Source organism: Populus trichocarpa, chromosome 1 (genome assembly GCF_000002775.5).
Source record: "Populus trichocarpa isolate Nisqually-1 chromosome 1, P.trichocarpa_v4.1, whole genome shotgun sequence".
In the NCBI taxonomy this organism is placed as follows: Eukaryota; Viridiplantae; Streptophyta; class Magnoliopsida; order Malpighiales; family Salicaceae; genus Populus; species Populus trichocarpa.
In genome coordinates this window covers 7,936,898-7,997,845 of record NC_037285.2, presented here as the reverse complement: position 1 = coordinate 7,997,845, position 60,948 = coordinate 7,936,898, and the positions used below count along the sequence as shown (strand labels likewise).

General features: G+C 31.9%; 6 protein-coding genes across 6 annotated transcripts in view; 3 read left to right on the top strand and 3 right to left on the bottom strand.

Annotated features, from left to right (window-relative positions):
- The first annotated feature begins 6,525 nt into the window (after positions 1-6,525).
- On the top strand, positions 6,526-9,641 carry LOC7472748 (probable polygalacturonase). Its single transcript, XM_002299475.4, has 6 exons — positions 6,526-6,838; positions 7,058-7,390; positions 8,106-8,226; positions 8,306-8,480; positions 8,598-8,668; positions 8,826-9,641. Exons 1-6 carry the CDS (start codon positions 6,806-6,808, stop codon positions 9,536-9,538), a joined length of 1,446 nt encoding a protein of 481 aa, XP_002299511.3. The 5' UTR covers positions 6,526-6,805; the 3' UTR covers positions 9,539-9,641.
- A 327-nt stretch (positions 9,642-9,968) lies between these two features.
- LOC7472747 (mitogen-activated protein kinase 4-like) lies at positions 9,969-14,156 on the bottom strand. The gene is made up of 6 exons (XM_052447324.1): positions 13,794-14,156; positions 12,860-12,989; positions 12,496-12,633; positions 11,362-11,694; positions 10,638-10,821; positions 9,969-10,520 (listed from the first exon to the last, which is right to left on the bottom strand). Exons 1-6 carry the CDS (start codon positions 14,006-14,008, stop codon positions 10,348-10,350), a joined length of 1,173 nt encoding a protein of 390 aa, XP_052303284.1. The 5' UTR covers positions 14,009-14,156; the 3' UTR covers positions 9,969-10,347.
- Positions 14,157-21,682: 7,526 nt separating this feature from the next.
- Positions 21,683-23,461, bottom strand: LOC127904533 (uncharacterized). The gene is made up of 3 exons (XM_052448714.1): positions 23,023-23,461; positions 22,811-22,890; positions 21,683-22,375 (listed from the first exon to the last, which is right to left on the bottom strand). Exons 1-3 carry the CDS (start codon positions 23,459-23,461, stop codon positions 21,683-21,685), a joined length of 1,212 nt encoding a protein of 403 aa, XP_052304674.1.
- Positions 23,462-27,362: 3,901 nt separating this feature from the next.
- LOC7479292 (transcription factor MYB10) lies at positions 27,363-29,674 on the bottom strand. The gene is made up of 3 exons (XM_002297978.4): positions 29,405-29,674; positions 29,115-29,244; positions 27,363-28,459 (listed from the first exon to the last, which is right to left on the bottom strand). The coding sequence occupies exons 1-3, from the start codon at positions 29,535-29,537 to the stop codon at positions 27,793-27,795; spliced, it is 930 nt and encodes a 309-aa protein (XP_002298014.1). The 5' UTR covers positions 29,538-29,674; the 3' UTR covers positions 27,363-27,792.
- An 18,577-nt stretch (positions 29,675-48,251) lies between these two features.
- LOC7479291 (protein ROH1) lies at positions 48,252-50,047 on the top strand. Its single transcript, XM_002299474.4, has one exon. The coding sequence runs from the start codon at positions 48,520-48,522 to the stop codon at positions 49,705-49,707; it is 1,188 nt and encodes a 395-aa protein (XP_002299510.1). The 5' UTR covers positions 48,252-48,519; the 3' UTR covers positions 49,708-50,047.
- Positions 50,048-56,388: 6,341 nt separating this feature from the next.
- Positions 56,389-60,948, top strand: part of LOC7479290 (monodehydroascorbate reductase, chloroplastic/mitochondrial) — a 6,621-nt gene continuing 2,061 nt past the window's right edge. Inside the window, exons 1-10 of the mRNA XM_002299473.4 lie at positions 56,389-56,659; positions 56,752-57,056; positions 57,167-57,244; positions 57,432-57,503; positions 57,755-57,873; positions 57,965-58,049; positions 58,702-58,791; positions 60,188-60,289; positions 60,403-60,492; positions 60,705-60,785. Of these exons, the coding sequence (XP_002299509.2) occupies positions 56,650-56,659; positions 56,752-57,056; positions 57,167-57,244; positions 57,432-57,503; positions 57,755-57,873; positions 57,965-58,049; positions 58,702-58,791; positions 60,188-60,289; positions 60,403-60,492; positions 60,705-60,785 (1,032 nt within the window). The 5' untranslated portion in view covers positions 56,389-56,649. The remainder of the gene's footprint in view (positions 56,660-56,751; positions 57,057-57,166; positions 57,245-57,431; positions 57,504-57,754; positions 57,874-57,964; positions 58,050-58,701; positions 58,792-60,187; positions 60,290-60,402; positions 60,493-60,704; positions 60,786-60,948) is intronic.

The following is a 60,948-nucleotide window of genomic DNA, read 5'->3' as shown; positions in this document are numbered from 1 at the left end:
TCTCTTCCCCTAAGACAACATCATCTAGGCTCAATATCTCTCCTAATTAACATGTCAAGTGTAGTACGACATATCTCAAAACAAGAAGATACACAATAATGAGCAAGTCCATCATCATCATCGAGATCACAAAGATCACCCGCAACACGTCGATCATCATGTAACAACTGTTCAACCTAATATGAAGCAAATAGAAGCTATTAGTCCATAAATAAAATGCAACAATTATGTCCAAGCTTATAAAAAATAACAAACACTTACAACAATTTGGATCCGACATGCATGTGGCTCATAGCCATCTACTCGCGCGGAGAAACCTGCGTTGGGTTTGGTGTAATGATTTAGTGTGTTATACTAAGGTATCAACCTATGTATTCCTCCTCGTAAATCACAGGATGCACATCGATATTTACTAGAGATAGTGGATCATCCAATTATAATCAGCGTGCCTGCTTAAACTACCAATAAAATGTAATTGATCACTCGTATCTATGTCAGACGAGATGTGTGGCTTAAAGCCAAATTATCACATTATACGGTTTGGGAAAAGTATCTAATTAACAAGCTAAAAAATATGAGGGGGAGAACTAATGTGCGTAAAGTTCATAGCCAATGTGCATATAACAGGAGCAGTTGACATATCATCTTCTGAATAAGAATTCCTTACAACATATTGAAACCTCAACAATGCAATTATTTTTCATCATTTACTAACATCAACCTATGCAATTATTTCTCAATATTTTTCAATGTTAAGGAATTTCAACATCAAAGCAAGCAATTATTTTTCAATATTACTTCTCAATATTTTCCAACATCAAAAAAATTATCTCATCATTTTTCAACATTAATTTTAACATCAACATTGCAATTTATTATAACATACCTGCTTTGATTGTTTTATATCTATCTCGCGACAATAAAATGATAGAATATAGGTTGGATTATTTTTAAAATATCTACTCTCACACCATCTGTTAATAAATAAGCAATGAAACTTATTAGATATGGTTTCTATAAAAAAAATATTATTAATCTAGATAACATAATTTGTATTATCAATAACATATTACATGTATCCTCATGGAAGTTGTAGCTCAACCTTCAAAACCTGAACAGACATAACAAGTTCAAACTCAATTCATGGTCGCCCCAAGTGTAGATATTTTTATAACCATAACTTTATGTACAAAAAACATACAATAATTAGTAACCAACTTAAACATAAAAAAATAATACAGAGATAAAAAAAAAACTTATTACATTTATTTTACGTATAAAAGCAATAAACATTCCTTAACTTGTTTTGTTTTTTCCAAACTAGCTTGATATTAATGCCTATACAAATATGGAAGGATGCATAAACCCCAACTATATAGTGGAATGGATTCGAAGTCCTCCAGCAGTGGTAGATAGAACAAGAACACATACATCCCACTGAGATATATGAAAAATATACTACCAAACATATGAAGTATGTACACTCTAGCATATCTACACAACAGAACATTGAATTCAAATCAAATATAGACAAATCAATATGTTAATTTTATTATTAATCTGCATTAACATACCTTCATAGGATCTCGTCATCATAATCATCATGTAATTTAAAAAAGTTTTCTCATATCCATCTCATGTATAAAGCATTCCCTTTGAACATTTCAGGAGGAGGTACTTGTCCGAATGCACTCTCATATAGAGTGACCTTATTCTAGATACCCACGACAGTAAGTGCTCGCTCATATATAGGCAAGCCAAGCATAATAACAATGTTCTATAATGTAGGCATTATCTCCTCTACATGAAGGTGGAATATGTGAGTCCCCCATTTCCATCTCTTAATAAGTGTCATGAGTAAGTCATAATTCATCTTTATGTGCTGAATACATGTAATGTAATAAAAACTTATTTGTATGACGTATGAGATCACGGGATTTGGAAGCGACATCAACTTAAAGAATCTATAGTACATCTTACTCAAATCCTGCATAATAAAAGAAAATTTTCAATGTATTAACATGAATTGTAGGATAATTAGCAAAATAATTAATCATGTTTGTTATATGAAAACAAACATACATTCTCATTCCATATGGTTTGTGATCTATATAACTTATATAACCGTAGAATAAAAGGATCAACCGGACAAGGATCCATGTACTGGTAAACTCTACGTGTAGATGAAAAAGATGCACCTCATGTACATGACACCCTAACTAAGTGTACCTATATAATACAAAATATAATTCATAATCACTACAACATTTAACAGTTTTACCGATGGAATTTTTCCGTCTGCGTAAGACACAAATTCCGTCGGTAATTAATTTACCAACAAAATCACCTACTGAAATGCTCTGTCGGTGAATCTTTCATCGGTAATTTTTTGTCCGTCGGTAAATCCGTTGGTAATTAAAAAAATATTATTACTGACGGAACATATGCTTAAAAAAATTACCTGCTTCATTCCATCAGTTTATCACTAAAAAAATACCATCGGTAATTATTTAAAAACATTTTTTAAAAAATTCATTTTAAAAAATTATAAAATAATTAAATTAACATAAATCAACACTCTATGATATATACTAAAAATGCTTGGAAAAAAGAAGAAAAAAATCAACTCAAACAAATTTGCAACAAATAAATAAAACAAAAAATAAATTCAACTAAAAAATTCATATGAAAAAATGAAGTTGCGATTGCTAAAAATTTTAAAATCCTATAAATAAATCAACTAAAAATTGATCTCATATGAAAAAAATTCTCATAACAACATTCATACAATTATTAAGAACAAAAAAAATAAAAAATAAAATAAAAAACAAATATAGTGAAAAAAATCATGAAAAAGGAAGAAAAAAAATATTACCTTAATGTAGTTGCAAGTGAAGCTAAGGAGAGCAAAAAACATTTCGTAAAGCATATTAATTAAAAAAAATTAAAAGGATAAAAGAAGAAAAAAGAAGAAGACATACCTAAGCATGAAGAAGAAGAGAAGGAGATGAAGAGAGAAGAGAAGAGAAGAGAAAGAAATAGATATTGATGTTACATATAGGGAAGAAGAAGAAGAAGAATAAGAAATGAGTCTGTCTCTTGTGAAATAAGGGGATTCAGGCTTTTTATTGGGACGCGTTAGCGACGGTTTTACCGATGGATAATTAAATATTAATATTTTTAATTATTTCATCGATAATTACGTCTGTAATATTTATTTTAAATTTTAAATTTCATAAAAAGTTTTCAGAAACCGCCAACAATCACCGATGATTTTTCAATCCGTCGGTGATTCCGTCTGTAATATTTAAATGAAAATTTTAAATTAATCGAATTTTTTCAGAAAACCGCCAAATAACACTTACGACTTTTCAATCCGTCGGTGATTTTATCCGTAAAGAACAACAATTAACAGTGCAATTGGAAAGTGAACAGTTCTGGAGCTCTCTGAAAAATACCGACGGAATTTTTCGTCGGTGATTCCCTTTGTAATTGACATGATTAACAATGTTCACAGTTTACCAATGATTTTACCGACGGAATTGACCGACGGTATTTATTCCGTCGGTAATTCCGTTTGTAAAAATGACATGTCATCATTTTTTTTCTTTATTTTATTTTTTCCCCGCTGTAATTCCCTCGGTATAAACCGAGAGAATATTTCCATTGGTAAAATCCCTCAAAAATTTATCGACAGAAATATTCTCTCGGTATTTCCATTTGTATTTATCGATTTTCTGGTAGTGAATTGGAAAATAAATATTAGAAATAATTACATTACAAACAAATAATAAATAACAATATAATTAAGTATCTTGTCATATGTGTTGTTTGTATTCACAAGTTTTTATTATTATGCCTTGTCAAACCATATATGTCACATCTATATAGGGAATGCCCCTCTCTTACGTCCATCTTATTATCAATCGAGATGACTTTTGTCAACCTCATCCGGTTTTCCATCTTGAAGGGTTTGGGCATCCCTGTGGACTAGTATATATTCACTTCACTCTAATTCATTAGGTAAAGGATGAAATGGAGTGACATGTAGGTTATTATACATCTGAACATTATAATATTAGTCAACATACAGGGTTATATCAAGATGCTTTTCTGCACAACATGTGAACAAGGTCGATGAGAACTCTATCATTTATCACATGTGTATATTTCATCTGTCAACTTAACTATTCATTTAACTTCTTTTTTGATACCTGGTTTATAAAGGATGTAAACCTGAAAAGTGTCATCATCAATATTGAAAGGGTATGTTAGCATCCAATTCCAACTGAACAATAGGAGGCCATAATTTTCTATGTCCGAGGTAGTCATATGAATCTCCTTTTCGTGTAACAAAATAAACATCAGTCCTAAAAAATGTTGATTAGATTAAAGCGAAAACATGCAAAGTACATGCACCTTTCAAACACGATTAAAATCTCTTTTCTCAAGGATGTTTTTTTTAAAAAATCACTACCATCAAAATCTCATCGTCGAATTATGGAACCCGTCGACACTAAGAACAACGATTTTCTTCACCTAAAAGTAACCCAAACAACTAGTTTCTCTCTCTTCACCATTTTTAAACAATTTTCAGTCTTCTCTCTCTGACTTAGGGAGTAAAAAATAGATAATAAAATTATGGACCAAAATGAAAATTGTCGCTATTGCATGGTTAGTCATATATTTTCTCTGTGTTTTACATGTTAATCCTCTATCTTTAATTTTTGTATTTTTACCGTACTGTAATTTCAAGCCTTTTATTTTCTAATTAGGCTATTTATAGAAGGGTATGATTGAAAAAAAAAGTCTAAAAAATAAAATTGATTCACTCATCATATAAACAGTGAGACCCACCTTGTATCTTTCAGTTGTTTTGCTAATTACTCTACGAGTTAAACTTGTGGTTTGATAGAAAGGTGAACCTGTAATGGTGGTAGGTAGGGCCAAAAATATAATCACTGCCGGATATACCTACACAATTTGTGGGCATGGTCTCCACCATAAAACGCGCCTTGATTTCTCCATAAAATATACTCCAATTAATATATCAATTTTCTTTGCGCATATGAAACATCGATGGACCAGAAAGTGGAAGCGGTTGCAAAAGAGAAGAAAATAGAAATGGGAGTCGTCAAAAGCACATGGAAATCGACCTAACTTCCACACTTCAAATACGAACCACAGTTTAATTGTCATTTTGTTTGTTGGTTGACTGAAAGTGCTCTTTTTAAATGCTTCTTTGGGTGTCTGTGTATGCTATTGTACACCTGATTTTTAAAATTATTTTTTAAAAAAATAATTATTTTTATTTTTTCACTTCAAATTAATTTTTTTTATGTATCCATGTCATTTTAATAGGCTAATATTAAAATTAATTTTTTTTAAATATTATTTTAATTTATTTTTAAATAAAAAATATTTTAAAAAACAATCGTTATCCCACACTCACAGACATTCTCTTAGTTGTTTCAAAGATGCCTATACATAACAGGTACATACTATTATGCATTGCCACCCCGGCAAGGGAATCATTTGCTTGTAGTATATGGTTATTGAAAAGGGCTTAATGGGAAGCAAGCTCGCGTAATTCAAGATGCGATTATATTTTACTATCAATAAAAAAATATTGATGGTATCAGGTGGGGTTTTCCTCCACTAGTGCTTAACATTTGCCCGTGAAACGCAATGACAAACACTGTCACGGGTTGGCTATGACACGCAAGTTCTGCCAAACGGTATGGATATGCGTGGGGCAACTCATGTCCAAGGAAAGGATGTCCTTTTCCAAGTTCGTGTGATCGCCTCTTTGTGTGGCTCTCATGTGTATCGAGACACCACTCGTTTAATAGTTCACATCGTTCGTTTCCGGTGGCCCTTGCTCTATGATAGATGTGCAAGCGAGCTACTTGGATGAGGCACCATAAAAAGCTATAGGGAAAAAAAGTTGGGGCGAGGAGCTTGAAAAAAATTCGAGTCATAGACTAAGGTTCGAGCCATGTGCACCCATATGCACAAAACGCAGTTAGGTAAATTCAGCCATTTTTAGGCTCAAATCAACTTGGAAATGGCCGAGATGGGGGACTAAAGAGAGAGTGGAGAATTCCACAAGTAGAAGGTATATAATGGTAGTGGATGTGCTTTCTATAGTGCACGCATGGTATCATATCTTTTAGCATCCTAATTCTTCTATGAATAACCAGTCCGATTTCTTAAAATGAGCCGCAAGGGACACGTTAATTCTTTTTAAAAAATGTTCTGCAAAAACATTTGATGGATGCACCCTATCAATCCCTTTTTTTAAGAAAAAAATTATGAAACTAAAACTTTTGAGTTATCAAATATTTTGCATGACACCAAAGTAAACGCACAGTGAGAAATAAATGTCTTAATGGTGGCTCATTGCCCACCTCCATCTTTTCCCTAATAAAGAAGAAATAGTCAATACTTACCACTAGCTAGGCTCCTGTTATTTAGATTAAGACCGGATTACGTTCATGTTTAAGGGAGGACTTGCGTTCCTTCCCGTGGTTACATGTCCTTTCAAGTTTAAGAAAATTGACAAATTTTCTTTCTTAGAAGTGTAGTTTTCTCTCATACGTACAGGAAGAAAAGGAAACTTTGAACTTTAAGCAATCTGACCAGGACTATAATTGTAATTTTTTATATTTGATCCACCTTCTGGCACACAGAAAAATAACTGTACAAGGACAAAGTTCACAAGTCACATTGAATATATATATATAGACGTAGCCCATCTGCTTCTGCAGTGATAAACCAAAGCACCTATTAGTTTTCAACACCAATGGAGTTGTGGACAAGTGCAAGAAGATCTAAGGTAAAACATTTTGAATGTCATGGAAATAATGAAATTAAGCATCATCACATTTTAAAGCATGTTCTCAACTCTCAAGGCCTCGCCTTTCTTATGATTATGTTCTAAGATGCCATTTATATATTCTTCGCTCTGCTTATAGTGAAAGAGGGAGGGGGGAAAAACCATTTTCATGCATGATTTTTCTGGCCAGGCTTTCATGTTCTTGAATGAAATGAACAGGTGATTGATGTCAGAGGACTACTTGGTGTTTTGGTGCTTTTTTATACAGTTGGTGTTGAGAGCAGAAAATCTGTGAAGTGGGATTATTTTGAGTATGCAGCTTTAAGTTGCAGGGCTCATAGTGCTTCAGTATCAGATTTTGGAGGTGTTGGAGATGGAACAACTGCAAACACAAAGGCTTTTCAAGCTGCAATTGATCATTTGAGCCAGTTCTCATCAGAAGGTGGATCCATACTCTATGTTCCTCCAGGAAGATGGTTGACTGGAAGTTTCAATCTTACTAGTTATTTCACTCTTTATCTTGACAAAGATGCTGTCCTTCTTGCTTCTCAGGTTAGAATCTATCAAGGTTTTCAATGACTTTTCTTTATGTAAATTGTACTTGCTGATTTCTTCTTTCCTTTCTTCCATTTACTTATTTTCCTCTTACTGATTAAATCAAAATAAGCCTATATAAGTTTGTTTAAAGAACACGAAGTTGCTGTCCTGTTTCCTTCCATGGCCCATAAGACTTCTTTTTTCTTTTCTCTTGTTTTGAAAATTGTTTTAATTACTAATTCGTTCTCCATCAGTATCACGATGTTATTTTCATAAGAAAAAAAAGTGGGTCTGCACAACATTCTATGTTCTTGAGTTTCAACACCACAACAATTTGGTTGAAATTAGTTCACCTTGATAAATGGGACCAACTTCCTGGCAACCACCAGTAGAAACTTATTGTGGGCCTAAATTGAAAAGTGCCTAATCGAAAATGATCCGCTTCACAAGCTTAACAGTTCAACTGCCAGTCCATATGATTTGGATCCACGACATGTGTTTAAGTGAGCAAATAATGAAACTTGATCGTTGGAGAGGTGGGACATAAATCAAACTCTGAGAGTGGAGACAAACTACTTTTATCCTATTTCCAGTTTTAAAGTGAGCTTGCAAAGCTCTTTTGATGTCAAAGCTAGTGCTTGCATGTTTATGCAATAATGATAAGTTGATTTTAATACAGTAATGATGAATTATGTTTTTCATATTTCCTGGATTTTGAACATTTTATCAGGATGAAAGTGAATATCCACTGATAGAGCCCCTACCATCCTATGGTAGAGGAAGAGATGCAGATGGTGCAAGGTATAGCAGTCTCATTTTTGGAAACAACCTCACAGATGTTATAATAACAGGTATAATATTAGTAATTTCTTTTTTTTTAAAAAAAAAAAACCCTTTACTTTTTTTACTATGAACACATTCGACTTTCAGGAGCCAACGGCACTATTGATGGTCAGGGTGAACTCTGGTGGACAAAATTTCGTGCCGGAGAGCTTAATTACACCAGGCCTTACCTGATAGAAATCATGTTCTCTACTAATATTCAGATATCCAATCTTACATTGATCAATTCCCCATCATGGAATGTTCATCCTGTTTATTGCAGGTATTCCTTCTTGTCCCTAATTGTTGCATCTATTGCTCTTTACTTCTTTAGTGTTGATGAATGTCCTTAAATATTCTGTTGGATGAACGTGCGTTGATAAATTAAAATGGAATGCAGCAATGTTGTAGTTCAAGGCTTGACAATTCTTGCACCAGTGAGGTCTCCAAATACTGATGGGATCAATCCAGGTAATCATGTAGAAATTGAATTTTCTTCTATAGGCCAAAAATAGTTTTTTCATTCTTGCACTGTTTTACAAAGCAGAAAAAATTGTCAGGAATGACATATTCTGAAAAGTTTTGAACATGTATCTGATGTTGAACTATTCGTTCTGTAACTCTTCAGATTCTTGCACAAATACCAGAATTGAGGACTGTTACATTGTCTCCGGAGATGATTGTGTGGCTGTTAAGAGTGGTTGGGATGAGTATGGTATTTCTTTCGGGATGCCTACAAAGCAGCTTGTGGTCAGAAGGCTGACATGCATTTCACCCACCAGTGCAGTGATTGCACTGGGGAGTGAGATGTCTGGGGGGATTGAGGATGTCAGGGCAGAAGACATCACAGCTATTGATTCAGAATCAGGTGTTAGGATCAAAACTGCAGTAGGAAGAGGAGGTTACGTAAAAGACATATATGTAAGAGGGATGACATTGAAAACAATGAAATGGGTATTTTGGATGACAGGAAATTATGGTTCTCATCCTGACAACAACTATGACCCCAATGCAATTCCTGTGATTCAGAATATTAATTACCGAGACGTGGTTGCTGAAAATGTGACAATGGCAGCTAAATTAGAGGGCATTGCTGGTGATCCCTTTACTGGAATCTGCATATCTAATGTGACCATTGGACTCGCACAAAATTCAAAGAAACTTCAGTGGAACTGCACCGATGTTGCAGGGATTACAAGTGAAGTGAATCCAAAACCTTGTGCTCTGTTACCAGACCAGGGACCAGGTAAGATTGGAGGATGCAATTTTCCAGAAGATAGCCTGCCAGTTGAGAATATGGAGGTTCAGACGTGCTACTTCTTTAGGAAGCATCATTGGTGACATGAAAAGTATCTGCACCTTGGAACATGTATTCTGTTTGTTCTAACGGTAATATAGCGTGACTTATATATCAATCAAAAATCTGGGTTTTGAGATGATTTAATGAAGGATCCATGGAAACTGTCAGGCTACACAACTAAATCTACCTTGTGGTAAAAGGAACAAAAACAGTACTGATAGGAGATTCCATGGAATAGGTATAATGATAGCATAAAAATAGCGGCCCTCTATGAATTTATTTTCCTTTAGCAGGTCTGTTGAAATCATTCACTAGAAAAGAACAGAGTACCAATCCTAAGAGAAGTTCAAATATCTAAAAAACTTCCAAGTATTTGACTCCAGCTTGCTCTGCAGCAAGTTTTCAACACCCAAGTTCACCAAGAAACCCGCAAACATCAGCATGGGCCAGGGTTTACAAAACACAGCAAAATTAGAATGCAAAACAAGCACTTTTTATTAGTTTCTCAATTTTATTTGAGACTTGTTGAGTAGAAAAAATAGATATTAGATCATCATGATCAATACAGCATATATGATATTTTCTTTGCTCTTAGATCAAATTCCCAAATTCTGGTACTCGCGAAAATCAACTCTACTTTTTACATTGCAATTCACTTCAGGCGTTAAAATTTTATACAAGCAACCACTTTTGTCAGAGGCTATGCTCTACTTCTTGATCATTAAATGACTTCAGCTTATAGGTTCTACGAATGTCGTGTTCATATTCTCCAGGAAATGACGATGGATGACATTCTGAAGAAGGAGCTATTCCATTTCCCAACATCTTTCTGCAGCATATTCCTTTTCTCCTAACATGATGGATTTGGATTGAACTTCATCGATTCCCTCCAGATGAGCTCTTTTATGTGCTCTTCGGTACATGATGGTTGCTCAAAATCAAAATGAAAAGGCCTGGGGCAGACAGGCTCATCATTGATATCATGGAGAGATGACAAATATTGGTGACAAAGGGCCTCATCAACTGCAAACCATGGACAAGCATAACTATCTTAGAGTGCAAGTAAAAAACAAAAAGTACTTGAGCTACAATCCACTGATAAAAAATGTTGAAAGTAAAATTTGAACTCTTTCTTCATACCAGTGATGCGATTACTGGGATCAAACACAAGCATTTTCTCCAGTAGATCAACAGCTCCAGGAGACATATTGGGAAACGTAGCTGAGAAAATTTTCTTTTTGTATTGCGGAAGCTGTCTAACATATCTTCGGGCATTATTACTTCGCAGAAAGCCAAGGCTAGCATCGTCAGGGGAACCTATTAACTTTAAACAAAAATATAAGGAACGAATTGATGGTGTTAGTAGTGACACTATTTAGTGTTAGTAGTGACACTAAATAAATAAACAAATTTTCTTCCTTAGTTTCATCACAATTCTGTTTTTCTGGAATAAGAATTTAGTACTACAGACTTTGGTGCTTGGCATGATGGCTCTAACAATATGTTAAAAAAACCAATCATCTGTTTTTCTTTCCAGACAATGAGATCAAAGCATCTTGGGGCTCACGACAGTTAGCAAGACACCATGCACAGAGAACGCTGATGTTCATTTTCATATCTAAATTGACACATCCATTATTAATAAATCTAACAAATGAGTGGAAACATTATGGAAAGCTATAATCAAAGTAGGATTCTTGGAAGAGAGAAATAGCAAGGGGGGAGGTGGCAGGGGCAGAGGGGAATTAAACCAGATTGGCCTTCACTCTAGTACAACTGAACCATGAAACCTATATGGGTGCATAAAATGGTGTAAAGGATGTCGCAGCTAAAAATAACTACATGCCAGGCCCAAAAGGCATACCTCTGTGATAAGCCTCAGCTGATGAACATAATCTTTCCCTGGAAATAAAGGTTCTCTGGTCATAATCTCACCAAGTATGCAACCAACAGACCAAATATCAATTGCGGCAGTGTACTCTGAACAATTAAGGAGCAACTCCGGTGCTCTGTACCAACGAGTAACCACATACTCAGTCATGAAATCTGTTTCAGCCGTTGTCCTTGCCAACCCAAAGTCTCCAATTTTAAGGTCACAATTCGAGTTGAGAAGCAAATTGCTGGGCTTAAGATCACGATGCAGAACATTGGCTGAGTGTACATATTTCAATCCTCGTAATAGCTGATACAAGAAGTACTGCAAAAGGTTTCATTGAGAATCTATCAATCCCACATGCAATGTCAAAGTCAATGTTATTTGAGCATGTCATAACATATTTACCCTAAAATTCAATAAGATAAAAAAATTCCAGTTTTTGACATAGGTACTGTTCCGGTACAAATTCAACATCTTGACAAATGACTCTTCAAATTTTAGTATTGTCACAGTAAAAGACTTTAGATGAAGACGGTGCTTTATTTTCTCTGAACTTCAGAAATCAAAAGTACTATATATTTGCCTATAACATCTACATAAGCTGGAATTCTTATTAATTACTCTAGACTAAAGAGTATGTAACAATGTTTTTCAGTTCATTAGCTATTTTATCCTTCCATACACTAAGCAACAGGCAGAATCAAAAGAAACTCATTAACATACATTAGCTTAGTCAACGCAAGCACTCATTTATCTTTGTACAAAGAAGCACCAGAAAGGGAAGTGGAAACCTAATTTATAAAGACTATAAGTTATGATGGCTGCTTTAAGATTCTAAATTTGTAATTGTTCTCATTGAATTTCTTTGCAACAAAGCCAAGCACTTCATACTGCAATAAGTTGAGGGATAGCATCCCCAAGTTTTAATAATTATTATGGTACCATTTATTCCCTTTCTTGCTGCTGTGATCTTTATCAAAAGAAAGACTAAAAATTTTATAATTTGAACTATGTGATCAGAAAATCTAATGAAACAACAAGCAAGAACTTAGATAAGCTATCAAGTTTCACACTAAAACAGTTGCAAGATATAAAGCCAAAACATTGTTCTTGGTGCCAAACCTGACAGTGATCATCATTCAGGGATTGTTCGGAACGAATAATCTGATGAAGATCAGTGTCCATTAATTCATAAACAATGTAGACATCATTGAAGGCCTCCATTTTGGGTGGCCGTATTATGTCCCTCATAGCAATAACCTGCAGAAAGGAAAGAAGTGAAAATCTAAACACATCTTGAGTAACAAAGGCATATGGAAGAGTGATGAATGTAGAACCACTAGTGAACACACTAATATAGGTAAAAGAGAAAGAAGTGATGAAGCATATGTGACCAACAAGTATCTGTGGATTTGACTGTGGGAGAAACGATCCTCGCAAAACAAGCAAGGAAACCACAAAACTTACAGGTAAATTACATGCTTACATTTTCATGATCCATGTGGCATAGGAGCTTAATCTCTCTCAGTGTTCTTTTGGCATCTATTATGTTGTCAAATGCATTACCAATCTTCTTTATAGCAACTTCCTCATGTGTTTCCGAATTCACAGCAGCACTGAAAAGAGCATGTACATTAAGAACCACTCTTCTCACCACTCAATAAACTAGTCTGATTTATGGACATGAAGAAAACTTTCCAACAAGCGGAGGAGGATCAAGAAGGTATATTTACCTTATGTTCCAACTAGGAAAAATATAGCACATACGGAAACAAAGCATTAAGGATATGAAAAATGCATATTGACCAACAAGTATAACTGGAACTGGCAACTCCTACATGGTATAAAACGCGAAACTTACCCACAATTCATCATGATCCCAGAAAAACAAACTGAAACTAACATCAGAAAATTGCAACAGATACTCTCTAGACCATTTTATAAAGCACAAAATTATACATTAGGTGCTATTCAGAAGTCCCTCTGTGGGTACTATTTTCCTCTCCTTCCTCCATGGAAAGTCTTGATCTTTTTGGAAAACAGAAATGCTAGCCTTAAAAATCAATAGTCTAGTAAACAAAGTGAGGTCGATAACACGCCTGCAACAGCTGTGTGCATGAGTTAGATGACTACACAAATATTCAGCAAATTTACCCCTAATTTATAATCAAATTAGGCAACAACAAGCACAGATTGAATAAAAGAAGTATTTTTTCATTAAAAAAAAGAAAGTTCAATTAATTAATAAAAGAAAGCTTCTTTAGCCATAGAAATCACAACCAAAAGAACCCATTAACAAAAGAAAACTCAAAACCCTCCAAAACCCATTTCCTATACAAGCTAAAAGAACCAATCAAAATATCAAATATACAATAAAAAAAGAATAAAAATCAAAAAACGGAGAAATAGAAAAAGCTTACCAAACAATGCCATAAGCACCACGACCAATAGGTCTAACAGGAGGGACATACTTGCTAGAAACCTCAAACAAGTTACCATAAACATTATACTGAACATAACGACCTCCATGAGTTAAAAGTCCTTTAATTTCACTTCCATTGCGATGAACAGCTCCTCCTCCCTCTGATGTTGAACCAGAGCTGTTAGACTCTTTAGTAGTACTAGTGGTAGCCATAAAACAAGCTTCTTTTTTTTTGTGTTTGGCTTCTTTTTTCCTGAGTGAATGGGGAAAAAATGGAAAGTTTGGTTGTCGCCCAATTTTTTTAAAAAAAAACAGAGAACTTTCTTTGTTTCTATGGAGGTTTGAATGTCCGTGAAATGAAGCTTCCTTTTTCTTTTTTAACCTTCAAACACTTTCTTTGTTTTTCAAAGAAAGAAAGGAAAACTTTTGATTTGGTAACACAGTAATTATATTGTGGTAAGTAATTAGTGATATTTTAATATTTTAAAAAAAATTATTTAAATATATATATATATATATATATAATTAGAAGAAAAAAAATTTAGATGATGATATTTTTATTTTTTTATGAATTATTTATTTTATATCTTTTTTATGCCTGTTTCTCAAAGTGAATTTCATAATATAACCAATAGGATACTATTAAAAAAAAAAAATTGATAGTTGTCTCAGAACCCACTTATTTATGTTCTTCATTTCAAAACTACCTTAATGTATTTTCATTATCATGGTTATGTTTATTTATGGTAGTGCGGTGGTATTGAACTGTTAGAGTATATTTGGTATTTGGTATTGTGGTAGTTTTTATTGTTGTTGTTTGAAAAAAAAATATTTTATAAAAAATATTTTTGATTGAGGTTGGTTTGGTATTTATATATGTTTAGTTAAAACTGTTATTAAAATTGAGGTTAAATAAAAGATAGTTTAATGTGTTTGGTTAAAAATACTTTTCAAATTGAGGTTATAAAATATATATTAGTGTGTGTGTGGGTGTAATGATGGTTTTAATTTAAATATTGCTATTACATCATGAAATAAATAATATTGTATATAAAATATTTTTTATTATTCCATTAAACTATCTACAATTTCATCACATACGAAATCCAACTGACAATGACTACAATTTCTATGGTTTCTTAAAAGTGCAACAACATCAGGTAAAATATCATCAGGAACAAAAATGGGATTGCGATCAAATTCTGCAAATATTATGTCATCATGCGATCTCCTTCTAATTTATGTAATGAGTGCAACAACATCAGGTAAAATATCATTAGGAACAAAAATGGGATTGCGATCAAATTTTGCAAATATTACATCATCATGCGATCTCCTTCTAATTTATATAGTGCCATTAAATAATGTTAAACATTAGTTTTTTGAATAACACACAATTAAAAATAAAAATAAAAATTGGATTTTTTTTACTGTGTTGGACCCGGTCCAATACATTTAGGTTTGGGCCGGACCCGATCCGACCATGAACAGTGGAATCGTTCTCCACTATTCACGTAAATAGTGAAGAGTGAATTAATTCACTCTCCACTGTCATGACCGCAGGAGAAGGGAAGAAGCATCTCTCAGCTGCTTTCAGCAAACCTGTGGTTTCAACATAATTTTTTATGGGTCCCACAAACAGTAAATTAAGTTTTAATATTAACCAAACACGTTATTTGTGCGGTTTGCTTTAAAAACAAAAGATGTCGTGTAAATAAACACCCTCTTAGTACTTATATCAAATTAATTATTCATAGGAATTGAAGATATATATATATATATATATATGATGATACAAGAAAAAAAAATCTAAAAAACAATTATAGTTGTTTGGGCTAGAAATTAGCCTAACGATCTAGTATTGATCTAGTCCGTCCAATTCTATTTATCACATTTTTTTTTGAATTTTTTTTTAGTTTTCACGAGCCGCGTATAAGCATTTTATCTACACAATTTTTCGATGCAGAACATCATCATTTTTTTTTTGCATCAATGACATTGTCTATCGCGAATGACCTGTATGGCACAACATTCATGACATAACACATCAACCAACGAGTAACCATGGCTAACCAATGATTTTTTCCTATACGAAAAGCATGAATAGCAATAACATAACATTTTTTTTCCCTCTAGATGACCATCTCCACGACCAGGGTCATAGTTAAGTTCTCCACCAATGATACGATCTCCTTCTTCATTAAGAAATTCCAAGTACTAGGTGTATAAATACATATAGGCAAGCAAACCATAACACAAGACAAGTCTAATATACAACCATACAAAGTCAGTCAATCATGTCGTTTTATATATACTACATTCCTTTTACAATTTTTAACTTAAGCATTAGACAGTCTCATATTTCAATAATGAACTTGTTTTACAAGAAAACTCAAGGACTCACAATCACGATAGTTACACCATTGTCCATTTACCCAGCCATGGAAAGCTCAATTTCTTTGTGAAGTTTTTTTTATGACTTCATTAGTAACGTCATTTTATGGAAAACTAAACAAAAAACTAATTCATTCTCTTTCACTCTTCTTCAAAAATATTTTTCATGGTTAACAAAACTCTAAAGTAAGATAGAGTAATTAATCTCTCTACCACTAGAACTTTAGTTCCTCGGGTTTCTGATAACTCTTCCAACAAGAGCAAGTGTTCAACAATGTTATTATATCATACAACTTGATTACATTCACAAGATGCATAAAAGTGTGTAGAATATCTCCATTTTTTAACTCTATTTATATTGATTTTTGAAACCAAAACTAATGAAGAATTAATTCTGGTAATTACCAAAGTTAATTTATGTCATTTTACCTTAATCAGTTGCCATAAAAAAGAATAAGAAACTGAAAATTTTAAGCCTTAAAAACTAGATGTTTTTCCTTTGAAAAAAATATTCATAAAGATGAGAAAGACTGAATATTCTTACTTTTTATTCATGAGTTGGATATGTTTAAATGGGTTGGAAAAAACTTTATAGGCTTAAGAATTATTTTATAATAAACCAAATCTAAGTCCAAAATAGGGTAGCAAAAACAACCTAAACCTGTGGCTTGTGATCTGAGGCCTAAACCTATGATTGTTCCGAGTTGAGCGCGCGTGTGTGAGTTAAACCTAAAATACTTTGCTAAGGCTCATTTTGTAACTCGTGAACTTCTCATTATATAAAATATAAGAAAAGTCTCGTATATTTTCTATGTTTAACAAAAAAATGCTAATCAAGGCTTTTTTAAAATAAATTTCTCATTTATCCATAATTTATTTTAATGTTCAATGTAATATAATTTTGTTATAGAATAATTTTCAATATAATTTTATCTATAAAAGTGAGTGGAGTTTACTTTAAATTTGGCCTCATATAGTTTTTGTTTTCAATATTTTATTAAATAAATTGCAACAAAAACATTTTATTATTTTATTTGAAAATGAATTAAAAATCATGTAAAAATCATCTATGACTAAATATGCAATTCTCATAGCCCATTGGTTTTTTTTGTTATACATATAAAAAAATATACTACAAAGAAAATAATATAAAATAGCTAAATGTCTCAGCTATTGTAGAGAAGCCATTCTTTATAGTCAACTTTATTATAGATTCTAAACAAGACCGAGAATCAGAAAGTCTAGGCTCAGCCCTTTAAAACAAATGAAAGGGTCCATTTTTCTTTGCTCTTCTTTCTTTGACCAGAATATATTTTTCAGGTTACTAAAACGATAAGAAATAAATTGAAACAGTGTTAAATACTATTCACAAACTCACAATACATCATGAACTGGAGCAATGTTTTTTTGTTATTTGTCATTATGATCCCTTAAAGTTTGTTTTCACCAATTAAATCCTTTCATTGCAAAGTTAATAGCCAAGTGATTTGTATTTGCTGGCTAGAGACAAAATTGAAAGAAGGAGGACCAATATAGAAAAGATGTTCAAAACAGATGTTGTGTTTAAAGTTGGAGTGAAAAGTATAATTTAGTCCTCCAAATTTAAAAACTAGAACTGTTCGGTACCTTATGTTTTTTTAAATTCAATTTTGGTATAAAAATTTATTTTTATTATTTTCAAGTCCCTAATTTGTGAATAAGAGAGAATGATATAGTCGGACTTGCAAAAACAGGTGATTCTAAGTAATTAGGTGTGAGTCTACCATAACTAGATAAGGATCTGCCCCAGAAATATTATATGGATGGCATAACAGAAGTATTTATGGACTAGTGGAACGAGTTTAGGTTCAAGAAAAGTTATGATCATGTCAGACCATAATGATGACTCAAAAAAACCATAACTTTTGATCTAACTGTTGGATTGTTCTTAAATTTTTACAGGATTTTCTGAAGGCTGTTTTCCTTATATTAGCAATGGAATTACTATTACAGCCTTCGAATCTTTAGATTTTAAAAATCTTGCCCCGATGCCCTGGTTTTGGCGATTTTTGTGATTTTCCATGTTATTTTTTATTTCCTATTTATTTTGGATTTTCTTTGTTTTTTGTTTTTTTATTTTCTAGTCGAGATAGAGTTTCTAGCATATTTAAAGCTTTGTAAACCTCCTAAGAAGACTGCCTTTATTATTGTTATTTTAGAGAGAATAAACCTATGAATTTAGGGTTCACATTTACAACTTATTTCACTCAAAACATTTGTGTTCTTTATGTGTTTTTGTCTTTAGCTTCTGCTGCATCAAAGAAAGTTTCGCTAGATTCCAGCATTGAGAGAGAAATTTGTTGTTTTCATATATTTCAGACACCAAATTAATTTATCTTGGTATCCATGTGTTTCATTTGAAGAAAATAGATTGATGGTGGTTGTTTAAAACCTCAATATTACCTAAAAATGGATCAAAATCAAGAAAGAAAAATCAAATTCGGTTTGATTTTGTGTTTTAGGACCATTTTTTTGGGTTTCTTACATTGATAAATTGGTTTATAGGTGTTTTGAAGGTGTTTTTGAGGTTTTGTTTAGTTGAAATTGTTACATAATGGGTTTTAGGGGAAAAATAAATATGCCTTGATTTTCCAGCCACCATTGTGATGGCTGGAATGTGGGCAAACAAACAACACATTGTTTGCTTCAACAAGTCACATGTCATTTAATTATTATTTTTTTAAAATAAAAACAAACGGCAAGTCATCCATAATTTAAAAAGAAAAAAAATATAAAGTCCAAGTGCACGGGCCTGAGCTTTTTTTTTAGTGTCCCAAATGTGCCGGGCTCTTTTTATGTTCTTTGTTTTAGTGCTTAATAAATTTGAGAAAAAAATATTATTAGACTCGGTTTGATCCTTAGCGCAGATCAAGTTTTTGACAGGTTACGACACAATATCCTGGGTTTTTTTTTAATGAATTTTCCACTTAGTTAAAAAAAATACAATTTAACCCTTTGTTTTCATTAATTTTTTTATTTAACTTAAAATAATAAAAAATGCAATTTCATCCTTTTGTATCATTTATCTTTAAAAATTTATATCTAATTAAGATCGTGTTCATAACCCGAGTTGCAAATTTTATTAGTTAATTCAAGTTGCTCTTGGCCCACTAGGTGAAAGAAATTACACCAACTTTATTTATTTATTCATATTTATTATAATTAATTAATCTTATTTAATATACTAATCAAGTTTTTAATTTTTATTTCAAATGTTTTATCACAACGAAGCAGGCAAAAAAACAATGTTCATATTTTTTATATAATTGTTAGCTTCTTAGCTAACCCGCTGTGAAATGATGGGGCAAAACTAGTACTTAATTATTTCTCAAGACCGAGTAGAATTTCATTGTCAAAAGAAGAAAACACCTAATCAGAATTTAACACATTGGAATTCATATTTGTGTTGGTCATTATGTGATCATCAACCTCCTCAGTAATTACTTTAAGAACAACGTAAATGTGTGTTCTCTATCTAGAAAGTGTAAGAGCATATCCACATATCGATCTAGCGGTGACAACCAGCTGCTTTAAGGATTTGATGGTTGTAGGGTCATGGGATTCATGTGCATTTGCCTCTCAACCCCTCACGCCCGCCCTGTTTTTTTTTCTTGGCAGGTATAGCATGATAGCAATCTTTATAGCTTTGCCTTTCCAGGAACATGCTTAGCTTATCAGTGTCCAGATACTCAGCATTTCTTCCGTATTTTGATGCCGAAATAGCAACTAATGGGTATGCTTAAAGCACAAAATATTGTCTGCTAAAGAGTAGGGGAGGGAGAGAGGGTGCAAGGAATCATTGCGTTTTTGGATTCATCAGAAAATGAAGACAGCGAAAGAGATTTTGAGCTATGAGATCAACTAATTTAGTTGTCAGTCCAATTGAAGACGGTAAAGACAAGTTGGACCAATTTCGGCAAGCGAATTGTGCTGATAAAAAGGTAGATAGGTTAATTGGTTTTCCAAATATAAATTTGAAGAAAATTATATAGGTTAAATTGAAAATAATATATATATTGAAAAGACAATAAGTTTTTGTTTGGTTTTCGAGAAAATTAAGTTAGATAGCCCACAGATTTTGGGAAAGAGAGCACCATCGGTTAAATTTGTGTGCGATAAGACGGCAGCGACAGACGAGCTTCCGCAGTCTCTAGCTAGAACCTAGACGATTATGGGTTTCAGATGCCTTTTCAGGGTTGTATTTCTTCTATATTCCTAGTTTGAGCTTCAATTGGACTATGCTACGGGTCTTTATGGGCCGGCTCACTATAATAAAATATATGGGCCACAGCATTGTAGTATACAGCTCAAATGGCAAAATATATTGAAATGGGCCTAAATCGCAATTTTCACCGTTGATTAATTTTCTGAAAAACATTCCAGGAAATATTATCGAGCTACATGGTCACGTGTGGAGTCCAATTATCAATACTCACTCTCTCTCACATTAAGTTTGCTTATCTAGAGCGATTCTGAGATCATTCTAAAAAGAAAAATTAATCTTGATTAATTTACGAGCTAATCTAAGAATACTCGTATCATCGAATAAAAATAGTTAATTCAGAATTTTAAAGCTATTATTTTTCATAGATTTTTTTAGATTTTTAAATAATATAAAATGGAGAAAAGTAACTAGTGATTTCCTGCCTTAGGTCAGGATGTTCTAGCAATTTCCTTGTTTTTTTTTTAAAAAAAATTATCTATACATTAATCCATTTTTTTTTATATAATTGTGACATCTTGTCCGTCCTGGAAACAAGCAAGCTAACCTAATTGAGGGAGAGAATAAAAAAAAATTAAAATCAATTGAAAATGAGTATATATACTGGCAATTATTAGATGCTTAAGCTGATATCTAATTAGAACAAGGTTTCAAACTTTGCTTACCTGGCTGACACAGCTGTACCATTTTTTCTGTAACCATCGCTCCAACAAATTCGAGGATCCTCAACCACTGATATTGAAAATTAAGGCTTGGATTGCTAGAAAATAGAGAAATAAATATTATTTTTTTTATAATCATCGAGAGTATATTAAAAAGGCCATAAAACCAATAGCCAGAGAGAAATATAAGGATATGAGAAAAGAAAAAAAATGATCTACAACAATAAACAACAAAAAGACTACCTAAAATTTTTTATTACACCACAATTTGATGCCATCAGAAGATCTTAAGAGGTCATTTCCTGTATAAGTGAAGTTTGAATCCTGAGTATGCAACCAAATAGCAACCCGATGAAGGATGGTGGAGAAACAATCAAACAAGTTTATAGTTCCCTCCTCAAAAACAATTTTGTTCCTCAGCAACCAAATACCCCAAATAGTACTACTTGAAATTAGTCTCCAAGCTGATCTTTGGAATTTGCCATGTACCATTTCGGGCCACTGCAGAAGCAGCGAGTCAAGTGTTCTCGGTAAACAACATTGGATACCCCACTAATCCAAAACTTTCATTCAAACACTCCTACAATGTATAAAAAGATGCTCTGAGGTTTCCAAATCTGAGCTGCAAAAGACACATGAAGCTTGTGTGGCAGACAAAACAGTCCGTTGATGGAGAAAAGCTCTTGTACTAACTTTGTCCTGTATTGCCAACCAGAGAAACACCTGAACTTTCGGAGGGGGCCCTTTAATCCAAACATTGGCTTCGAAAACTCTATCATTTGCAGAGGAGGTATTATCAATTAGGGTGCAACAGGATTTAACTGAGAAGCTTCCATCAGAATTACATGGCCATATAAGTTTGTCATCTTTTCCTTGCCGAATTATCGTTGGCTCCAGCATTGAGAGCAAATGATGATATTGTTGCACTTCATAAGATAAGAGGTTCCTAAGCCAAACCAAATTCCATCGCCATTGATCATTCACCCATTGACCCATCTCATTAACCAAACCATTCCGAAAAGTAGAATTTTGGTAAAGCCTAGGGAAAATGCTACGTAAAGCATTTGATCCTATCCACACGTCAGACCAAAAGAGAATGGAGGATCCATCTCTAATCATGAATTTAATGTTTTCACGCAATACTAAGCCGATAACACTGTTTGGATCCAAGATTGACAAAACATCTTTCCAAAATGGGGAAATATGACCATGCAATTTTGGGATTCCATTCTCGAAAGTTGGGGAGTAAAAATGGGTTGTTACCTGTTTCCATAAGGCATGGTCTGGTAAGTTTAGCCTCCATATCCATTTGAAAAACATGGATATATTTTTAGACATTAAAGAACCCAACCCGAGGCCTCCTTCTTTTCTAGCTTTCACAACAATACGCCACTGTACCTTGCAGATTTTCTTTTGCTTCGCCACTCCAGACCACAAGAATCTTCGTTAAATAGATGTTAGTATATTACAGACACCTTTCGGCATAAGAAAAGAAGACATATAATAGACTGGCAAAGAACTCAAGACACTTTTGATTAGGCAAATACGCCCTGCCATACTAAGCATACGACATCTCCACATGCTCAACTTTCTTCTGAAATTCTCAATAATAGGCTTCCATGTAGACAATCTTTTAGGATTGGATCCCAAAGGCATGCCCAGATAAGAGCAAGGTAAGGAATCAAATCTACAAAAGACTGAATATGTCATACTAGCACAAGTATCTTCCCCAACATTTATGCCAATTAAAGAGCTTTTATGGAAGTTAATGTGCAAACCTGAACAAATAGCGAACCACAACAGGATCCTTTTAACTGTTTTGACCATATGAAGATTAGCAGGCATGAAGATCAAAGTGTCGTCTGCATATTGTAGGTGACTGAGGCAAAAGCTGTCTCCAAAAGGGATACCTTTGAAAAGATCATTTGAAGCTGCTTTTTGAAATAAAACAGATAATCCCTCTGCTGCAATTAGAAAAAGAAATGGAGAAAGGGGGTCACCTTGACGAATCTCACGGCCCGTCAAGAATTTCTTAGAAGGAGATCCATTAATCAACACTGATAATTTTGCAATGAAGATGCAAGTGTTGATCCAATTAATCCATTTTTCACCAAAACCCATATGCCTCATAACTTGCTCTAAATAATCCCACTGCACACTATCGAAAGCTTTGTGAAAATCCACCTTAAAGATAAGGCTCGGCACGCTGTATCTTTTCAAGGAATGAATTGCTTCATTGGCAACCAAAAACTCATCAATTATTTGCCTCCCTGCCAAGAAAGCTGTTTGATTCTCACTAATAAGGTCATGCATAACCGCTTTCAGATGGCTAGAAAGAACCTTAGCCATTATCTTGTAAATGCAGTGAATCAAACTAATAGGCCTGAAATCTTTGAAGCCAACCGGGGAAGCTGTCTTCGGAATTAGATGAACATAAGCATGATTGACTCCTTTTGGAAGCCTACCTGTTTTGAAGAAATTCTTGGCCAGGTCTAACAGATCATCTGCAATGAAATTCCAAGCAAGCTTGTAGAATTTGAAATTGAGAAAAGTCTAACAAAAAATGTTAATATAATAGCCTGTAGAGAAATAAATATTAATATTTTAAAGTCTAACAAAAATCATAGCCAATGGTGTAGCCAGGTTAGTTTAGTATGACATATGCAATGTTAATCTCAGATATGAGAGGTATATATATTGCTACAAATTAACTTATTGAGATCTTTTTATATTCTCATAATTTAAGTTAAATCACTGATTTTAAATTCGGTAACATTAACACATTAAAATAAAATAAAAATAGTTAATCTAAAATAAATAAAAAAACTCAAAATTTCAAAAAACTCTGGTTGAATCAGTGTCTCAAATGGACAGTACTTGACATGGCACTGGAGTAACTTTTAGTTCTTTTAATAAAAAAATAAAAGGTTAATCAGTTTTAAAGGGTTCATGTTAGCTAAACCCCAACACAAGAAGTAAACCATGCAGGATCTCTCACAGAGCAATATTGCTAGTCCAGTACTGTGAATAAATTAAGATGCAATCATTAAAGTGTCTTGATAATTTAGCAAGAAGATTTGAAGAAACGTTGCTAGTTAGTTGCATAAACAAGTTTAAGCAATTAATTAATTACCACGTACAATTATTAAGTAGCCTAGGTATTATTATCAATGCTGTTGCTGCATTGTTGTTATATAATTATTATTACTGTTATTAGATGTTGCAGTTTCGACACACTGATTGAACAGACTGACTGAACATGGGAGAAATGATGATGAAAAGACATTGAAAGCAAACTTCTCTTAAGATTGAGAATTATATATGACCTGTAAATGAGCCATGCAACCGAAAACATGGCAGGGATTAATTGCAGGTTTAATATTATTGCAGGACTGCAACCATTGAAGCATCGATCGATGCATGATCATGTGCTTGTCCTTTAACACAAGGAATATTTCACGATAACCAGATATATATATATATATATATATATATATATATATATATATATATATATATATATGGTTATGGAAGTTGTCATCATCTTTGGAAGAAAACCAATACGACGGCGTCATCAATATTAATAGCTTTATATATCAACATCACTCACTATGTTCCTTTAAATTAAATGTCGAAAGATGTCTGATCGTACCTGTAATCGATTTAGTTAGTTAATAGTTTTCATGTAATTATTATGTATTAATATCACTGTCAGTAATTGCTAGGTGCAGGTATACATGAGTATATATTAATTATCTCATACTGAAAAGAAAAGGAAACATGAGAAGCTTAAATTATATGGATTGACTTTTCAGAGAGAGTTGGACTCCTTGAGGAAATGCAGGATAGATAACTCGCCATGGCTTCTAGGTTGGGAGTAAAGGGTATGCGAGGACTCCTAGCTAGCTAGATGACTAGCAGGCTTTTATAAGAGTGACGAAATCTTGATAACATTGCAGCACTCGAAACGATGATTATCACACTCGGAGACTTGTCTGGTGCACAGGTAAATGGAACTATTCCTCGTTGAAAACAAGTGAGGAAATTGAACTACTTGTCTATAAGATGGATTCATAACTCGAAAGTCGAAGTTTTTGGGTTAAAATGTGTAGGTTCTTGTGATTCTCTAGTGCAGATCTCCCTAGCAAAAAGCAAGACATGACTAATTATATTCTTTACATTGGCCCAACTTTAAACCCATAATCTTGCAAGTATTTTAAAAATTAATTGCTTAAGAGTTTAGCGTGAGTTTTATAAAAATTGGTTAAATGAATGTTAGTTTCCATTTTAAAAGGCATGGAAATGGTATTTTGAATGGAAAACTGCGTATTTCATTTAAAAGATAAAAATAACTTTAAATATTTTAAAATTATAAAATATCTATAGTGTAGTTTACCTTAATACACACCCAGTAATTAATTACTATTACGCTTGTTAGCTAAATTATTTAGTGTTTTTATTTATTTAAAAAAAAACTACGTCATATATTGATTCTTGTTTTTTTTTTTCTCAACTTATATATATATATATATATGATATATATTTTGTATTTTTCAAAGAAAAATTTATGTGTGAACCAATTTAATTTAATTTTTAAGAAAATATTTAATTTGAGTTATGTCTTCGATGAGAATTTTAATTCAAATGACACAACAATAAATTATCACTTAGTTAAGTCATTCTGTTCTGCTCACATCAAATGGCACAATAGTAAATTATGACGTTATTAAGTGATTTTGTTCCCATCGTATCACAACAGTTCTTTATCAAATATTTTAATATATTTAATCTCAGATATCACAATACAACAATTATAATTAATTAACATATACTAAAAGACACCTTGGTATTTAGTAATAATGAATAGTGAAATGAAAATATCTTTTTCATTTTGGTCCTCAAAATTTTGAGGATATTTTTTTATTTTAATTTCATACTTATTTTTTTTTTCAATTTCATCATTCAATATTAGGTTTACTAGAAATTGAATTTCATAATTTATTTCGATTTATTTTCTATGGAGTTATCATATTCTCATGACCCGAGTAGCAAATTTTACGGGTTAACCATGTTGACTCGGATCATTTTTTATTTTTATTTTAGTTAATATTTTTCTTAACTCCATCTTTTAACATTGAGTTGATCGGGAATTGAGCTTTGTATTTGTTTCTTGATTTGCTTTCTATGAATCACGGTCTCATAACTCGAGTCATGAGTTTTATGGGTTAGATAGCTTGACTCAGGGTGCTTTTTTGTTTCTTTTCATTGAATGTTTTTATTTTCAATTTTATCATTCAATATTGAGTTAATTGAGAATTAGACTTTATAATTTTGTTATTTGATTTTCATAGAATTATTCTGGTCTCCTGACTTAGGTTTGGTAAGTTAACTTGGGTTGACTTGGATATTTTATTTTTTTTATTTAATCCTTCAATATTCGGTTGATTGAGAATTAGTTTTTTTTTCTATAAGGTTAACATAATCTTAAGACTTGGGTTGCAGGTTAGGATAGTTGACTCAAGGTTTTTTTTTGTCCTATTTTAGTTGAATTATATTTCAATTTTATCATTCAATACTAGATTGATTAAGAATAAGGTTTCATAATTTGTTTTTGTTTAAATTTTATGAGGTTATTCTGGTCTCATAACTCAACTAACGAGTTTGTTTGATTGACTTGAGTTGACTCAGGTGGTTTTTTATATTTTTTATTTTATTGGTTTTTTAGATTTCATCCTTCAACACTAAGCGATTACGAATTAAGTTCCATAATTTGTTTTGATTTGATTTCTATGGAGTTATTCTAGTTTCAGGATCTAAGTTTGACATGTTAACCTGAGTTAACTTGGCTAATTTTTTAGTTGATTTTTATTTTTAATTTTATTATTCAACATTAAATATTTTTTTCAATTAATGCAATGCACTAAAAAGGCGTCAATACACATTGGATTGAACATTGATTTTTTTTATCTTTTTTAGATTCAGTGAGAGATATAATAAACTTTGTGCTACACTACACAATAGAAAGTGATTTTTTGTGTTATGTGATTATAATTATAATTATTCGACATTTGACTCAATATTAAGTAGGTTATTGGTTTATCTGTTCAATTTAAAATGATTTTATTTTATTTTTGAAAAATAAAATAATATTATTTTAGATTAAAAAATTAAAAAATCAAAATGATATTATAATGGAAAAAAATGAGGAAAAAATCTTTGAAATTAACTCTACGGAGTACTCTCACCAAGGTCGGTCAAATTCTCAATGTATTAGCTTGTCATGAGTAAGATGTACATAGAAATCCAATAGAAATGTCATTCAAGATTCTGGAAAAGTGAAAAAGAAAAGAGAAAAAAAAGAATCACTCATTGACATCACCATAATTATGATCAAACTCTGCTGGGGTTTGTTGCAGTTTCCTTTATTCTTTCCTCTGATCTGTTTCCAAACACGAAAACAAGATTGCATGAATACTTATGCAGTTATAATGTTTTCATCTCCTCACGTTTTCACAATCTCACCTCTGGAAGCTAAAAGGGGTAGAAATGAAAGAAAAGAAATATATAAAAAAGAAAAAAGAAAACTGTCTTCAAAAGCCTGGATCATTCTGAAAGCTCTATATATAGAAAGATCAAGAGAGAAGAGAGATGGGGGGGCAGTTTTCACCATCATAAATATCTTATAGAGATGAAGGGAAAGAAGAGAGTGTAGCAGCTCCCATGTTAGATGAATTTGGTGCAATTTCTTCTCCACCAAGTACTGATTCTTCAACATTATCCCAAAAAAGAAAGTTCGAGCATTGCTGTGATTCAACCCATTCAATATTCAACTCTTGCCTCTGTAAGCACTCCAATGATATCTCCCCTTCTTCATTCATGCTACAGGATTGCATTTCAATAGGCATCATGTTGTCAATCAATGGAGGCAAGTAATTTGTATCCATTCCAATACTAAAAGTTGCTTGCGGCGGCAGTGCTGCTTGAACTTGATGGTGCTGGTTTGAATTCCAAGTTTCCATGTTCAAGCTTGCCGAATCAGGGAAAACCTCTCCACGTACACTACTATCGGCAATTCCATCAAGCGAGGTACTCGTGTCAAACATAAATAAGGGAGCTGAAGATGAAAATAGGGTTTCTTGGATTTGTGTCCTTGTTGTCAAATCTTGATGCAATAAATCTAGCTGGTTTGAGGCATAATTTATATTTGAATGATCGGTACCGGTAGTTGCATTGGTTATGGTTGGAGAAGTTGAAGGCTTTCGTATCTTCTTTTTAATCCAAGAGTTCCAATAGTTCTTTATCTCGTTGTCTGTTCTTCCAGGCAAGTGGCTTGCTATGTGAGCCCATCTACAATCAATCAACTATGCATGCTATAAAATCTATCAAAAAACTATAGATTAAACATTAATTACAAAACAACAGACAAAGCGATTCATTTAGTTAAATTGTCTGAGTTTAGAGAAGCAAGGATTTGAAGTAACTTTAACATTATTTAATTAATTATCTTACAGAAAGAGAAAGGGAAAATTAATGTTGTCGAGATAGTGCTATGCATAGCGTAGGCAGGTATTAATTTCAACTGAAAACATACATTGCAACCTCTGATATTGCTTTCTCAACGTCTCCCATAATGCAGTTGATGGGTGCTTAAAGAACGATTTAAACGTTAATTAATTATGAGGTTGCTTATAGCTAGCTTATTTTTATAAAAAAAAATGTAGAAACGCATGTCAAAACTTAGTTTTCAAGTTTTCATTAAAAATTCAACAAAGAATAAATTCCCCCCATAAGCACCAAAAACAAGAGGAGGAATGAAGTCTCAAGATTATTTTAGAGCACTCATCATATTCTTTTTTGAAAAACTGTAAGAAATAAGAACTCGCTTCATTGCAAGACTTAAATATTGGTGAATTCTACGAGGTCCAATTTGAAGATTATTATTAATCTCTATGTATCAAACTTGTAATTGAAAATGTCGAATGTATATAGTTTATAGCAAAACCTGTTTCCAACAACACCATGAAGGCTAATTATCAACTTCTCCTCCTCTGGAGTAAACCTCCCTCTTCTTATATCAGGCCTCAAGTAATTAATCCATCTCAAACGACAGCTCTTGCCGCATCTTTGAAGCCCTAAAATGTTCAACAAAATCAAATTAAGAAGAGCAAGCATAATTAACCAATTATACTTGTATTAAACAAGAACAGAGCTTAATTACCGGGGGGAAATAAATAGATAAAACAAGAAACAAAGTTTCGAAAGAGAGATAGCTAGAGAGAGACAAGTACGTACCAGCTTTCTCAGGAACCTCACTCCAACATCCATAGCCGTGTGTAGTGATATATCTGATGAGCTTTTCATCTTCTTCAGGTGACCAAAGTCCTCTCTTAACCTTTTGTTGGTTGCAGCAAGAATGGTGACCCATATTATGAGATATCTGTTATTGATCTCTCCTTCCTCTAGTGTTTCTTTGAGTGTGGTTAATTTCTTTAGCTGTTTTTTTTTTTTTTTTTTTTGGTGGGGGGTGGGGAGATGCGAGGCAAGAACGATTGATCCTCTCTCTCCCCATTTAAAAGTAACACAAGTACAAAATGAGCCGACATGGATCGAAACAAGATGGGGTCCATGCAAAGGGACCCGGATATTCATCTAACCCTAAAACGACATTTCATCAGCTCTTATTTTCATTCTCTCACGGTTTGTGTCTGTGTTTTACTATTTTCTACGTAGAGTTTAGAATTGTATTACGTAACCAAAACTCACGTACCCTAAAGGCATTGCCGGTTGTTTCACAGACCTAGCCATTTCTTTCTTTCTTTCTCAAGGAAAGCTTCTGTAATATTCCCTTGCCACGGTCCCATGCATCATGTAAATCTCAATTATATATAGTGTGACGCACTAGGGGAATAAGGAGAGACATCAACCTTTGGAGAACCTGATTCCAGCGTTATGGGGGTACTGTGAATTTTTTTCTTTTTTAGGAATATGATGATGATAAATATATGTAACTAATATTCAGGAATTTCACTCTTTCTATCTTGTATAACTATTGTAACAAAGAAAAGGATACCATGTAGTATTATATTTTATAATTAAGAGGACTTAATTATGAAATATCGAAGCTTATCTCTTTTATAAAAATAAAAGGATTCTAGAATACATTTCACAGCTACGAGTTTTGTATCTATTCTATTTTTTCAATGATGATTTTGTAATAAATTTAGTTTTTTGAAGTTTTGGTAGTTTTTTAAATTTGAGGATTAAGAAGCCTTTTGTTTTTATATCTCCATAGGATTTCTTTTTTCAATGCACCAGGATCTGTATTTATAATACAAGGGTCCTGAAATACTTTGAGCTCAAATTTTTTTTTTATAAAACAAAACTTATCCTTTTAATTTAAAACTTGAAATCAAAACTTTAAAGGATTAGCTATATCTAAGAGCTGGCTTTATCAAGAAAAGAAACATGCACTATGGTCCCTAATCTTTCACATGTTGATAAATCAAGTTCTTAAGCAAACATCAATCCTTGTCTTTTTTATTTTTAATTTTAACCCGTCTAAAAATTAAACCAAGAACAAACAGGGTTAAAATCAAGTTTTGACAAAGCTAATTAAATATTATTTTATAGGATTCATAATAACTCTTTTGTTTTTTTTTTATTTCTTGACGTTTGAGATGAAGATTAAATAATTAAAAGAAAATAAATTAATTAAGAAAAATAACTAAATGAACCTAATTAATTAATTAATATTTTACATGTTTTTTTATTTTTTAATTACATATTTCAAAAATAAAATATTTTTTTCTATCAAAAGGTGTCGTGTAGGCATACAAATTAACTAACAAAATGACGAGCTAGTGAGAATCCTTTACAGAACAAAACAAATAGTAGAGGGAGAGGGACTTAACACACACACACACACACACAGATATATATATATATATATATATATATATATATATATATATATATATATATATATATATCCAAATTAAACCATTTTAATTTTGAAACAGTAGGAATGATGGTAACCACAAAGGAAGGCCCGTTCTTGATTAGTTAGGGGACATCTACAGACCTCATGAAAATGAGATCTCTTAATTAATCTTGATTTCCCTTAACACTTACTTATAATTTATTCATATTAACTATTCAAGAAAAGACCTCATCTCTAATATTCTTCAATCATTTTGATAAATATTGGTGACGGTTGCATCACGTAACTCATGAATTGATATCATAATATTCCTACGAAAATAATAGCATTAATATGAGTTCCAGCTCATGCTTACAATTTGTTTTTTTTTTTAAAAAAAAGAAAAGATAAAATAAAAAACATTGAGAAGGACTTGTGATTTTATCGTAATGCAGTAAGTCTAATTAATACACTTAAATCAGTTTGACTAAAGTTTGTCCTCTCCCTTAATTAACAAGAAATTATATGCTAATTGTGTGGGAACAACGTCTATACGTAATTAATATTGTTAACATCACTAACTCCAAGTGGTTGTTGATTTACAACTACTCCTTGACAGTACCTGCGCTCGTGAGCAGATTCTACATTTCTTAAAATCTAATCATAATTCTTTCTTCTTTTTTTTAATTTGAATCTTAGAAATTAATTAATAAAAAACCTAAAACAAAACCTGTAGCTTCTCCTGTTATTCATCCTCTCGTAATTCATCATTCTTAGCACTGTTCGTTGCTCATGAATTTTGTTTTTTGTTCTTGGACTTGATTTTTTTTAATTTAATCCTCAAAATTCTTTTTTTTTCTGAATTGTTTTCCTTCTTTTTGAATTGCATGCATCAATAAGGGAAAGAGGTGTCTATTAAAGATAACTCTTCTAATGATTTGCTAGTTCATATAACTTTTATTTTATTTCATTAAACACACAAAATGACTTTTCAATTCTCAATTAAATTCTTATATTATGCAAGAATATGCGTTTACAATACTACTGTATTCTTCTCTTATATTAAAAATTAACTGATAGTTTCTACTTAATTATAATCCATATATGAGTTTTGTGTAATTCTTTTCGTTAAGATATAGGGACGAAAGTTTGATTTGTGAAAAGGAAATGGAGAGAGGAAATTAATGTACGTACATGGTTTATGGCTATGTCAATGGTACCATCTAGTAATGGTTTAAATTCGGAACCTTTTGAAGGAAGAAGGGGTATTAATTAATATCAGTTGAGTTACAAAATCATTAGCTAACAAAGGAAATGAGTATGTTTGGAAACGCGGGTCAACCCGTATTTTTTAAAAAATTAATTTTTTATATGTTTTGGATCGTTTTGTTGATACGCTGATCTCAAAAATGATTTTTTTAAAAAAAAATATTTTGATGCATTTCAGAATAAAAAAAAACACTTTAAAAAATAACCGCAATCTCCTTTCCAAACATGCCCTTAAAATAATTTTTTAACACAAATCAATTAATTAAAACTGTTTTGATCCAAGCTCATTTAAAATTTTCTCACGAAAAAAATGTGCGCATAACTCATTATCTCACACACACGCTTCTGGCTTGACTTCATTTTATTTTATTTTTCTCTCTTTTTTTTTTTACTTTTGTAATTCACCAAACTCCATTTCAAATGAATATCACTAATTAATTTGTTATAACTTTATTAATATTAATATCCATTTCTAAGTTTTGAATTCAAAATAATATATATATATATATATATATATATATATATATATATATATAAAGTTTTGTAATTGATACGGTAAATCATTAAATTCACAATCGAGGAAATTAAGGGCCCAAAAACATACGAAGGCCGCATGATCCTCTTAAATCCACCCTTTTGTTGGGATAAACCATCGAAATTACATTATCATATATATGTGTGTGCGTGCGTGTGTGATCTTCTTCTCTGATTGCTACTGAATACGTACGGTATTGTCCGTACGTATGTGCGTACATGCCATAAAACAGTTGAAATTATACTCGATATTTTATTCCAATACACGCGTGTTAGATATACACAAGGTCTTTATCTAGTGACATCGAAGTTCACGGGTTAGTTAGAAACATAAACAAGAATTGGTATGTATCTTTGTATAGTTTGGTATGGTGTTTTAAACGTTGTTATACGTAGATGGATCAAAAATATATATATATATATATATATATATATATATATATATATATATATATATATATATATATAGAGAGAGAGAGAGAGAGAGAGATTTCGCAGGGAATGAAAGCGAGGGCATATTCTGTTGATTGATGCAAGTCATCCACCATATTTGATGTGAAAATAAGATTGTGACTTTTGCTTGGATGGATCGCAAGCTAAAACTTTCAAAGTAATATACAAATCATTTTTAAAAGAGACTCTTTAGAGCGATATTGAAAAGGGGGGAATGATTATACTTAGCTTTGAGGAGGAGCAATGGAGAGGCACAGGGCCTACCAATTTAGAATTTAAGTGCCCGTTAGCAAGAAAATCTTTGGGACTTTGCCTTCAAAAGCATGGTTGGTTAAGTTATTAATCATGGATGGAAAGACTCTACCTTGAGCTCTTTGCTTAGATGCGTTCCCATGGTTTCTCAGCCTTGTTTATCTTAATATAATAATGTATTTGAATGATGGTATTTCTTCGCTCATGCCCCACCATGAATCTTCATATGGACCCTTCTCTTTCTTTTCATGCGGTGCTCATCCTTTCCCTTCCATCCATCCTCACACGGGACTCCACCTTCCTTTCTCTCTCTCCTGCCCCCCACCATTGCTTGCTAGATATGGTAAAAATGGCGACACGAGTTAAATAACAAGTCTAAAGGTGGCGCCCATTTGAAATACTTTATGGCATATATATATCTTAGGTCTGATTTCCTTTCTCCGACATCAATATTTTATAACTTGCTTCCAAGTCTATCAAACTGATCGATTGCGAACAATACCGGAAACAATGTACACGCTCTAGGCTGAGTGCTATAGCACACATGAAGTGAAATCGTAACTCTTCAAGCCATTTAAACAATACTGGAAAGAGAACAGAATCATCTCATCCGACAGGATTCTGAGTCGTGTTCCGGGCTATGTGCATGGCTGTGGACATAAATTTGAAGGGTCATGTATGTTTTTCAATCCATGTTTTGGTGCTTCAGAAAGTGATTGGGAAAGGAACCTTGGCATCATCCATGTAGGACAATGTATATTGCAGTTTTCCTAGAACAAGGAATCAATCCGCCCTGGCTTATTAATTGGCTTTATATAGCTTCATGTAAATCATAATCGTTCTTTCCAACATGGAATTGATTGTCAATTTTGCAATAACAAGACAAAGATACCCACCATCATGGTTCCTATTTGAGTTGGGTTAGATAATGAAGCCCCTGGTTTTTTAAAGAGAGACTCTGCCTGAAGGCCCACAATCTAGCCCTTGATGAGATAAATGGCTGAAAAGGCAGCTATAGGGTGCCCACTCCCTGAAGCTGGGTCCGTCTAACATTTTTTACAGCCTAAAGCAGCCTCGTTTATTTTCCCGGATCGGTGCAATTGCACTCCCTGCAGCTGGCCCATCTAAAATTCTTAGATTAAAAGTATGTTATATTAGCTATCCAACCCCGCTTCCTTGCATGTTATAAATTTTTTTTCTAAAAAATTGCTGGGGAATACAGGACTTCGATGTATGTTTTACATGAAAAATTTAAAGTATAAATTGAAAAGTATATGTAACTATCTAATTAAATAAATTGATAAATATCTATGTAAATAAACCGGAAAAAAAGTCGTTAGCAATAATCAAATAAGAAATCAAAAACAATTGAGAGATGAATATATATCAAGGTATTCAATCACACAAAATGAGACATTCGCCTGATTGCGTTCACAAAACTTGTTTATTTAAATCAATAAAAGATAAATCCACATGGTAAACAACATGTAACCTAAAAGATAAACACAAATAAAACTAACCGAATAAACTCACACCTTAAAAAAATATCATACGAGGTTGAACACATAAGAAATATTATTTAAAAAAGAATTTAAAAAAAAATTTATTTATATAAAACAAAAAACAATTATAGATGAATTAGAATAATTTCATGAAAAATCAAACACAAACAAAACATTTAAAAAAAAAAACTTATATTCTAAAAAGGCAAGCAAAAGTCATGACCTAAGTCATGAGATTAAGATAAAACCATAGAAAAGAAATTGAAAAAATCACATATTCGATTGATAATGATGTTATATGAGTTATTGTGAACTGGTTAACTAAGTCTGCTTTGTTCCTACCAATGAAGATGATAGATTCAGTTGATAAATTAACAAGGTTATATGTAAATGAAGTGATAATGTTGCATGGGGTACCGATATTGATTATGTCTGATTGAGACCCAATGTTCATATCTTGATTATGATCAAGTATACAACGTGCTCTGGGAACCAGATTGAATTTAAATACTACTTTTTACCCTCAAATTGATGGCTAATCGGAAAAGACAACACAAGCCTTAGAGGATTATTAAGGTCATGTATACTTTAGTTTGGAGGTAGTTAGAAGGATCCGTCAACTACTAGTGGAGTTTACTTATAACAATAGTTATCACCTTATACTATGAATGACTCCCTATGAAGCTTTGTATGAAAAAAGATGACGTACTCATATGTGTTAGGAGGAAGTGGGTGATAGGAAATTTATTGGACTAGAATTTGTACAGGTCACCACTGATAAGGTGAATGTTATCAAGAAGAGAATGAAGGCAACTTAGGATATGAAGAAGAGCTATGAAGATAATCGAAGAAAGCCTCTTGAATTTGAAGTGGAAGACCAAATGTTTCTAAAGGTTATACTCTAGAAGAACATCATGGATTCAGAATGAAAGGGAAGTTGGCGCCAAGATACATAGGGCCCTTTAAGATTATTAAAAGGTTAGGACTAGTTGCTTATAAGATAGAGCTACCCCCGCACTTAGCAAAAATACATGATGTGTTCCATCTTTTTTTTATTGCGGAAGGCTGAAGTGGACCCCTCACGAATTCTACCACAAACCCTTTTAGAAATCAAATAGGACTTGACTTTAAAAGAGAGACCAGTGATGATTCTTGATCAAAGTGAGAAGAAACTCATAAATAAAAAGATTCCAATAATTAAGATATTGTGGAGGAACTCTTAAGTAGAGAAAGAGCCTTAAAAGAGAGAGTCGGAGATAAGAAAGAAATATCCAGAATTGTTTACGAACGTAGGTATGAAATTGATTTTATGGATGAAATTTTTTTAAGAAGAGAGAATGTAAACTCCCAAACAAAAAATTTACAATGTTATTGGATAAAAAAAATAAACTCGATAATGAAAAAAAAAGGTGGAATAAAATTCAGATATTTAAATATTTGAATTCGACATTAAAAAATAGGATAAGACAGAGTTCTCAGGTGGTAAATTTAAATGTGTTGAGTGAATTGTTGAAAGAAAAATAAGAAGGTCAATGGATTTTGGGTAAGAAAAACAAGAGATAGAAAGAGAGTTAGAGAGAGAAAGTTCAAATTTGTCAAGGAAAACGATACAAAGAAAAAATAAAAAAGTTACTTTAAAGTGTTGTGTTTGAAATACAAAGAAAAGATAAAAAAGTTACTTTAAAGTGTTGTGTTTGAAAGGTAATATAACATCTTTTCAAGTCTAGTTTGGTTTTAATTGGTTTTTAATCATTTGTTGATTATGGAAATATGTTCAAGCTTAGGGTTTGATGGAATAATGCATGATTGTTGATAAATTTATCATGTAATGTGTTAATTAGGGTGTTTAATGAATGGGTTTAGTTAGATTACAAGGAAATTTGAAAAGAGACCCATGGATTTCTTTATGGAAGTTTCGACCAATAGTGTTTGGAAGGGCTGGACTTATTAATTGGATTTGCTATGTGTTTTAATTTGTCTTAATATGTGTTTTAACTACCTTATGATGGGTTTTCCTGATGGGAATTGAAGGACAACCCATGGTTATCCACATAGGCCATCCGTCCAAAACATGTGGTAGGGTAAGGAATATAAAATTGCATAGGGATTCTTGTATAATGGTTGTTTATATGTAAAAGAGAATGGGTTTAAGATAGAATTTGAAAGAAAGAAGTTGAAAGGAACACATAATTCTATTGGTGTAGTTTCAGCCATATCAGGAGAATGATAGCAAGAATGAGTTTTTATGTGGATCGTTGTTTTGAATTATTTTTTAAACTTGAATTCAAAACATGTTAAAACAATTTTAGAATGAAGAAAAGGGAAATAAATGTCTTGGGATTTATATGTTAGTTTTAATTAAAAAAATACACGATAAAAAAAGGATAGGAATCGTTGTGCCGAGTGAGTGTATGCTAACGATCAATGTTATATGATGATACAACATGTGTTAAAAGTGTCGGGTTAAATGGTTTAAAGTGCTATATGAAAAGGGTATATTAAGTGATAAAATTGGCTAAATTAGATATATGGATACTAATTGATGTGTTTAAATGCATGGTTGTGCATTGTTGTGGGAATAAATGAATATACCTTGAGTAAATACTAGATTTAAGTTTTGATAAATGATGGGAACATTAAAAGGTATGGATGTGTGTTGAATACGGTGAACTTACTTTATTGTTAAATTGTAAATATGTGTTAAATAAGAGTCGAGATAGGATTCATATGTTGATTTGATATGTTTATGATGGTTTGAAAATCTTGTTGACACAAAGGAGAGTATTAGAGCTGGATAGCATGCTTGTGGAACAGGACATACACATGTTGCAGGTAAGTGCACGAAACTTTACACTAGTTTTAAGTTTAATGATTTTCATCCTAGTAGTTCTTGTTTCAAACAAATGGTTATGGGAATAAATAAAAGGGGGAAAATGATTCATAAAATAATTGACATCATTGTTTGATGGTCGAAAATATTTGACACCATTGTTTGATGACTAGGAATATTTGGCATCAAATAGAATATTTGGCATCAAATAGAATAATTAGCATTATTGTTTGATGGTTGATAATATTTTGATCATTGTTTAATGATTGAGAATATTTTTCATCAATTTTTGATAGCTATGAATATTTAGTATCATTGTTTTGATAACTAGGATAAATAGTTTAATTCTTCAAGACTTCACGAGGTAGGCTGTAACAATCTCAAATTGTAAACTCAAAATATATGATATATATTCGTAGCTACAAATTTTATATATATATACAATTTTCCTGAAATTTCGGCAGAGTTTCCTTTGTATTCTTTAGATACCAAGTTATCGACTCAATCATTTCTCAACCTGTAACATCAATCACAATATTCGTCCCATTATTTGGACTTAAAAAACTCAAGCATATTTCAATGTCTCAATTCTATTTTTCTATAGAACACTATAATAAAACTAATAAATTCTTAACATGCATCGTCTCTTTTTATTTTTTTTATTTGTGCTCAAAAATATACACAACCAACCATAATTCAACTTAATAATAATAATAACATTATAAATTACATCATACATAAGATAATAAGTTAAACATTACATTTTTAGATATGGAAGTATATTACAACAAAATATTAGTTCTTCCCATTACATTAATCACATAACAAAATTATTTATCCAAGCATCTACTTTCCAGATCGAGGGTGCGATGTACCTAAAAACATTATCGCATAAAACATGATTAAAACAATTGCACATTTCAATAAGTAATTGATTAAGGACTAATTATTCATATACATTAAAGTGACTTTTATATCATAGAATAAATTGTCTTATTTTCTTTTGAAGTTTCTAATTTCATAAATTCTCTTCTAGACATAGGGATACAACTACTAAAATAAAAATTTCAAGAGTGTCTCCCACAAACCAGCATATTTAACTTCAAAGTTTTACAATTAATCTATTTTACATCAAGTGACTATCCCATTAATTTGTAAATTAATTTTCTTAACATGGCCATGCAATCAGACATAAATTCCAGTAATCAGGAAATGATCTTCAAGGCTTGTCCATTCAACAGAACATTATTTCCAGTAATTGCCCATTCACCAAGGCATTATTTCCAATAACCAGGAAATAATTTTTCAAGGCTTGCCCATTCACCAAGGCATTGTTTACAGTAACCAGGAAATAATTTTCAAGGCTTGCCCATTCACCAGGGCATTATTTTCAGTAACCATGAAATAATTTTTCAAGGCTTGCCCATTCACCAGGGCATTATTCCCAATAACCAGCACTAGAATTTACAATCTATAAAAATTCATTCTACAATAATAAAAAAATATATATAAAAACTAATTAATTACTCCAAGGTGTCGAACATCTACCTGGTGTCTGTGCGCATGAAGATGTCCCTTGTTGCTGATTAGGTCCTGCGGCCTTCTCTGTACCAACAAAAATTACTTTGTCATTGTTCATTCATTCGAACCGGTAAAAATTCTAATACTCATTACATATTCTTTGATTAAATCCAACACCCTTAATTAAGTTTAATTGACTTTTAATTCAAGGAGGACAAAACCCTCCTTTATGAAACATTTACTTATTTTTTTTTTCACAAAAATCCCTATACAATTTAATCTATCAACATCAATTGTCTTCAATTTGGTAAGATTCCTCAATAATATTATTTAAACTCCATTCTCTAATTTTTCTTCTTCATTTCGTCAAAAACTCCTCAATAATATCATTTAAACTTCATTCTCTAATTTTTCTTCTCTATTTAGCCAAAAACAACCTAGGGAAGGAAGTGAAGATTTTTCTTTTCTCTTTGAAAAATTCTTACTTCATTCATATAACAACACTTATAAACCTTCATCTTCCCATATTTTTCAAACAATTGTATTTAACCTCAATTCCCCCAAATTGTTCCTTTTTTGGCCAAATATTCAATTAAAATGAGGAAAAATAATTTTTGTTTCTTTTACTTAAAATTAAACACTTACCCAATTATAATTCATGCTTTCTAACATGGTTCAAACATAATTTGCATCATTCCTATAAATTATAACATAAATCCACAATTTCACATAATCATAATTTTGTATAATCCTTCATCAAACATAAAATTAAAGGAATTAATCATTTGGAGCATGTTATTTACCTCACTTTGATAAGGATTTAAGGAAAGAATGCAAGAAAAATCAAGTTTTCTTCTTCTCCCTCTTCAAACCCTAGCTTAAAATCCTTCCTTCAATGCATTCACCACTTTAAAATCAACTCCCTCTTTATGTTTAATTAAGTTACTCACTCTAATTACTCACTTTAATTAGTGAAATCAATGAGCATTTAAGTAGAAAAATCACACAATTCTTCCCCCTCTCTTTGTTTGAAGCTCATGGCTAAAAGAGAAAAAAAATGGAGTATTTATAGTCTAACTTTTACTTATTTACACATTGGCCCTCATTTCTTCTCATTTCTATTTTTGCCACTCAACTCTTCTTTTTACTTAATTCTCACCTTAACATCTTATATTTTATTCTATTGTATCCAATTACAATACTTGGAATCCTTTTATTTAATCTATTCGGTACTTTATTTATTTTACTCAGATTATAATTTAGCGGGTTTTCACATAGGCACTATTGATATCAGTGGTACTTATAACCAGGCTTGATTTAGTTGTTTGACCTTAAATGATATTTTAAATTTCTTTAAGAAATAAAAGAGATTTTGATGAGTTGCTTATCTACTGTATCTTTAAGATAATGGCTATATATATATATACTGAAATATTACGAGTAATAAGTATTTGTTTTTCATTCTTAAAGGAAAAAAAAAATAAGCATGGGTTTTCATGTCAGTGTATGGGTTTCGAATTAAATGGGAGAATATAAAACAAAAATCTCTTGTAGTAAATTACATCAATCCAAACGCTGATGCAAGACTGAGCAAAATATTACCACTCAGACATGAAAACTGATTAAATTATACGTTATACTAAACATATGGTGTGTATAGATGATCTGAACAAGAGATGATTGGCGGGGCAGGGTCTTTCTTGATTGAGCAAGTGGCCTCCTCTTTAACGGTAATTAACGATAGAAACTGTATTTTCACCCCAAAAGAAAACGATAGAAACGACATTTAAGGATAACATCAATAAAGAAATCATGATATTTATTTTTTAAAGTATTTTTTATCTAAAAATATATTTAAATAATATTTTTTAAACAGAAAAACAAAAGCAATCTATAAATATTCTTAAAGTTCCTTTCAGATCCTAACATCAACCTATGGTCGGCTTGATTTGTCAATACATGCATCGTCTCCTATGTCTATTAAAAAAAGCAATGTCTCGATCACTTTATTTTCTATTCTTTTGTCTGATTTCTTGCCACAATTAACGCTCCTTATGGTGATGTAATGTTGGTGAGCGAGGGAGTGAGAGGGAGATTTACCACATTGCCACGGAGATCAGTAGATTGTGATTGCACTGTCCATCCATTTTTCTTTCTTTCTTTCTTTTATCGAAAGCTTTTTTGTGGTTCCATTATTGCATCTGTAACGATCGAAGCCTAGGCCGGCTAATCTCCTTAAATCTCGAAGTAGTTGCCAAGTCGGTATCAGGTTAGAATAACGTTCATAATTGTTTTTTTTTTTGGCCAAATATTTGGATTTTCAGTTTTCTTTTGAGAATTTTATTTAATTTCATTCAACGAAGAGGCAAGAAGTGATTACAGTCAACAATAATAAATGGTTGGCCCGTGTAAAAGCTTTTTTTTTTAATTTTTGTGTTTGGTATTGATGTTTTCAATTAAAATAATATTTTTTTATTTTTTTATTTTTAATATCAACACATCAAAATCATTTAAAATACCTTAAAATCATCAATTTTATATTTTTTTATAAAAAAACATTTTAAAAAAATGATTATAACAAAAAAATTAGTTAGTTCTCATTGCAACACAAACGGTGCTTTAAACTAACAGTTGACTAACGTTGTAAAAATATGCTGAAATTTACCACTGGGAAAGTGGACAAGTGTCTCGAATAGATGTCCGGTTGTGAGATTTGGTTTGATGTAATAATTATTTTTTAAAATGTTTTTTATTTAGAAATATATAAAAATAATTTTTTATTTTTTAAAATTTATTTTTAATTTTAGCACATTAAAACGATAAAAAAATATTAATTTCAAGTAAAAATAATTCAAAATTTTATAAAACACGATTTCTATTGTAAAAATTATTAAATAATATATTTATCTTATTTTATTTATTAAAAATAAAATAGTATTTTTAGTTTAATATATAGATAATCTCTTTATATTTAGATTAAAATAAATAATTGAGAATAAACAGATTAATAAAAACTTTAACAACCTTTTTTTTTATGCTCGTATTTTTATTATTTAATATGATATAGAATTGATACTTAATCTCAAATAAAATATTTATGGATCCGCTATATATTTTTTTTATTTTTTTATATTAATTTGAATTGTTTAAACAAAAACAAGCAAGTACTGAAACCAGTACAAACAAAAGCAACAAAATGTAGAATTTTCTTTAGCTATTCTCGAGTAGACAAACGATCAGTGCTATGGAGACATGTTGAGATTCAAATCACAATCAAAGTTAATATTTGTCAGCGTACTGTAACGAATTTTTAGTCGAATTCACCAAACAGTCAGCTCTCTGTTTTTTCCCCCTAAAAATCACTCGAAGAGAAACAGTTAAGAGACGAGAAATGTTCAATCAGTAAACTTCACAAGTCGAATTCTAACAAAACATTGGAAGTCGATGGGAATCTTAAGAACAAACATTGATGCCCCAAAACCATTCACTCCACAAAAAGATTAAATCCCACAAAATCAATCAATCCCTGCATGGAGTGATCCATGTCAGAGGCTAAACTTTGCATTTTTTTTTATTAGCTAATTCCACTAGTCCTGAAATTAATAACCATATAAATTTTCAATTATCATTATGTTAGTAATCACATAATTTAAATTTAAAATTATAAAAAAATTAAATTTTTTATCTTAAATTTTTACCACAATACCACTTATTAAATAATTAACCTTTACATTTCTGGTCCCGTTTCAACATGCCCCATGTAAGAGGCGATACAAATTTTGGTGCTTGTACTTTATCAGAGCCTTTAGTTAAATATACAAACATCGAGATTGCAAGACAAAAAAAAAAAAAGGACAAGTTATTGTCATCAAGAAACTCCTAAATCTTAAATCCATAAACAACAGTAAAAAGAAGAAAGTGAGTGACATCATGTTTTAGAAGGGGGTTTTTTCTGCTCTTTTTTTCCCAAGTTAATGCATTTTGGGATTTTTTTAATAACCCGCACGGAGAAGAAGGGATCAGAAGAAATAAATTTCTTCTAGAGCACGGTTTACATATTTATCTTTTTAATTTGTAACTGGTCTTTTTTGTTTTATTTTTTTTATTTTATTTCTTGATTTTATGAATGGCACACTCCAACAAAAAAGATATTAGTAACTTTTCTCTAATAATAGAGATAATTCATTGAAAAAAATATATAAAGTTACAAATCGTAGAGATACTTCATTGAAAAAAATATGAGAAGGTACAGATACTTAGAATATAAAAATAAAAGTAAAGACATTAAGTTGAAAAAAATTACAAGTAATAAGTAAAAAATAAAGTGGATACACGTACTATAAAGTTTGTATAAATACATACATTGAATTTTCTATTACTGTCACCTGGAACAGTAAAGAACTAAAACCTGTCGGGAAAGAACTGTAACTTCAAATTCATTGTTACTGTTCACTGAATGTTTCTGCTCCTCCGCTTAGAAAACTTAAAATAGGCTTTAAAGTGCATTGATGTATTTTTTTCATAATTTATTTGTCATTATATAAAAAAAACTCATCTTAATTATATAATAAAACAACCTAAATATCCTTACAAACCATAAAAAAGCTGATGTCAAAAGATGTTTTTATATTTTCACAATAATTTTTCTTGCTATTATAGTTGAATTTGATGGGAATTTTGGTATTTGCATAAATATAAAAAACAATAAACAATTAAAATGCACTATGAAACTATAAAATACCATTAAAATAAAAGGAAATTTAAGCTTGGGGACAAGAGGTGTTTTCTACTTTTCACAGTGTTTTCTTTTTTATTACAAAGTTAATTCAAAGGCAATTTTATATTTGTCTAAATAAAAAAACAACAAATAAAAAGTTGGGCGCACGAGAGGTTCATGTACCCTTTAGGCGGCGCTTGTGGTGCCTTTTGGCGTCTAAAAATATCATTTTATCGTGTCGTTCATTAAAAGCATCATCGTGTCTCCTTCTTGTTGGTGCAGCAGATGTCTACATTGGTGGTTTGGTTTGGCGCCGGTAGGCTTTTTTTTTCCTTCTTCTTCTCTCCCTCCTCCTCTGAAAAATACTACTTGGGCTTCTTGGTTGTTGGCATTTCAATTTTAATCCTTAATTTTTTTTAATTTTTTGTCTTGACCTTTATGTATAAGTTTTATTTGTTCTCAATTTCATCACTCAATCATAGTTTACCCAAATATTATATTATTCAATGTGATCCTCATTCGTTGGATTTATAATTTTTATCATTTGTCATTTTGTAAAAATTTTAGTGGTTTTTAATTTTATCATTCGATTCAAATTAAATGTATTATGTTTTTCAATTTAGTTCTTATTGTCTTGATTTTTATTTTTTTCCCTGACCTCCTTGTAAAAGTTATTGTTATTTTCAATTTTACTCTTTAATTACAAAATTGTTTTTACTTTTTATGTCAATTTTGATCTTTATTCTTTTTAATTTTTTTGTCATTTTACTATTTTTTTAATTTCACCTTTCAATAAAATATAAAATTTATTTTTTATTTTAATTTTGATCCTCGTTCTTTAATTTATATTTTTAAAATTTTTTTTTAAATTTTTTTTTCAATTTTATCTTTCAACATTTTATTGATTGAGAATTTAACTTCGTAGTTTTTTCAAATTTTGTGCTTCAAGTCTAACAAATTGGGCCACATTTTTTTTTACAAAAAAAAGTTTTATAATACTTTTTATTTTTTTATTGAATTATTAGATTCTCATAATTCGAACCATTAATTTGATATGATATCTCAAATTGATTTAACCCTAATTATTATGATTATAAGTTTATCATTACTAATTTTTTTATATTATTTCTTTTATCTCATTATAATATCTAAACATATTTTTTTTATCAAAAACAATTTATTTCTGCAAAAAAGCGCGACCAACATTGCTAGTTCAAACTAACAAAACTTTCGAAGTCAAGGGGAATTTGAAAAAACAAACACAAGCATCCACGAATCCCACAAAATTAATCCCTACCTGAATGACAGTAGCTAACCTTGTTTATTTAAAAGTATATTAAAATAAAATTTATTTTATTTTTTAAAATTTATTTTTAAAATCAATATATTAAAATAATAAAAAATATTAAAAAAGTAATTTTTTAAAAAAAATTAAATAGTAGCCCACAAGTTCCGTTTGGTTTGCAATCCGAAATGGGCGCTTATTTACATTTCTTTGTTGCATCTCACCTCGAGTCAACATGTATCACTTTAAGCAACACGGTGATGATGACGTGACTGACCCATTAAAAAAAATAATCAAATCAAAACCAGAACAACGGGACCCACTTGGATTCATCATCATCATTTATTATATATAAAGAAATATATATCATCATCATCATCATAAAAATAAATTATTAGATTAGTTGATGAGCTGACAGATGAGGTGGACGGCCGGAAATTACTAATAAGAAATAACGCTCGATGGCGGGAGGGCGAGCAAAGTTGATCGTGCGGTCGCGTAGCGGGGAATCAAGAGAAAAAAGCCTATGACCCGGTCAATAGACCTTTTCATTTATTTATTGGTGGTTGTAATTATTTTCGGATAAATCATTCTTAGTCCCCAAAGTCTAGATGTATTGAGACTCCAGTCTCTTAGGTTCAAAAAATCTACGCCACAATCTCTCATTGTTATTATGTGGTCAGTGTTATTTTGTTTTCTTCTTGTTTTTTTTTTAAAAAAATTATTTTCATATATGAATTATAGAATAAATTAAATGGTGTTTGAGTTTAGCAATTCGATGGTTTAATCAGTAGTTTTATAATTATTTTAATAATTTAAATCATTTAATAAATTAGTTTTTATTATAAAAAAGATGTTCAACCTTCAAAACCTATTAAGAGATGAAGGGATAAAAATATCAATTGAGTTACAATTTACTGACATAGAGTCAATTATTTGATGAATCATTCTTTTAAAAAAAATTGTGCATATAACACATACCTATAGTTATCTTCTAAGCTGTCATGTCATATTGAGCTTTTGAATAAAATTAAATTATGATACTATTTTGTTTGATTTTGCAATTTAATTAATCGTGGTTATGGAAAAAAAGAGAGAAAATCAAGTTAATTATCCAAATAATCATCTCAACGAATGAATTTAATTCTTTTTTCTTAAAAAAATGGTCTAATTTAATAAACATAGAAGATCAAATCTTGTTTGAATGTTTTTTCAATTTGATATATTAATCTACTCTGATTCAGAAAACGCTGAGTAAATGTTTAAACTTGAGTGTTTGGAACGACCACGTTTTATTGAGGCAATTCAATTGCCCCGTTGATCGAACAAGAGTGAATAAAGGTGAGAGGAACTTGACGGACTAAAGTTAAGGCGAGGAAAGGATTAGGGACTAGAAAATGATTTATCCTTTGTTTCTTAATTTATCTTTATTTCTCTGACGATTCGACCAGACTAATTTGCCTATGCGTCGCGCGAAGACGCGTTCCTCGCTGCGATCGATCAACTTGTTATTTGCAGATGACGCAGGAACTCTCCACTGTTTTTACCAGAATGCCCTTATTTGTTTATTTAAACAACGAGAATACCATCTCGTTAGCCTTTTGTGACACCGAAGATTTTCTTTCTTTTTTCTCAATTTGTTTTTCCTTTTTGGAATATTTGTAAAGGTTCCTTTCCCACTTTGTCCAGCTGAGTGGGTGTTTTTTTTTTTTAAAGGTTTTTCCATCATATATCTTAAGAGTTAAGACATGCGACGGTTGATACAAGTTAGGATAATTTAATTTTCATATATAAATACTGAATTAAAATCAAAATCTGGCTCCATTATGAAAATAAATCAATCAGACATGTAAGTGGATGCTTTCAATTATGTTAGTTAATGTGTACTCGGACTGAACATGTTGGACAAATCTTCTTTTTTTGTTTTTTTTTTAAATTAATATGAGTGTGTGGGTCAGTTTGCACGCACCTCGATTAATCTTACAGATTCTGAAATTAATAACAATGTAAACCTCAAGTAACAATCATATATTTTTTTTTTTTAGATATTTTCCTTCCCATTCTAGATGTTTTCCTTGATCCATCATTAGTATTAATTTGTTGTATTATGGAATATTTGATATAACTACTTATGATGGTTGCAACAAAATGGGAGTATTAAAAAGTTCAGATTTGTGGTGCTTGGGGATAACAACACGACGATAAAGATTTTGTTTATTTTTGTGTTGAATATATCAATATTTTACTAAAATTAAACCATTTCTCCGCATTATAAATAACAAACTTTTACTAATAAAAAAATCCTTACTTTTATTATGTTTGCCAATGTTAACAAAGTGACAATAACTCAAATTTAGAAATATTTAATAAGAAAATAATGCCCAACATACCCCTCATGAATTTTTCAATTATTTTTACTAGTTTTCTCAAACACCTCGAATTTTAAATTAAATTTCTTAAAATATAACTAGTACAAATTTAATTTAGATACATTGTTGTCGCTTAAACAACACAAATGATAATTAAAAGTGTGGTAGTAGTTATTTTTCAAAATATTTTTTTGATTAAATATATTAAAATAATATTTATTTTTATTTTTTAAAAAAATATCTTTAGCATCAGTATAACATATTAAAATAATTTAAAACAAAAATAAATAAATTTTCATAAAACAAACAACAGCGCTGTAGCCATTCATTTCCTTTTCCTTGTATACCAATTATTTCCACTTTAAAATATATCCATTTTATATGAGCCAACAATTGGGGGCAACGTAGGCGAAAAAAAAAGGATCCTTACAAAAAGCCCCAACCGAGTCAGCCTCCGTAAGAAGAAGAAGAAATGGTCTAGTCCAAGACAAAAGCCGTAAAACCATCTACACTCCCTCGTATATAACTGCGCAACCGTCTCTCTATCTCACAAAAAAAGGCCTCTTGCTTCTTTGACCTGTCCCTCTTTTCCTCCATTTTCCCCTCCTACAACAAAAAAACACACACACAAACACTACCCCTTAGCCACCAATCCTCAGTTTCAAATCTGAAAACCATAAAAACAAGAACAAAAAGATCGTCACTTGTCTTGTGTTTTTTTTTTTTTTTCAAATCATCATTAAAAAAACATTAAAGATGCCTGCTACAGAACACCAGCAATCATTTCTTGGCAGAATCAGCATTAGAAGAAACCAAGTAATTGCTATGGATGGTAACCATGAACAAGAACTAGAAGTCCTGGAGCTTTTTCAAAGACATACAGGCGATCGTTTTGCTGATTTACTATCGCATCCTGAAGATTATCCTTTCTCCGGTGAGCCATTTCTCTCAATTTCTTGGCTAAGAAAACTAGTTGATGTTTTGTTGTGCTGCGAGGCAGAATTCAAAGCTGTTTTAATTATGGGTCGTGACCCTTCTCAAATACTTAAACCGCCATTGGATCGTTTACTTATTGATTTTATGGAACGTGCTGTTAAAGTTCTTGATATTTGTAATGCCGTTTCTAGCGGGGTTGATTCTATTCGTCAATGTCAAAAATTGGCTGAGATTGTTGTTTCTGCTTTAGAGCAGAAACCAATTGGTGATGGTCAAGTTAAGCGAGCTAGAAAGGCTCTCAGCGCTTTGATGTCTGCTTTGACAATTGATGATAAAGAAAATAATCATTCAAGGTATGCAGAGAGAACTTGGTCTTTTGGAAGGAGAGGAAGTAACAGTGGGGGTAATCATAAGGACCGAGCTACTCACGGTTCTTTTCGATCTTCATCAATGGTTTTGGCTAAAAACTGGTCTGCTGCAAAACAAATTCAGGCTATGTGTTCTAATTTGGCGGTACCAAGAGGTGGAGAATCAACGGGATTGGCTCAGCCTGTTTATATAATGAGTAATGTTATGGTTTTTGTGATGTGGGCTCTTGTGGCCGCAATTCCATGTCAAGAAAGGAGTGGATTGTCAACGCATTTTCAGATTCCAAAGCAATTTGTGTGGGCACATAGCATAATTGGGATGCAGGAGAAGATTGGAGAGGAATGGAAAAAGAAAGAGAAAAAAGGGTCAGCTGGATTGCTAGAGGAGATGCAAAGGATGGAGAAGCTGGGGCAGAGTTTGATTGAATTTGCTGATGGATTCCAATTTCCTGCGGAGGCTGAGAAGTTGGAGGAAGTGGCTGCGCGGGTGGCGGAGCTGGCGGAGATTTGCCAGAGAATGGAGGAAGGGTTGATGCCTTTACAGCAGCAGATTAGAGAATTGTTTCATAGGATTGTAAGGAGCAGGACAGAGATTCTTGATTTGTTGGATAATGGGAAAGCTTCTCAACCTATAATATAATGTGCGTCTGAACTTTTGTGCAAAATGGGGTCTTGGAAGTTTGAGAATTTTTAGGCATTTTTATGATTCCAGGTTCAACTTGTTCATGGGTAGATGAACATGGGCATATGTTGAGCCTCGAAGTGGATGTTCATACAGGGTTTCCTTTTCCTTTTCTCTTTCCTAGAGATTATACGGCTTCAACGCACCGAGTTTAGAGGTCTAGTATGCATTTCTAAATGTGAAATGTACTCGTTTTTTCTTCTTTTTTTTCCTGGCTTTATTGTTATTGTGTCGAGTACAGGATGTTTTGTTTGAAAGAATGTATAGCACTAATCAAGGTTTAATTTTGTATTTCTTAGAGGAGTTGCAATTTCAGTTTTTTTTTATTATGGAAATGGATGTATTGGTCCTTCGGTTTTCTTATCAGGGCAGGCAAATTACAGGACTGGAATATTGATTTTTGAACAAATGTTTGGTCTTGGCGGCCAAAAGAACAGCTCGAATTCAGCTGGGTTTTGTGGTTTTATGGAATGACCTTGCTGCAATTTCCTTTCGCGGTGTAAATCCCCCCAATAAGGGGACTAGCATTGCTCTAAAACGCTGTAAATTCCATGGCTAAGGTTTTGTAATTTGATCTACACTGTTGTATGTTCACCATTTCAGATTTGCTTTGCTCCTCAACATGGAACACGGGCCAGAGAAGAAAAGAATCATTTCATGATCATCTCCATTTCTTTGTTTGATTTCTCTTGCCTTTGTTGCCAAAGTTTTTGCAAGGAAAAGAGGTGGATGAATACTTAATTAGTGGAAATTCATAGAAGAGACAAATGTAAATGGAACTGATATCATGTCTTCCACCTTCTCCTTCAAGATTGGAATCTCTCTCTCTCTCTCTCTCTCTCTCTCTCTCTCTCTCTTCTCTCTCTCTCTCTCTCTCTCTCTCTCTACAACTTGATTAGATTAATCCATTTGTATAAAGAGAGAAAATGCACAAGACAGATTCAAGCGCAAGCCTTCACCCCGCTTCCCAATTGCTTAACTTGTCAACATGACGGGATGATTAAAATTCATGTAAGCCATTCATTGTTATTATCCCAACTCACAAGGTCCTTCGTCTCTCTCATCCTTTTCGGCGATGCTGCAAACATCTTCTATCTGGCCACTCCCCTGCAAACTGGAACATGATCGTCTGCCAATTAAAAAGGTCCCTTGTGTGTAGAAGCAATACATTCTGATTTTTGCAGACGCAAGGCCTGAATTTTACCGAAATTGATTAAAAAAGCTCGTTATCATTGTGCTCCTTATCGAGGCTACAACAGAGAAAGAAAGTCATACAAGCATAGTCAGCATTCATGACCAAGAACCCAAAAGGTCATTCCATCTTTAGAAAAGATTCTTCCAGTCCATCTTTTTATTGTGTGTTTCCACATTGAAGAAAAAAACAGTGGTAAGTTAAAAGAGTTACAGTAACTCCTCATCAAATTTGGGAATCAGAATGCTCAAACATCTCCACATTTTCATTTAGTCCATCTTTTTTAGAAATAGGATCAATCCTGCCTTGGAATTTATGCCATGGTTTTGCAATTTGCTTGTTATAAATTTGATAGGGTATAAACAACTAACAATAGCATACCATTTACAGGCAGCCTTCAAGATGCAAAAACACTCTTTCCAGAGATTTTCACATGATGCATTCGTTGAGATATGTCGTTTGAGACAATTGTATGGCTTTTCTATATAATGCTAAATAAATTCCTTCGACGAATAGAAAGGAAAAACAAACAAACTAAATAGTGTTTTTCAGGTAAGCTTCTAATCTCACCTGAAATAAAAGCATCCAACGACCAACTTTTCTCATGTGGATAAACATGTATCTGTCCTTGTGTGTCTGGAAAGGAAAAAAAGGAGCGTGCCTTGACGTTGTCATAGACGAATCTGTCCCTATCCGAACATTGCCTTTTGTTGGTTCCTTTGTCTGATGCTTCTTCTTCTTTTTCTTCCTTTTAATCTATTTATTTTATTTTTCAGTTGTTAATCAAATATATAGCATCAGTGGAGTTTATTGATTTTTTTGCCCTCCACAGTACAGCCAGGGTAAAATTAGGTTTATTTAGCATTATCAAATTATTCTTAGAAAAAAAAAAAAAAAACATTTGCCGGGCATTTGGTTTTTTATTTTTTTTAAACAGTAAAATACCAAAATTAGGCATTACAACACAAACTCCTGAACTTATTGTCAAGGGCTTTTTTTTCCTTTTAATTATGTTTTTTTGTTTGTATCATGTAGACTAGGGGGTGATTTGATAATTTATCAATTTTAAATATTATTAAAAAAATAGTTGATGTGCCAACGTGTGGATGTGTCCGCGAGCTTTAAACGGCTCGTGCGGCTTCAACCGTTGGCTAAATACCAGATTCAAAGTGGTGTTGGAAAGTGCTTAGCGTCCCCTCCAGGTCTGAGCAACACATATAGCCAATGAACCGCTGGTTTGTTGTTGATGACTTTTTATTTTTATTTTTTACCTCTTTTCCTTTCGATTCTCGCGTTAAACCCTCTAATTTTTCAGACCAGCCCTTCAACTTGGTTTTTCTTCAAATTTTGTCCATGTTCTTTTAATTATAATTTTTTATTATTCGAAATAATTTATAAAATTAATTTTTTTTTTAATTTTATCATTCTTTATTTTTTTTTATCTATCAAACTTGGTACTCATTCTTTTAACTGTTGTTTTTTTATCTTTTTTTTTTCAATTTAATAAGTCATTCTTTTATTTCATTTAATATTAAGACCATATTTGGTTATCGTTCTTTTCATTGCTACTTTTTTTTTCATTTTCTTGATTTATTTTATTTTCAATTTCATCCTTTATTGTTTTATTTCATATAGTTCTTGTGTCAGATTTAGTTATTATTATTTTAATTGCTTTTTATTATTTTATTTTTTTTATTTTGGAGGGTTGAAAATCTTACTTCGTGATTTTTTCAGATCCGCCCTTTATAGGGTAACCTGATATTATGACTCGATACACGACTTTTGAAGATTAACCCAATTTGACTTCTTTAAAAAAAAAGATTTAATTTCATCATTCAATTTTATATTATTGGGCCTTCAACTTTTTGAGTTTTTCCACTTTCCTTTTTATAGGGTTGTTCTGATCTCATATCCTTTGTTGCGGGTTGGTCGAGTGAACTCAAATTGGCTAGGGTTTTTTTTTTAGTCTCACCTTTAGGTAGTGTTTAGTATTGTGGTAATGGTTGCTTTTCAAAGTGTTTTTCGTTCGGAAATGCATCGAAATAATATATTTTTTCATTTTTTAAAATTTATTTTTCACATCAGCTTATGAAAACAATCCAAAAACATAAAAAAATAATTTTAAACAATTTTTTTTTAATTTTTTGGCAAATGTGCGACCAACCACGAAGCCAAACGGTGCCTAATTATTTTGTTTGCCTGGGAGTTGACCGCCATTATTTTATTCAGTTTCTTTTGTAAATGGTTATCCTACCCTTATAAGTTGATCGTGTGTTTGGCATGTTGACTAGAGTAGGTTTTTATTTTCTTTTTAAAATTGATTTTTTTTTCAATTTGTTCTTTAGTGTTTGTTTTGTTGGTGATTGAGTTTCAATTTTTTTTTATTTTTTTCTTTAACTCGTTTTCAATCAATTTTTTCTTTGTTATCAAATAAGATCATTGAGACCCTTTTCAAATATTTATAGGGTGTCTTTTATAATGTGCCAAGCACCTTTTTTTATTAGTCATTGTTTTTTTCTATTGTCGTTGGATTTTTATTATACAATCATATTATTAAATTAACCAAACTTATTGAAACTATTTGAATCAATAACCCAAGTCTCGAATTTTTCGGACTCTTTAAAAAATTTATCATCTCCTAAACATTTTTTTCTTATGTTAGGAAAAATTTGACCCGACCTGTGGTGTAACGCGAGCCACCTATCTAATTAGATTCTAATCATTGAACTACAGTCAAACCTATTGTATTTCATTTATTTATTGATTTATGAGTTCTCCGTAAACATTATGTTTGACATTGTGGTAGTTTCCGTGGTTACAATTTAAAAATATTAAGGTAAAAAAACACTTTGAGTTGTGTTTTATATAAAAATAATAAGTTTTAAAAAATATGTGTTTAGTTAAAACTGTGTGAGATGAATATTTGCATGCAAAATAATTGAAAAACATGTTTCCATGAAAGAAAATAATTATTTTAGATTCTACAAAATCAAGTTTTGAAAAACAATTATATGTGAGGCTTGGTGCAAAAAGTAGAAGCTATTTTGATAACTGTTTTTTTTATATGGTTGGGCAAAAAAAAATATAAACTACCATAATACTAAACACACCCTTAAAGATAATGTCTATCATAACCATTTTATCTCAACCATTCATTACTCATATATCTTGGTGGATCCAACCACTTTTGAATCAGTCATGAATAATCTAAATAAGACATGCTTGAATATCCCTTTTTAGCAGCACATTAGATAGGTGGTTTGCGCAATGCCGTGGGCTGAGTTAATTTTTTTAATATAAAAAACGATATTCAGGCGACACTAATGTTTTTAAAGAAACAAGAAAAATCTAAGACCTAAGTCATCGACTTGATTGGGTTCAATAAACTCAGTTAATTTAATAATACGATTAAAAAAAAGACATCGATAGTAAATAAAACGAACAAAAAAATAGCAATAATTAACTATAAAAATAAGCTGCCAATATCGTAATCGGGAGGAGAAGAAAGAAGCCCATTAGAGACTCATCATCACTCCGCCATGGACATCATCCTATCATTAAAAGGAGTTCATCGAGATGGTTTTAACGCCACTGCGAAAGGCTTTATGACGACACCAAAAGAGGCTGCAATGCAATCAGAGTAATGATCCTGAAAAACAAACCAAACAAAATATCTTGAAGTGAGTATATCATGCTTATATTTAATCAATTAATTTAATTTAATTCAAAAAACTTCTTTTAAAAAAGCTGAATTTAACAAAGAATGACAAATAAAAATATTTGAGATAACTCGAGTCATTTTCAAAATTAGTGAAAAATCATATAGAAAGCAAATAAAAAAATAGAAGAGGCAAAACTCCAATTAAATAAATTCTAAAGGATGAATCTGAAAAAACAAATGCTAAAAGATGAAATTGAAAAAAACATGAGTTTAAAAAAAGAAAAAAAAACAACCTTGGACGAATCTTCCAAACCTAGTTTAATATTCTAAACTCGTAACTCGTAAAATTCTAGACCTGAGCTCAATCAAGAAGCTCAATTCCCAACCAACTTAATATTGAAAGATAAAAATAGAAAAAAGATATAAATTTTAAAAATTTATCAAAGCAAAAAAAATAGCAATAAAAAAATTAAGGATCAAATTTGATAGAAAAAATAATTGAAGGAGGATGAAATCATAAAAAAAAAATCAATCTTAAAATTTATCTCAACTAAAATAAATATCAATCAAAAGAATTGAGACCAAATCTAACAAATGATAAAATTAAAAAAAGGATGAAATTAAAAAAATCTAATTTTATAAATTATTTTAAATAAAATAAATAGTAATAAAAAAAACATGGACCATATCTGAAAGAAAAACAAATTGAAAGGTTGTTTGAGAATTTGGAAGTTCAAGTGCGAAAATTGATGAGAAGAGAGAAAAGAAGGAAAAAAAAAGAAGGATGTCAACACCAAATCAAAGGTCCATTGACCTCTCGCCTCGTCCAAGGATGGAGGGGCTATGGGGACGACTCGAATGCAACCGTGGAAGTTGAAATTTGGCAGTCAGGCGACGCCTTATACATCATCTAAAAAAGCATGATTTATCCCACACACCATCCATTTTTGGTTCTTAATAATAATTTATATTTATTAAAATAATAAATTTTCCTTTAGCTAATTGAAAATACTAAAACACTCTCCGACACTATTTAATCAAGTCTTTTTTTAAGGGTAATTTAATTATTTATACTGCTAAAAAAACATAAAAGATTGATATGTCCCCAATCAATCTCATAATAATTAATAAACCTTATAAAAAGATTGTTATATCCTTAATAGCCAGTCCAATAATTTTTTTGTGGTAAAAGAAAAATAGTAACTTCATTATAGCAATTTAGAGTAAAATATGCATGTGTAATATATATATATATATATATATATATATATATATATATATATATATATATATATATAGTTTTGAGCCTTTTTCATTGCCATTTGCGAATCTTGTTTCTGTGCGAACATTGCGGTTTCATCTCCTTTTTTTTTTTTTTCCTATCTATCTCTTGTTTTTATTGAAAATATTTTGCATTTAGACTGAGCCCTTTTCGTGGTATTTTTTTTTTTTTTTTTTGCAATTCATCATCCGACCCCATGAAAGTACATTTTTGCTTTCTTAGGACTTCTCCATAAAATAGATGAGAATCCAACCAGGGCCACGAATAGCTTAGATGAGACACACGAGACTGCTCTTAGCCCCGTTTTAAATAGTCCTGAGCCTTTTCCTTGTTCAACAAAGTGCGAAAACACAATCTGTAAGAAGCCCAAATTCATGGCTTCCAGTCCAGGCTTTCTTCTAAAAACCATCCAAATGGGCCTCCCGTAGTAACACACTGTTCCTCTACAAAATACTACTAGTCGGAGTCGTAACGACTAACGAGCATGGCCCAGAAAACAAAAATCACACACAGACACAGTAAACGAACCACTCCGCAATGACCGCGTCAGTGAGTCCATCCCTCCTCCCTCCACCTCGCCTTTGGCCGACAGGCAGTAGAATAATAATACTCTCGTATCATCTTTTGATGTGATGAATGACCCTTGGCCCTTTGCTAGAGCCAAACATCACAGCACAACACAGTCTCCTCTCTTAAATCTTAATAATTTTATGATTTTTATTATCTATACTACTAGTATAAATTAGTGCGATCACAGCATCTCCAATGTCTCAAGGTTTTCTCTCCAGCTAGCTAGCTAGATAACTCTTGCCTTTTCATTTACTTGACCTGATTCTTTGTGATTTTGTTGAATTTATTCACTCACAGTACGTAGATTAATAATGGCGAGCGGCAGCAGTATATCCTCCAATCCGATGTCGTTTAAGCACGGCTTATCTCTCTGGTGTCCACAGTCATCTCCTCTTCATCGAACTCTCCAGTCTTCTCCTTCTTCTTCAATCGGATTCAAGACTTTCTTCCGAAACCACGTCGTTGCTGCTTCCTCCTCCTCCTTCGCTAATGAAAATCGAGAGTATGTGATTGTTGGTGGTGGAAATGCAGCGGGATATGCGGCGAGGAGTTTTGTGGAGCATGGAATGGCTGATGGAAAGCTTTGTATTGTTACCAGAGAGGTTCTTCTTTGTTCAATTTAACAAACTTGATAGTGAAAAATGCTTATGTGAATTTTATCATTTTATTGTGATTTTTCTTCTTTGGTGTGTTGTTGTTGTTTTTGTTGTAGGCATATGCACCATATGAGAGACCAGCTTTGACTAAAGCATATTTGTTTCCACTTGATAAGAAGCCAGCGCGATTGCCTGTAAGTACTTGTCACTCAATTTCTTTTTGTACAATTTCTCTTAATTTAGGCATTTTGGGAACTGTTTGTATTAACTTGCATTATTTGATCCAGTCTTTTTTTTTTTTGTTAAAAGTACTGTACCAACTGTTAATTCAGTGTTAATATAAAAAATCAATATAATTTTCTGGTTTTTATTATGGTTTAGGGTTTTCATACTTGTGTTGGATCTGGTGGGGAAAGGCAAACTCCAGATTGGTATAAAGAGAAAGGAATTGAGGTAATTTTTTTTTTCTTTCCTTCCTTTTGTTCTCTCAAACATAGTTTTCTTTTCAAGTAGTTTAGATTGGAAATATTGTTATCTTGGATATCATGCATGGAAATAAATAAATAAATAAATACAAAACTTATTTTTAATTGATTGGCAAGCAAATCACAAGCTTTTCACATGCTGAGATATATATGGCACATATATATAATTCTGGTATTCGCAATTTGACATTTAAAACCCCTTTTATTTTTCTTGTTTAGATGTTATATGAAGATCCTGTGACAGGCATTGATATTGAAAAACAAACAGCAACGACGATATCAGGCAAGCTGCTCAAGTATGGAACTCTTATAGTTGCTACAGGATGTTCTGCCTCTAGGTACTCTCAATAGTTTGATAATCGATCTAGTTACCAGTTCTGTCTTCTATGAAATATTGAACGTAACTTGTCCAATTTGCGTGGGCTATAGATTTCCAGAGAAGATCGGAGGAAATTTACCTGGTGTTCACTATATAAGGGATGTGGCAGATGCTGACTCATTAATATCATCTTTGGTAATGATACTTTCATTATGCTTGTGTTATATCATTTGACAATATATGTTCTCTCAATTTCAGTTCAATTGTTGCTTTGCTTGTTAGATAATGAAAATCCCAGACCCCTGTGGTGTTACTACCGTATGAGGATCCCTGAAATTTCATCTCCTCTTTTTGGTGCTCACCGTATTGTACAGAAGATTGAGTGTTTAGTTTTCACTTGATTGAGTTCTAGCTTCCTTTCAAAGATGTCTTCATTCTCAGTTGGACAGACTGAGAATCATCTTGTTTTATTTCTAATGAAGCTAGCAAGGGATTTTCAGTTTCTAGCACCATATTTGGTTTAGGAGTTTGAAGATGCACGTCTTGAAGTTTTGCAAATTTCATAAATACAAATGGTTTGTTGAGTTATCAGAAAAGAAATGTGCTCCTGCATTCATGCTCTTGCATTCTAATGATTGTCTTTTGTTTGGGAAGGGGCCTTAATTGAGTTGAGTGTTTTTTTCCTTTCAATGACGTTATCTAATAATGTTTTAAGCTTTACGCCTCCAATGCTAACCCTGCTTGAAAGTTCAAAGCTCATAATTTATATCTTATGAGCTGCATGTCTATTTCTAAGATTGCTTAATAGTTAAATTCTATTGCTATAACAAACTTTCCATTTGTTTAGGAGAAGGCACATAAGTTGGTTATTGTAGGTGGTGGTTATATTGGCATGGAAGTAGCTGCAGCAGCTGTTGCTTGGAAACTTGACACTACGGTATGTACTCATGTTGCTTAGAGCTTCTATTGTATTTGGATTCATTTACAGTTTTGATACACTGGTATTGAAAATTTTGGTCATCCATAATGAGTTTTAACTTGGTTTTTTTGAATATTGGTTAATGCTACTTCCTTAATTAACCATTCCCATCCTAGCATTTTGGACCAAATTTATCCTCGGACATCTGATTATCCAATTTCAACAAACCATTGTTTCCATTATATTGGATTTGTACAACACCCACTTGATGCAGTTCTTATTTCATTTGATACTCCTTGTGCTATCGGAAGTTATCCCCTCCATTTGTTGCATACTGGGCAATCTTTCAAAAATGTATAGGACAGAATTATGTCCCGTGCCTGCTTGGCATCTGGAAAATGGGTGATGCAGAACAGTAAACTAAGAGAATTAAAGCATAGAAAGCAACAAGTTTTTATAGCAAAGAAGCTTTTATAGCAAATAAAAAAGTTGTTATAGCTAGGAAGGAGAATTTAGAGAGACAAATAGTATGTCATCTTATCAAATAATCAAAAACTCCCTATAGTATCTCAAAAGTCACATATAAACAATAACCCTAAAAACAACCAGCTACTGGGCTCAATCCGCTAAATAATAGTCTAATATAAGAAAGCCTAAATAAATAACTCAAATAAAAATACAACTGAATGGGCTTGGATGGGCTCAGTTTCCTAACCAAAGAGTAATGGGTTGGGCCATTCTTCGTCGTTGTCGTCCATATATTCGTGTAATTTGCGGTGTAGGTCCGGTGTCTTCACCAGCTGCTGATGTGGAACAAAAGAGATTTTAAAGCTAAAGAGAAAAGAAAAGAAAAAAACTAAGAAGAAAAGGCCAAACAAAGATAAGAGAACTGAAGAAGAGAAAGAATAGGTTGGAAAAATCTGCAACTTTGCAAATTTTATTCAAATAATCGAAACTCCTCGTAATATCTCAAAAGTCACATGTAAATAATAAACCCTGAAAACAACCACCAAATAATATTGTTTAATATATAAAAGTCTAAATAAATAACTCAAATAATAATACAATTGAATGGGCCTAGATGAGCTTAGTCTCCCAACCAAAGAGTAACGAGCCAGGCTATCCTCTATCGTCTCTGTCTATATAATCGTGTAATCTGTGGTGTAGGTCTGGTGTCCCCACCATTGGGTGCATCACATTTATCTTTCAAATTACTTTGGATTGTAACATGACCCTTTAGATGATAGCAGAAGACAAGTTACCTGTGTTCACCAAAGGAATATTTACATCAACTTGCTAGGTCTCAAGTGTGCAATGTATCGATGCAATAATGCTATTTGCTTGTAGAACCCTTTCATAGATAATTTGACTGGCTAAAACTTTAATCTAATTTCTTTTCGGTTCTTTGATGTAGATCATTTTCCCAGAGAATCATCTTATGCAAAGGCTTTTCACTCCTTCACTTGCTCAAAAATATGAAGAATTATATCAAGAAAATGGTGTTAAGTTCATAAAGGTACTCTCTCTCTCTCTCTCTCTCTCTCTCTCTCAATTAATGTGAAATAGGTATATTATGATCTTATCATAACCTTACCACAGGAATGCTGATTTTCTCATGTTGGTGACCAGGGAGCCTCTATCAAGAACTTAGAAGCCAGTTCTGATGGGCATGTAGCTGCCATTAAACTTGAAAATGGATCTACTATAGAAGCAGACATGGCAAGTTTTCAGCTACATCTTCAATGGTTTTTATGCTTTAAATTCCTTTCACACTTTTTTGGCATAATATTCATGCACCTGCATATAAAAACAAAGCAAGATGTTTCCAGGATAGAGACACAATGGAGGGAGCATGCCCCCTCCTCCTCACCCCAACCAAAAGAAAGTTTCAGAAGCATATAATAAATGTCCTTTTCCTTTTCATTTTGCAGGTAATAATTGGTATTGGGGCAAAACCAGCTGTTGGTCCCTTTGAAAGGCTGGGGTTAAATAACAGTGTTGGCGGAATACAGGTGAGCATGGTTCAACAACGTTCATTTTGTTGTCTTCACTGAAATTTCCAGCCCTGCACTTACTATGGCAACATCTGAGCATGTTTATATTATTATTTCTGCATGAAACTGGCTTGCTTTACCCAATCAGTGTAATACTCCGGGATTCTGTCACGATGGCATT

What these genes read in the sequence shown, in the direction of transcription:
- LOC7479292 (XM_002297978.4), bottom strand. Translation starts at nt 29,537, where the DNA reads ATGGGTCACCATTCTTGCTGCAACCAACAAAAGGTTAAGAGAGGACTT. An exon ending in TGAGGTTCCTGAGAAAGCTG is followed by an intron (nt 29,245 to 29,404) that starts GTACGTACTTGT and finishes TGAACATTTTAG; the next exon opens with GGCTTCAAAGATGCGGCAAG. An exon ending in CATGGTGTTGTTGGAAACAG is followed by an intron (nt 28,460 to 29,114) that starts GTTTTGCTATAA and finishes GATTGATTGTAG; the next exon opens with ATGGGCTCACATAGCAAGCC.
- LOC127904533 (XM_052448714.1), bottom strand. Translation starts at nt 23,461, where the DNA reads ATGGCTAAGGTTCTTTCTAGCCATCTGAAAGCGGTTATGCATGACCTT. An exon ending in TTCAAATGATCTTTTCAAAG is followed by an intron (nt 22,891 to 23,022) that starts GTATCCCTTTTG and finishes CTATTTGTTCAG; the next exon opens with GTTTGCACATTAACTTCCAT. An exon ending in GTGCTAGTATGACATATTCA is followed by an intron (nt 22,376 to 22,810) that starts GTCTTTTGTAGA and finishes TTATGGAAACAG; the next exon opens with GTAACAACCCATTTTTACTC.
- LOC7472747 (XM_052447324.1), bottom strand. Translation starts at nt 14,008, where the DNA reads ATGGCTACCACTAGTACTACTAAAGAGTCTAACAGCTCTGGTTCAACA. An exon ending in GGTGCTTATGGCATTGTTTG is followed by an intron (nt 12,990 to 13,793) that starts GTAAGCTTTTTC and finishes TGCTCTTTTCAG; the next exon opens with TGCTGCTGTGAATTCGGAAA. An exon ending in TGAATGATGATCACTGTCAG is followed by an intron (nt 11,695 to 12,495) that starts GTTTGGCACCAA and finishes AACCTTTTGCAG; the next exon opens with TACTTCTTGTATCAGCTATT.
- LOC7472748 (XM_002299475.4), top strand. Translation starts at nt 6,806, where the DNA reads ATGGAGTTGTGGACAAGTGCAAGAAGATCTAAG. An exon ending in CAAGTGCAAGAAGATCTAAG is followed by an intron (nt 6,839 to 7,057) that starts GTAAAACATTTT and finishes TGAAATGAACAG; the next exon opens with GTGATTGATGTCAGAGGACT. An exon ending in GTTCATCCTGTTTATTGCAG is followed by an intron (nt 8,481 to 8,597) that starts GTATTCCTTCTT and finishes AATGGAATGCAG; the next exon opens with CAATGTTGTAGTTCAAGGCT.
- LOC7479291 (XM_002299474.4), top strand. Translation starts at nt 48,520, where the DNA reads ATGCCTGCTACAGAACACCAGCAATCATTTCTTGGCAGAATCAGCATT.